Raw genomic sequence first — 72,089 nt, 5'->3', positions numbered from 1 at the left:
AGGAGCAGGGCTAGAAAACCGTTCCCTAGGAATAGGACACCACTCGCTACATCATCAGCAGCCAACCAACATTATAACAGTGACACACCTGACAGGTAGGACAAATTGATCTATTGATCAATACACAGTCAATCAGCACCATCAGTCAATCAGCCAATCAGCACAGCTGTTATTTGGTCCTTTCCATAGAAACTTCTGCCCCGCACTGAAAACATTATAATATGAGCAGGGACGTTTTTTTCAAACTTCATATACAGTTAATAGGCGTAATGAACGTTACTCGAAACCCCCGTCAGACTGTTAGCATGCTTGTTTTGACGCAGTGAATAGTGATTTTCCTGAAACTCATGCTATTCAATTGCATTTTCAGTTGCTGCTGGATTAAAATAAGATATTGCGCTGGATTAAAAAAAGAAATGTTGTGGTTATTTTCCAAGATTTCATACCCACATTTATGAGCAATTTACACGCAGCGGTCGCCATGTCTATTCACTTCCTCCGTTCGTAAAGCATTCATGAATTTCCGTCCCCTTTGTTTTTGGGCTACGGGGGTGAATTGGGACAGGGCCGAAGCCCATCCTAAGGAGTGGTGCTGGTCATGCTTCACTTGCACCATCTCAGCTTCAGGTGTTAAGGCTCAGCTGTCAGTCAGCATTAGCAGCTGTTTGGCCGACAGGTACTGCTGTAGGACTGAGCCCCGAAGCTCATACTCACCCCTGATAGCTTACTATACAGTAACCTCTGATACCTGACATACCTGCTAACAACTACCACCTGTCAGCGTTAGCTATTTCACTACACTGGACACTTCTTAATTAGGAACTGGAACAGATATTTAGGTATAAATATGTTTGAATACAAATAAAAAGAGCTGGGTAAGATTAAATTAAATGTGCTGCTCATTATAGTGATCGTATAGTCACTGGGCCAGTTATCAGGGACACATTACCAACACTTGCTCAATGTCGACATGACTACGTCACATCATTTTTACAGATTTGTCAGATGCACATTCATGCTGTCAATCTCCTGTTCTACCACATCACATGTTGTACTGGATTTACATCTTGTGACTTTGGAACTGTATAAATAAAGGGATGAAAACAGCAACACTCTGCAGCATTCACACCATGATTGATTGGTATTAAGAATAAAGTAGTGTGTTAACCAAACATTACCCACACCATTACACCACTAGCAACAAGTTGGCAGCATGGATTCAATGGGAAAATGGAATATCACAAGTGGTCACCATATTCAAACCAACAACCTGTATATGTTTGATAGTTTGCACTGCACCGCACTGCACTGCAGTGCAACCACATTTCTGGTGGATTTTTTAGCTGCATGATTAAACAGTGCAGTCTTCCTAATGCTCTAAGAATGCTTAATGGACTGCACTTTCATTGCCCTTCTGTACCTTAGCAAAAAAGTGCTTTACAATTATACTTTCATTCACCCATTCACACACACTTATTGTGGCATGCAGGTTTCTGGTCTGATCAAAGGGAGCACTCTGTGGTATGAACAGTTTGTCCCCTCAAGTTCATGAGGTTATCACAGCTAAAAAAACTAAAGCAAAGTGGTCTTAGTGCTGTGTTTGTTCGTTAGATCTTTCATTGAAAGTGCTCATGTTATGGATTAACAGTGAACTGCACTGATCGCTTGCAGGACTGATCGATGCTCATGTTTTACAGAACTGTAAAATAAAAGACTTACACTTTTGAGTGAATCTTTCCTATTAAATCATTCACTTGTAGCCCAAAACCTCTAGTAATTTATAGCAAAACATCTCAACATTATCTCTTGCCACTTTTTATTTTAATAAAGTTAAGCAGAGCAAAGTTAGATGGTTTTAGTTGGGACCGCCTGTAAATGAGAACAGAACACCAGTGGGTGGTGGTATGCACCTTGGAGTTGTTTCAAAGTGACACAGAGACATTGGATATGCGTCTGGACCAGAGTTATGGACTAAAATAAAACTTCAGAGGTAAGACATAACTTATGTATGCCACTCTTTAACTGAACTTTATTTTTTGCTCTTTTCTTCGGCTGCTTTCAGTGAGTGTAGGTCATAGAAAGAAAAGAAATATACCATTGGAATCTATGGAGTCCGGGCTTGTGTTGTTAGCATGAAGTGGCATGATCGCCCGGTAAAAGGCTTAGTGGTCATTTATAGTTTCTGTGTTTTGTTGACATGCTGATCTGTTTAAAATGTGTTTGGCTTCAGTAAAAATGGTTGCCATGTCCGTTTAGCCAAGTTTCTATCTGTTCTAACGAGGTAAAGAATGTCCGTTTTAACAAAACTTTAAATCATATATATTAACTTGTCTGTAACGTCATCTGGCGACAGAGTGGGTTTCATGAGATGAAAAACAATTTATGATTTGCGGATGAACTTTCTCATTTCTTTGGACTATGGTATTAGGTATGCAAGTGAACGAGTTCCTTTTTATCTTCATGAACTAAACTTTAAGCAAGCTCTTTTTATGTGTGAACTTGCACAGCAGTGGTTGTCAGAACACATCTTTTGGAAGAATTAAAATGATGATAGTTAGGTTTAGGCCTTTCAGCATGTATATAGTTTGGTGATTTTACATTCCAATAAGCACCTTAACACTGAAAAACATTATTTGATTATCCAGCTCCTGTTTATTTCTACCAACACCCTCTACCTTGTAGCTGTGAAAATTCCTCACATTTTCCTGAGTATTGCTTTTCATGCTTGTACATGCTGCTCATGCTGTGGCCTTTTAACAGATTAGCATTAAAGTATGCATATTCTTTTTAAACATCCAGTTGCATGTCATGGCAAATGGTTTTGGACAAAGAAAAGTAGGGATGAAAAGCCGCCACCAAGGTCACAGAGTGAACAAAATTGCTTCTTTGTATGACACAACACTGGAAGGGTCATGGCCTTGGAATTTGGGTCTGAGTCCATTGCGTGACAACCAAAGAAAGATAAGGAAGAAAATGCCCAATCTACTCTGTGAGGCTGTAGCATTTATCAGCGAGGCTAATCGCTGTCATTAAAACTCAACATTTGACTAGCCTGGAAGGGAAATGGACTAAATTTCAGCCCAGCTATTATGAGCCCATGTGTGCTCTGAGACACATGGGAAGGCGGAGTGGGCCTGCTATCTTGTTTTTCCCACTGAATTTTTAATTTCCTGATCAACTCTGTCTCTGGGGTGAGATTTACGATTTAAATTGGTAACCTGTTCTGCAGTTTAGGAGCCCAGCATTGAGCTGGGTCTCCATATGGCTGTATTAACTCAAATCGTGACGCAGACGGCTAGGGCAGATGTTTCTGTCCATGGCTGAGTAACTCATATTAATCACATGCCAACACTACAGTGTGCCACTGGGTCAGAGGTCTACCACAAGTGAAGAAATTAACCCTTCATTATCTGTTACAATGCTGTTGCTGTGCTTGATGTGACACCACAGATATATAAGATTTTTCTGAGTTCAGTAGAGCGCATCTCATTGCTCACCACAGATCACCCTGTAGCCCCTTCTGTAGTGTTAATCATTTTAAAGCAACGACATGCAACGTTTGCTGAGGAAGAGCTGCCCCTCCAGCCAAGTGTTCATTCATTCTGTTCAGCAGTGACTTTGAGCAGTTAAGCATTTTTCTTATTCAGAAAAGAAGGCCTTTCATTTACTTGAACTGAGCTCCGATGTGTAGTCCCACTCACTGAACTGAAATAGCTTAACGCTGTATATTCCTCATGAGCCCCAGCTTCCCAAGCACTGGAACCACAACATGCCAAACTCCATTTATAATTTAGTATATGTTCTTCACTGATCAGACCTGTACGCTGGTTCTTCTTGTTTTTTAGTCTTTTTGACTAATCTACGATTCAGCTTTATTTTAAAGCTTACATTGCCTGAATCTGCAAGTTTAAGCGGCAGTTACAAACTTCTTGCAGTTTAACTCAAGTTACATATAGTGAAGAGCAGACATGTAACAGTTCAAAATCATAATTGATTTGAATCAGTCATCTAATGTAAAATTGTTTCATAATGTTGCTCAAAAACAAAAGCATATATTTGCATTAACCCACTGCTTTTAGTTGGATGATGTTGCATCGTGTGTCTACTGCTTGTGTACAGCCCTCGAAACGACGATGTTTCAGACCCACACTTCAAACCGAGGGCAATGAGAATTTCCCAGAATGCCTTGCAATTCACCGGCGAGCTGGGAGAGAGACCCACAAATGTAGTATTTTCTCCATTAATAAGGATTTAAAAATTACAATTATAATTGTAATATCATGGTGTTTAATATTGTTTCAATGTATTATGGTCATTTTTTTCAAAACCTTTGAAGAAAATCACAAGCATGCTAGTGTTATTTTTTGCATGTCAATCCTGTACGTTGCACCCCCCTCCTCTTTGAAGATACACGACGCACTTGATTTAACCAGCGTATAGCAGCGAGGTTACTGAACTGAACTGCTCATTGATTATATACATTGATTCACCTGCATTAGCATAGATGTTATTAGGATAATTATAGGTTGGTCACCTTAGTAACCTCAAGCAATAGCTTTGGTTTATTTAAGATTTCAACAATCTTATTACAATGACATCCCCGGCAAAACTGTCTCATCTGTTTCCATCGACGACGACTGACGTGTCGGGTTTTCATGATGACTACTGATGATGTAACGGCTTCCTGAAGTGCTGTCCCAATTCGTAGGGGAAGATTTCAACCACTACCCTTTGTAACTCCAGTTCAAGGGGTAGTGGGTGAAATGGGATTGGGCCTAATTCTGTGTTAAACTAGATGCTCAGTGTTAAGTGGATGTTATGTTACTAGGGAACTGTTTGTTAAAACTAAATTATATGCAATTAAGCTGCACATTAAAAACAAAGATATACACAGATAGAGATACATGACATATGTCAAGACAACTTTAGACACACAGATATAATTCTTCTCATAAGAAAGTGGAGGCCAAATTATTTACTAAGAAAACTCAAATACTCCAACATATCTGGCCAAATCATTTTCTTAACACTAGTTTGCGGTTATCAGGTTATCAGGTGTTAACATTTTAGCATTCTTTTTGATGTCTGCTGCCACAAGGTTTGTGAAGAAATCCGTTAATAACCAAAGATAAAGTAAATTTCTTGTGTTTAGTTGTAAATGGGGCCCACACCATGTGTTTCCACACCAGATTTTTCTATTCTTTTTCTATTTTTCTAATTGTGTATAATCCAGTTAATCACAGCCTAATTTCTCCATGGGGATCAGTTCATCTTTGTCTCTTTAACATACATCATTTTGTGAAGGCTTTTATCTAAGCCCCCTTTTATTCCATTAGTGTCTACATTTTTAGCATCAGACCTGCTTCAAGCTTTCAGTCTAGACCAGGCCATACTATAGCGTGATGTTGAAATCTCTGCAGATTTATGTCCCGCGCCACGGTTTGATTTTATATCTGACTGACTGTTTCCCTTTTGCCTGGAAACCTCTTTATATATAAAGGGCGTAGCAGGCGTACAGGACATTCAACAGGTGGAAGTGAGATGGAACGGGAAACTGAGAGCCTGCAGAGACACAGCCCCAGGCTCACCAGCATTCCTCAACGCTACAGGCCCGGATCCGAGCTGGTGGGGAATGGAAAAGGGATCAACTTTGAAATGATTCAACATTTTATCTGTCTGTTCCTTTTTCTGTTATTGCTTTGCAACAAGAGATGCAATGATTGGTCTTCAATATCCTGGGAATTTAAGGGAATGTCCTACGTATAAACTAAATCTAACTGCAGCTACAGTGTGACAGTTTTGGTGAATATTCTTCGACACGATGTTCTGCTGTGAAGGGAATGCTATGAAATATTTCATCAGCTCTGTTCTTAGCACAGTTAAGACAACACATGTACCATACAGAAGCCAGTGGAATTGCTTCTGACAACTGACGCAAAATGTGAATTATATAGTTTGAAATTTTGCTCCGTTTTAATACCTACTTTTATTCCCTTGTGACTCAGCGTTGCAGATAATTCTTGTCCAAGTGCCTCCCCTGAGCTTGAACTCCAAAATTCAACTTTAACAAGAACATTTCCCAGACAATCCAAATCCTGTCATTATTAGAGCCTGCATAGACTTACCAGTGTATCATTTCTAATTTAATCATTGCCCAGACAATGACTCTGCCTATTTATCACAAGTAATGACAACCAAAATTTAAAATGACGATACAAAATGAACATAAAAAAATGAAAAAAATGTGATAGATGTTGGATCCTCAACAAACTGCCACACTGGGGAGAGGAATAAATGAACGTCAGAGATTCCCTTTTTAGCAGAAGCATAGAGGAAGAAGGAAAACTAAAGCACTTTAATGTCCCTGTCTCTGTTTTTCACTAATATCTAGATATGAACACATGCACATGTGCACGCACACACACACACGTGTCTTTTGCCTTATTCCACACTCTCTCCGTCCCCCCTGCACTCTGTAAAGACTTTTATGTCTATACTCATCATTTGATTTGCAAGCCAAGTTCCCCTCCCTCCTCCTCCTCCTCCTCTTCACCCCGCAGTGAGCCGCACATGGAAGCGGCTCAAGTAACACTGTTGGCAGACATCTGGAAATGTTTTGGCCCTGCGCTGGAGGTCACTGTCTGGACCAATAGAGACCATACCTCAACATTTGCAATGTGACAAGCCTTCATATATCTCCCCAACCCTGTGCACTGTATGGAAACACCCCCACAACACACCCCATCCCATTTACACACCACACCACAAATCTTACCTCCCCTCCCCTTGCTCCTCCCTTTGCTCCTGCTCATTTCCTACCCCCCTCATCCTCTGCTCCAATCCCAACCACATTCTTCATCTTCTCCTCGGTCTACCTTGCAGAGTAAACCATAAAACCAGGATTTCTTTTCTCTGTCTGAGGAGCTGCCTCCACAGAGACCACATCGTTTCAGGCACAGTCAAGAGCCAGATCAAAGGAGGTCCACATCATTCCCGTCATGCCGTTCTGAATTTGTCTCACATGGATGATGACTGTGATTCTGTCACTCAAACAGAACAAGTAATATTAAATGAGCTGTGATGTGGCGATATTTAGTTTCACTGTAAAACATATTAAATGAGCTGTGATGTAGTGATATTTTGTTTCACTGTAAAGCCTCAGTCTGACTTATCACTCAGAACTTAACTAACTTAAATTGAAATATTTTGATCAGTAATAATAGATAAATTCTATTTTGCATAGCTTAATAATTCATAGCAATTTTAACAAACAGCACATAAATCACTTATAGAGTATATAGAACTTTTATTTTTTCACTGAGGCCAAGTTCAACAAAGCATTAAAACTTTTTCAGCAATTTTCTTGAAAAAAAGTGCAGGGATTTCCTCGAAAAGCTGAAAAGTGTGCATGAGAAAATAGAGCATTTGTTGGGGACTATTTGTATCTGTATTAATGCTAAATGAGTGTATGTGGGAGAAGATTGATCTACATGGGATTTAGTCAAAATACAGTATGTGTTCATGGTATGAACACAAAAATGCTTTTTCCACAAATGTCTAGTATTTTTTTTTTAATCAATTCAATTATCCCCCCCCCCCCTATTCTCCCAACTACTTAAACCTTAAAGAAAAAAAAAGAGTACGTTCTTTCTTATTTCACATGTTCACAGTGGCTAATAAATTGACACTGGACTACAAACATTAAACTATCACTGTGTGAATGAATGTGTGAATTAGTGAATGCGATGCTTTAATGAGTCACTGAGACTTTTATGCATCTTTATCATTTTACCATTAAGTCAAAGGCACAACTTCTCACTACATTGTTTGGTACCTCATCACAATTGTCATGGCTCTGAACTATTATGACTCTGGACTCTCTATTCTTTGGACCTTAGCCTCTTTAATGAGGAGTGTTTCCATTTAGATTATAGATTCCTTGTTTGTTTTTTGCCTGCACCTTTTTTTTCTTGTGTTTGGATTTATGTTTTCTCCCTGAGTTCTATTTCCTGTTTTATTGTGTAGTTTCTGCTCCTTGTGTTTTTCCCACATTTACTTCCTGTCTTGGTCCTGTTTCCTGCTCCTGTGATCGTCTGCACCAGTTCCTCATGTGTTTCACCTGTGTCCAATTACCCCTGCCTCTCCTCTGTATATAAGTCTCTGTGAATCCTTTTGTCTTAGGTGGTTTGTCGTCTTATGTGTCTCATCTCACACCCTGTTGGTGTTGTTGTTGATCCTACATCATGCTTGTACATTTCTAGTGGTCTCCCTTGATTTTCCTGTTTAGCCTTTTTTGAGTTTTGGGATTTCTTTGTATACCAGTGTTTTTCTGTTTATGGACTTTTGGATTTTGTTTGTTCTGCTTTTTATGTTTGGGGATTTTGTCTCCCTCCCTGTAGTTTTCTAGTTTATGGATTTTGCCTGTATGAAAGGAAACTTTTTGTTAAAACCTTTTTGTCTCTGCAACTTGGTTTCACCTGCTTTAACTAAACCTGACAACAATAACTGTAAATCATTCTTTACTCGGCCTTTGGATTGTTTCATGACTGTTAAGTACCTGAACTTCCTGTTACATGAATGCAGCGCTGTTTACTAACCAACTAGGAAATACATTAAATCCCTGTCATTCATGGGAATTTGATACTGCACTGTATACAAATGCTATTATGATTAAGACATTTTCTGATACGGTGAATTGGCCTAGAAAGCCTCTGAATATAAGCTGCAACCTTTTGTATCTCCTTTTGGATTAAGAAACACAGAAAATCTTCCAGGTAAGAACATAATACTCGTGTTTTATCCTTTAGTTGACACACACATTATTAAGGGATTTGGGGTTTTAACCTGGTTGGAAAAAAATGCAGAAACATCAATTAAGATCTGCATTGCTGTCACACAGGGTGTTTTAGAAGACAGGGCTAACCCTCCAGACAGCACCGTTTATTTAATTTATGAAGAGCAAAACATTTAATCTGTAACCGTTTTAATCCCTTTTAATGTGCGATATACATTTGACTTGACATTTTCTTAGGATTTCAATGGCTTGATGTATGCTATTATACATTACATTTTACTTTGCTTCTCATGTGTGTAGGGGAAAAAAAGGTGCATGTATTTAATGTGTAGACTGCTGTGGTTCATGCGTGAATTTGAAAGTCAGATGTGGGTCTTTTCTTTTCTTTGTCCGTCATAGCGCCATCCATCACTTTCCACCATGTCTCGTTCTCCCCTTCTCTCTCCTGTTAACTCCACTGGCAAAGTCATATTTTAAGAGGCCATTTACACTCAGCTGTTGGGCTGAGGAGCCGTGGAGGAGCGAGGTAGGGCGGCAGAGGCAGACATATTTATTAGGCTATAACAACATCAGGGAAGCAGAAGTGTTGATGCACCATCATTTGTCAAAAACATTGATTTAGTGTGAAGGAAAGTGTGTGTGTATATGTTGGGTCATGTATCAGATAATGGCCTGCTAGATGACACAAAGCAATGCATTGTAGATGATTTGTCACGGATGGCACTGTCTGTGTAGTTAAACATACACAGGGAATGAGAAAGTGTGTACAGTCCATGAAGTGAGAAAGGGAGAGAAAGTCAGAGTGAGCGATGCAGAGGATGTGAGAGACCTCCAGTTTCCCTCAGCTGTTGGTGTAACAGGCATATTTTTCAGGATGTAGCAGCATGTGGGCCCTGGCTGTGTTTGTCCAGGATGACACCCTTCACATTCATTCATCAGCACCCCTCCAGACCTCCACTGACCTTGGGTCTGCCTGTGTTTCTGTGAGGGAAGGAGAAACTGAAGGGAAGAAGGGTTTCAAAGGAGTGATGGAATGTGTTCAGTTGTGCGATCTTGGGTGGCGTTTTAATTTGTGTGCTTGTATTGCATCTCAGCAGGACGGCATGCACACATAAAAAAAAAAACATCCGGTTGCAGGATTCGAGCCAAAGAACGGGAGCGTTCAAAGGCGAGGAGAAGTAAACCGTCTCCTCAGTGATGTGTCTGTCGTCTCATTTAGCTCAGCAAAAGTTAGCAATGCAGCAATATTCTTCACCTTGAAAGAGTATGAACCTGGACCTAGTCTGTGTGATTGAGTGTCAAACATATCCAGACATTTGTTATTTTAACATCTTAATGATTTTGCCTTTTTAAGCTGCACAAGCCTGTAGTCCCTCCAGGTGCCCAGGTGACAGATGGTTGGCCCGGGCGGGGGTCCCACCTTCTACACGTTATAGATGGACATCTTGTGTGAGAAACACACACACACAAGGAGAAACAGGCTATTAGGGTCTGTGCAAAGGGAGGACAAAAAAAGGCTTGATGATGATAGAGTTTTACATTCTACATCTTATGTCCTGAACATTTCTGTGCACAAAGGGAGAAGTTTTAGTTTTCCAAGGGCAAACGTGGAAGATAAATTAAACCGACTTCCAATGAATCATAAGAAATCTGTACATTTTGTGGATTTTGGGCTTTTGATTGTACATTTATGTACCGTAGGTCCGAGAAACACATGGTCTTAATGTCTTGGTGTATTTCAAGTGCTTACCAGAGGAAACGATAACCCATTATTCCAGAAGAAAAACTGCTGCTGGTTAGATACTGCACTGAAAAGAATGTATTTGACATTCAATCATGTATGTTTGCAGGAGAATGTGTCGGCACATGGATCTGGAAGCTCAGTGATACAGGAAACATAGTGTCACCATGTCCTGTCTGTGCGCCATCAGCGCCTAATGCATTTTGTTCATTTTGATCCTCCCCCCTTCAGTGCCTACTTTATGTTATAAGTGTCAGCCACTGTACGTAATAGACTCAATTTATTCTGAGTGTAAGTGTGTTTGTATGTGTGGTTTGTCTGTGAAATGGTTGTGCAGTTTGTCAGTTCCCTTTAGAGAGTGCATGTTCTACAGTGTAGAATTTTCTCCAATTTTATTTTTTTATAAGCTCATGCCAATTGTTGCATTAAGCACTTACAGTTGTCTATTTGCTAAAAGTGAAGAAGACAATGTAAAATTTTATTTCCCATTTTTATGAAATGCGCTGAGAAAACATTTAATGCACATTTAAATCTAATCAATGTACAACTGATTTAAAAAAAAAAAAAAATAGAAACTTCTATGATATTTCCTGTTGTATGGGCTGATCAGATGCTTCATTTATTCTCCACCAGTACTCAAGGCCAGCAGAGGCTTCAGGAAGTTACTGGTCCAAACAAAGAAATACTTCAGCGCATAAGGCACTACACAGGGATTTGTCCTTTTACTCTGTTTTGTTGCATATGTTAGACAAACTGGATATAACTTCTTAATTAGCTGAATCCATATGTCTCCTGTCTCTTTTGAAAATGTTGCCTTTATGACAATGTTTAATAAAAAAATTAAATATGATAATAAATTAATTTCCGTTCCTCAAACATTGTGTTGTAAATGTGACTTGCAAATAAAAGGGGACAGGGTCAGACTATTTCTCTAAAAGGTTTCCTTGACCTTGCTGTCCATGAGTGAATTTGTTATTTGCAGATCTCCTGGGAAATAGAGATCCACTCAGAATTTGTTGTGTCACATCAGCAACAACAGCAGACATGGACACATAAGGTCACAAGGGTTTTCACAAAAGAGATTCACATGCTCTCTGTTTCTCTTCAGCCCAAATCTTGTTTCATGATCTGCAAATCTTTCCTCACTGTTTGGATTCCCAAGTTTTATCTGGTTTGCCATTTCTGGGTCTGACCTGTATTGTGTAGCAGGATCTGTGGTCATCAGTTTTAAGCTTGCTCACATTTGACCAAGTTAATCACCGTGGTAACTTGCTGCATGACCTGCTCTGGAGCAGTTTAGGATCAGTCAACAGCCCAGCTACTGAAATGACAGCACATCCCAAACCTGGAATTATCTAAAATATTTTATTGATCCCAGAGAGAAAACTAATAGATAATATTTTGTAGTAAAGAGTGTAATGCTTGAATGGTCATTTTGAACTCATTATTATTGGTATATGGTGGTGAAGAAATGGTTAGGGTTCTTTTTGGTTTTGTATGTTGAGAAGGCAGGAATGGGAAGTTGAGGTTCCTCATGTCCCAACCTCAGAACCCCAACACGTTCAAACCTCCTGCTTCCCCCTGCAGTCTATGGAGTCAGTTGTTTTGGTAATCAAAGGTTTCTCCTAAAGAGACTTTGATGTTTCCATCAGTGTGCTGTCTTATCAGAGCAGGGCTTCTCTTCCTCCTGCCTCTCATCTCGCTGTGTTGCAGTGTTAAACTGAATGACGACAGATAAATTGATTTCTGAGTCCCAGCCTACAAACAAATGAAAAGACGTTCTGTCTTTAAGATATTGATTTTGGACTCTCGTTCAATCCCTGGAGTTTAAGCACCAAAACATTTAAAAGGATAATCTGCCAATTTTTAAATCTCTATTAACAGCCTGTGTTGACTTTGAAGAATGCCAAACGTTTGTTCTACTTTCATGGCAATAAATTGTTTCATTGAAAAAATCTGAAAACCTTTTTAAAAAATTGGATTAAGTTCAACAACAAGAAAAACTTTTCACAGTATGTGCATGTGAGTCAAGAGCAAGGAAATGAAATGCTTTGAAGTTTTCACCCTCTTGGGGGTGTAATTTACTCTGGTGCTGACCTGTATATTAGCTCTTTATGTCGTGTTTATGGCCAAAGACAAATCAGTTAGCTTGCCGGATATTTACAGCAGCACCGTGACAGCCTCTCTCAAATTTCTTGGTGCTTAAGCTCACTGCAGGGGTGCATGATGGTTAACCCTCCTATAGTCCCACCCCCAATCCAACCCCAACACACACGTACCCGTGGTCCGGTTATTTATGGTTCGAGTTTCTGTCCCATTAAAACAGAGTGAAGGCTTTGTACAGCTCCCTGTCCTGTTCACCAATCCCCCCTGGGTGCGTCCTGTGGAGAGGCTGTTCTGCAGAGGGCTGGGAATGTCTGGGTTTAAGAGTTTTCCTCATTTAATATATAGCTTAAAGGAAAAATCAACCCAGTGCATTAGTCACCTGTATCAGCAATACTACTAATAACATAGGAATTTTATAATTTACTGCATGTAGTATTTAGCAAACATTACTCCATTAAAGGGGGGCATGGTGCATTTACAACAAACATGTATTGAATTGAGATCAAACTGCAGTTGGATTGTTTGTATTGAAAGAACATGTAACTCCCTATGTCTTGGGTTACGTGGAAGTGTATGAAAGACCCTACTCTCAGAAAAAGAATGGTTCTTCAGAATGCTCTCTGGGTCTCACATCACACTATCTGTACATTATTTTCTTGATTAATTGATCGATGAAGAAAATGTTGATATCTCAAAATATGATGTTCTGTCTGACCAACAGTCCAGGGGCCTCATTTATAATGTTAGCATCTTTCAGACCATTTCGTGCGTACGCCACTTCTCATGCAAACGTTGGGATCTACAAAAACAAAGGAAGGGAAAGTGACGATGCAGACATTAGGAGTTTAATTGAAGCCAGATCATTGATCCACTTCCTCATTCACATTAAAACCAAAAGCCTTATTTGTGCTTGCATGACATAACTGTTCCATAAGAAATTTATATTAACAAAGATATAAACCAACTTTAAGCAATTCCGGTAAAATGGCATAAAATAACTGTTACAGAACCGAGTGATTAATAGTCTTTAATAATATCTTCTAATACATTACATCTGTATTACGAGTTTTTAAATAATACGTCTGTGTGTGTGTTTGTGTTTGTGTGTGTAAAATTGCTGCGGTGAACGTGTCCGTGCGGTCAAGCGCACAGAGCGCACTGTAGAACAATAAAATGTGTTCAACTTCCATTTCCAAATGTTGTCCCAGATTGGAGGTTAGGATCCCACTGATGTATGAAGTAATTGGTCCGATTGCTGTAAATATAGATACTGCTGTGAGTCTCTTTCGTAATGCTGCGTGATGGATGCACGGCACTGATGGAGGAGTATGTGGATACAAGGATTAGGAGGAAATGAGTGTTTAGCCACCATGATGATTTCCTGGCCCATGATGATGACTGAATCATCAGCTGATTCTCTAGAGCTGTGATCTTGGATCTTTGCGCTGAACATAAAAATGGCCCTTCTATGGCATCACTCCATTTAGCACTTTTATTTTTCTGAGAAAGACATTCTGCGATTAATCCCATTGGTTCTGTTGTCATATGGACAATGGTGTGTAAGCAGGTCAATTGTAGTTCTATTTGTACAAAAATGTCATGATTAGTTCATTGAATTTGTTGCTACAGGAAAATGATGATCTGAAAAGCTCATTGGTATATGCGCAGTAATAAAGTCAAGCCTAACCAACTGACTAAGAGGAGACATGGAGTCACGGTAGACTTTCGCTATCATGTCACAAAGCTAATGCTAAGTTTTAATGTTTGGTTGGAGAAGGTATGAACCCTATTTTCATATATTTACACTAAATATGAAGCAAACTAGCACAATGTCTGGTGTATGTTAGGAGGTGTATTTTGTTGTAGTTGGACCGCGGTGGTATCCTCTCTTTTACAAGTTTGGTTTCAATTTAATATATCTTTTCATATTATATTACTTCTCTTTCCTTGTTTTTACATGAATTTGATATCATGTACTTCCAATTTTCAAAATTCAGGAAACAATTTTATTTGAGTTAAAACTACTAAAAAAAGTCTTTATAAAGTAGTCAATGGATTTGACTACTTGTCATGTTTGACCCATGTTGTGCATTAGAAGGGGTTTGCATAGCTTGTGTATCAAAGGGTTAAACAACTTCTTATTCTTATTTCACCATCCCCGATGGGGATCACCTCATCAAGAAAACAGCCCTCTCTTTTCCTGAGCAGATGGGGCATTTTAGTGGTGAACACAGCCACTCAAGTCTGAGACCATTAAAATCAGCATGATGTCTGGTTTATGCATCAGCAACACGAAATTTGCATGAACAATGCAGGGATACCTCACCCCGAAGGCCTGTAATGTGCAGGAAAACAGTGCAGTCTGAACTGACAAAATCTATTAGCTGTAATAGATGTTACTGTAGAGACCTCTGTTACCACAGTGGTATGATGATGGTGATGATGAAGATGATGATGGTGATGCACACCAAAGCTGGCTCGACTCTGGAAGGTCAGAGAGTGGTGGGGAAAACTTGACTCTTCCAGGCAACGTTATAATGACAATTAATGGACTGAGAGGACTTGTCCAATCAGCTTCCTGGCAGCAGTGAGGTGAGGGGTTGTTTCCTTTCATGGTGTGAAGGGGATAGTGAGAGTTAATGCGGAGTTCCCTTACTGCCTGCACATACATCATACTGACATACTAAACCAGAGCTGTAGGTCTCCCGGAGGGCACGACCCACACTGAGAGGATGCATCACAGCACATAGCAAAAGTCAGCCCTATTAACCACTGAACTCTGAGGCCTCTCATGCATTTTTAAAAAAAATTGCATTTCTTCTTTAATTCTCTTCTAGTTTTTTTTAATCAGAATTTATTTTCTCATACTTTCTCTGTTTCTCTTAATTTTCCTTCTGCTTTCCTTTGTGTGCCTCAGAGACCCGAGGGAATCTTAAAATAGATGGATCCCAATCTGTAGGCATTTCCTCTGCAGCCATTCCCTGTTTGTTTTATTATAAAGAAGGCTGGACAGTTTTGTATATCAGGGAATAGAATAAATATGCAGATTAATAGCATTCCCTGTGTTGCAGATAAACCTACACCCAAACTGCAACATTCATTTAAACAGGCCTAGAAAACACACCGAAATTGCACAACCCATTGCCCCAAGTTCTTGAGACACATGCATATTTTGGAAGTGTTGACGGTCACTGACTGTAGCTTAGTGACAGCTTAGAAATTAATAATTCTGTTAAAAAGAGACCGTAATTTGTGTTAATTTTGCCATTCAGTTTTAGATTTACTAATTAATTTTGGCACACTGCCTTTAGTAGATTTCCTAATGTGGGTTTAAAAGTAACATTACATTATTTAATCTTAACAAGGGTTTGCTCAGTTTCTGTGTTGTACAGCCTAAGGTGTCTCCTCAGGTTTGGGCTTTTCCCCCAGTTGGTTTTGTTGCTGCAGGGCATTCTGTCCTGACAACACTTCACACTCTCTTTTTCTCTTTGCAGTGTTATATTTGAAGTGGGTCCAAATGTCAACCTGTTTGGTTGAAGTCATGTTCTTTTCTCCTCACTGTATTTTATCTGATCTCCTACAGCAGTAGCGTTTAAGCCCATAGGTCCAGTCGACATTGTTTGTCTGTGTCTCCATGTTGCATTACTATCTTGCTGAATCGCCAGAAAGGTTATTAGAGCAGGCAGGCAGATGATTGTGCATCACAGTCATTCAGAGGACATTTATACTATGTCACTATTTGAAGTAAACACTGCAATTTCATCACCTTTTCCATCCCAAAAAGGAGATTTAGGTAAATATTTTATTTTAAATAGATTTACCAATAATACATTTTAGAGAGATCTTTTTTTTCCTTGAGGATATTGCATGTTTATACAGTCACAGTTACTGTTTGTGGTGCCACTTCATCATTACATCTTATTATTGGGGAAAATATATTGTATCATAGTTTTCGTAGATTTAATTAATACCAACTCAGCAGTAGAATTGTGACAATGACACAACTGATTTACTATGTTAACCTTTTGAACACAGGCAAATAATGTCCCTCTCAATGCCTTTGTCCGTATTTTTAAGTCATTATTAGCTTTTAAGAGTTAAGCTTTAAAAAACTCAGTCATACATTCAATCTAGATTCATTTTTTTCTGCGAGATTTTGTTTTACTATTTGCCTGCCATAGGCCACTGCATAATTTGTGTGTACATCCATTCGTATGTGTGTTTGAAGTCATGACATACAATCTGACACCTCTCTGGGACACCGACATTATCCATCAATCATATCTGGGAAATGAAATGTCTCTCTGCCTCTGTGGTTTCATTTGAAGCAGTAAACAAGCACAACACACACACACACACACACACACACACACACACACACACACACACACACACACACTTGACCTAAGTTTCATCATGCTACAATGCTATCTCCTCTCTCACCAAGCTTTCTTTCTGTCAGATGCCTGTATCTCACAATTACTCCAGCTATCTTCTCTGTCCTTTTCCCTCTGGTATTGTGCTGCTGGAGAAGATTCCCTGCATCACTCCCCTCCGTCACTTCCTCTTCTTTTCTCAGTTTATGCTTCTTTATCATCTCCCCTTACAATACCTCTCCTACTTCCGCCTTCACTTGCCACATCTTTCTTCACATCTCCTTCTCTTCCTCTCTTTCCACCATCTCTCATTTTGCCCCAACTACCCTTTCTTTCATACCTCTTTTCACATATCTATTTCCCCCCACTTTCTCATTAATAACCTCCTTTATTCTTTTTTACTTCTCTCTTATTTCCTCATCTGACCCACTCAATTTCTTCCTTCCCTCCCTTCTCTCTTGTCATCTCCTCTCTCCTTCACTCCTCTCTGGTCCTCTTCTCTCCTTTCTCCTCCTGTGCTCTCTATTTCTACAACACTCGCTCTCTCCTCTCTCCTCACTCCTTTTCCTCCTCTCTCCTTCTCTTGTCTCCTGTCCAGTTAAATGAGCTGTCAAAGCCACAGATGATTGACGGTCGAGGTGAATGGGACCTTCCTCTCTGGCTGTAGCTCAGATTGTGTGTGTGTATGAGAGTGTGTGATTAAGATGGTGGCTATTAGCACTGACAGAGCAGTCTAAGTATGAGAATATTGCCTCAGCAACAGCTGATGATTAGATTGCCTAGACTCCATTAAAAGGCGGATGTTGTCCTCCGCAGTTGAGGAAATGATTCTGCCTTGTGTATCTCCAGAAGAAACTCCTTAGAACGAGAATATAAAAGACTGCCAATTAATTGAGGAAGCAGAGATAGAGAGTGGCGGGGGATTACAACCAAATGTCACTGACAATTAATTTTCTTTTGCACAAAGGCAGAAAAAGAAGAGAGGCATAATCTGTTCAAGTCAATCAGATCCTAAATCCCCATGACAAGCACGATCTATGATTAAGTGGCTGCTTCAACGCTGAGGTACCTTAATTAATCTATTTTAACTTGTCATCGGTTTTGCTTCCTGAAAGTCGTTAGGAGGGTACCTTTAATAGAATAAAAAGCCACCGTTTAAGAGATCCATCACCATAAACGTCAGTCACTTCTTAGGGAAACCAAGGAGAGACGTTGTCGCCATCCAATTCATCTGCCGGAGCTGGAGAAAAATACAGTAACTCACCTTTCACTACATCGCTTTGTCACAGTGTTTCATCTTGACTTGCATAAAAGATGTATCTTTTGCCAGTTGGAGGTGTCATTTTCCTACAAAACTATTACTCAAGTCTAAGTTATGTGGTACTTGTCACAAGGTGTTTGCCCCAGATAAGTCAACACACACACGCACACACCAAACACACACACAGGTAATAGATGATCCATTTCCACTGTGTGTCATCACTCTCGCATATAGCATGTATTAAAACACGCAGAGTAATCCTCATCTTTTGTTACAGAACATGAACCTATTGAGAGACATTCAAATTGTAAAATAGTTGCAGCAACAAGAGGTCTCATTTCCACTCCAAAGATTAGCTCTACTTATCAAAAAACCAACTGCATCCATCGGATACAGAATCTTGAGGTCAGTTATATATGTGCCATCCAAAACCATATGTTTGACTTATTGTCCACAGACAAGTATTTTTAGTTTTATATTTTTTATTTAGCAGAACACTGGTGCTTTGATAAATAACCAATTTGGCTAGTTAGCCAGCTAATGATGCAAAAACGGTATGTACTGTACTGTAACACGATTACTGGTGATGTGGAGTTGAGACGGGGCTACAGGAAGACATTTGTCTCACTGAAAAAATCACCTTACAATATTGACCATGTATACTAACTTTAAGATGCTGTATTCTAGAAGGTTGAAACTGCAAGGTTGAATATTCTATTGTTTTGTTGTTGTCGATACAATACTAATCTCCAAATCTCTGATTATATTTGCACAACTTGCACATCTCTCATCCTGACACTTCAGCTTTGCATAATTTGGTGACAAAAGGTTTTTCACAGTCCCTGGGTCCATTCCAGTGTTGTGGATCAAGCTGATAAGACTGACTGAGGAAGTTGAGTCCTAGTGTCAGAGGGCTGGAGAGAAATAACAGGAGGGTCACACCGTTGAGTCAGATAAACTATGTCCCCTGGCAGAGAACTCCAGCCTCCAAAGCTCTGCCTGCCAAAAAGGCAAACACTCCTACTCATCAGGTCCAATCATAACAGAAAGTCAGAGTAAGGGAGACAAACAGATGAGTAGAAAGAGGAACAAAGGAGTGATGTTGGAATGGAATTAGTTGCATGGAAAGAAAAACGGCCATATCACTGACAGCTCTCGTCCCAGAATAACAGGACAACTTTTAACATCAAATGACACGTCATCATAGGATGGTCTGTCCTTTCTCCAAAAACAACAGAATATTTTGTCTGTCATTGTGCATATCAGTGTTCACCCATTTGAGTGTTTTTCTCCTCTTCCTCAGCTTTGGTGTGGTTAAGGTACAAAGGTTAGGGTTCAGGAAAGGTGGTTTTAAACAAGAAAAACAGCACTCATTGCACTACTTCACATCACTGCTGTCAGTAAGCTCGCTGCTAAAGAATCTTGCAATCTTTTGTCATTTAGTCCAGTGGTTTCCGACTGGTGTCCAAGTCTAGGTGTGCCGTGGGATTTTAAGAGAAATATACAATATTAAGATTGCGATACTTTTATACTACTACAGGGCTCCAGTGTGGAACCATTTAAATCTGTGAAGTGCGACTAAAAATGTACCCTGGTTGCACCGGTGTGCCAAAAATGTAGCTGGTGTGTTTCTGATTTGATAGAGTCGTGTCGATTCCTCATCTCATCTCCTTTGCGGAGTTTACGCTCAGACATACAGACCCCGGGCTGGCCCCGCCCCCACTCACTCACACACTTGAAACAGAGATGAGGGAGAGGAGGAGGTGAACGAGGCGATGTATGTTGAGCAGTGGAAACAGAAAGTGTGAATACAGAGTTTCCACTACGGCCCAACGCTGTAAAATGATTAGTGCCGCAGCTTCAGGTTCAGAGCAGAAGCAGCGGTTGGTTTGTACTGTGTTATAGTCTCTGTCTGACTGTCCTGCTGACCTGCACTCACTTTACACTTTAACTATAAACACCAACACTCATCACAGGTTATCAGGACCTGAACACAACGGAGGGTTACTTACAGTTTACAGCTTTCGTTCATAGAATTTCTTTCATATCCAGGCAAAATCATTGTACACTGAAATATCCTTAAATAGTTTGAAAAAATCTAATGGAATCAAACCCAGCCCTAGTAAAGAAATCACCAATGCATATGGGAACTGTCCAGAAAAGGTAAAATATGTGTATTACTGCGGTTTCAAAAGGCGCAGTGAAGAATTCTGGGGGCACCTAAATGACCTATAACCTAAATGATGCAAACAATCAAGTTAGTCTGGAGCCCTGATCCAAAAAGTTATGAAGTACTTTTAATTTATTGTAGCAGTTATATTTATTGATCGGCTGACTTCAATAATCTTAATCATCTAAACCTGCAACTTGTATCTTAGATCCCATTCCTCCAAATTTGCTTAAAGAAATTCTGCCCTCAATAAATAGTACACATAATACAATCAATCTATCGTTAGCATCAGGATATGTACCACAGTCCTTTAAGATAGCTGTTATCAAACCCCCTCAAACCCACTCTGGACCTGGAGGTTTTAGCCAACTACAGACCGATATCCAACCTCCCCTTCCTGTCTAAAATTTTCCAGAAAGTTGTAGCCAATCAGCTGTGTGAATTTCTCCAGGAAAGTAATGTATATGAAGACTTTCAGTCGGGGTTTATAGCTAATCATAGCACGGAGACAGCCTCGGCAAAAGCCACTAATGACCTTCTAATAGCTTCAGATCAGAGATTTGTGTCTGTCCTCATCCTGTTAGATCTTAGTGCAGCATTCAACACTATCGATCATCACATTTTATTACAGAGACTAGAGCAGCTAATTGGTATTAAAGGAACCGCCCTAAACTGGTTTGAATTCTATTTATCTGATTGATTAGAATTTGTGCAAATTAAAGACGAGTCGTCTGTTCCTCGGGGTTCTGTGCTTGTCCCAATTTTATTCACATTATATATGCAATTCAACACTGATAAAATAGAGGTTCTAATACTCTGCCCTAAACACCCTAGAGATAGTCAATCAAATTTATTTGTATAGCCCATATTCACAAATCACAATTTGTCTCATAGGGCTTTAACAATGTGTGACATCCTCTGTTCTTAACCCTCAACAAGAGTAAGGAAAAACTACTAAAAACCCTTTTAACAGGGTAAAAAGAAGGTAGAAACCTCAGAGAGAGCCACATGTGAGGGATCCCTCTCCCAGGACGGACAGAAGTGCAATAGATGCCACGTGTAACTGAGAACATCAGAAAGATAAGGGTATTTGCAGCATTGATTAGAATAAACACTTTGTAGCTTAATGGAAGGTAAATTAATTAATGGATTATTGTCAGTAATGGTCGAGTATCTGAGTAGACATATTGTATATCAAGCAGTCTTTTTGTAATCATATTCCACAGTCAGCAGCCACCACGAACAGGATCCACCATCACAATGGGATGCCACCATAGTCCACAATCATGATCCACTGCCGCCATCAGGATCCAGCATCAGCAGCCACCTCGATCGTGGTCCACCACCACTATCAGATGCCAACACGATACAGGATGCATTATCTAATGATTTAGCTATTCTAGATGACATTGCCCTTGCTTCCAGTGAAACAAGAATTTGGGAGTTATCTTTGATCCCGATTTGTCCTTTGATCCTTATTTAAAACAAATTTCTAAGACTTTCACTTACGTTTTTTACCCTGTTAAAAAATGTTTTTTGGTAGTTTTTCCTTACTCTTGTTGAGGGTTAAGGGCAGAAGATGTCACACCTTGTTAAAGCCCTATGAGACAAATTGTGATTTGTGAATACGGGCTATAAAAATACAATTTTATTGATTGATTTTTATGTACTAATTTCTCAAACATTCTTTTCCTTAAAAAATTATTCAGAACCCCAATTTTCCCCTTTGGCACAGTTGTCAGATGGTGGGACTTATTAGTGTGTGACACATCGAAGACCTTGATTAACAGTCAGTGTGAAGGAGAGCAACTTAAAAAAAGAGAAAAACATGGGTTTTGCATGAATAAGAAAACAGGTGTGCCTTGTGATTTTTGCTTGCCCTTCAGTGTGCCTTAGGGTTAGGCAGAACAAGTTTGAAAACCACTGATCTAGACTATGGTGCCTGGACAGTAGAAGAAAAATATTCAGAGGAACTGCAATAAGAAAATCAACCTAAAATGAAAAGCATCGGGGGAAATGCTTATTCTCTGTGTGCTGTATACCTCTATCAGGCAATGCTAACTTTTTATACTGTAATAATGGCATTTCATACTACTTCTACTACTTTCAATAATAATGATAATAATAACAATAATACCAAATGACAATAGAATATCATTATCCTGCCACAAAAAACACATTCATGATGTCACTTAAAATATGATTTCATATGATGGTGGATTTTTGGGGGGATAATATGAACTGTAGAATGTTTTTATTATTTGCAGCCATGACATTGGTTTATCTAACCATATTTTGTTGAGCTTGACCTTTGACCTATCAGCTCTTGTCAGCCTGCAAAGTAATACTTATATCAAGGTTAAAAATCTGTCTTGAGTTATTTTGTACACACAGAGATTTACACAGAGAGTGATAAACGCAATGCCCTGCTTGCGTTGCTATACATGCACACAGGGAAACACTAAAGGTCAGGGGCTTGCTATAGCATGTTACATAAACTGAGATATGTTGAGCCTTGAATGCATACTAATTTACTGCAGCTTTAAAGCAGTGAGTAACTGTGCCAACTTGTTTGTATTTGCTTGGTATCGTGGTTGACTGGGGGAAATCTGGATCATCCCCTCCCTTAACTCAGGCTATTTCTTGCACTGCACCAGTAGGGTAAACAAGGGTACATTCTGACTGAACGTCAATGGTTGGGAGTTTAGCTGGACTCAGTGCTTTGGTTTCTACTTAATCAGAATCAGGGTTTATCGCAAAGTAGGTTTACACATAGAAGGAATTAGCTGTGTTGAGTTTGTGCAGGTAAAAATATTGGTTGTCCTCTAACCAGAAGCTTAGCAGCTGGTTCCCAGTCTTCCCCATCTGCATGGTGTACTGAAGATACTGAACCCTGAATTGACCCTCAAAGACAATAAGTGCTGTCCATAGATGCACTGTATGAATGTGTGTGTGAATGGCAATAAGCCGTACTGTAAAGTGCTTTGAGTGGTCATCAAGACTAGAACAGCCCTATACGAATAGAAACCATTAACTGTAATGTTTTAGAGAAACAACATAACAACAACATGTAAACAACTTGTTATGCTTTCCTTTGGAAACCTATGTAACCTCTATCAGCACAACAAGAATCATCACAGTTGGTCATGGCTCAGAGTCCTTGTCAGGTTTATGTAGAATAAATAAAGCTATTTTAGGCATTTGAACAAATGACCAAATGGCTACACAATCAATGACGATTGATGCCACTCAAATCATTGACATGCTTTTCTATGTCAGCCCAAAACCTGCATCATGAAGAACAACTGCTGTTTCCCAGAATCAGTACAAGCCAACTGTCACTGACCTTGATATGGATGTTAAATGAAGCAGTGCTCCACAACACAGCCAGTGTTTGATGCACTTGATGCTGCTGTTTTTGTAGGAATGTTGGTCTCAGCCAAGAACCTGCTGAAATAATTGACTTATTTGTGGAACTGATCACTTTCTTCAGGACTAAGAGTACAGTCAATAATAGTTTCTAATGAACCATGCATCAGCAGCAATTTTGTGCCCCTAAGACTTATTTGGAGCCAGGCTTATCAGCTGATTATTGATGCAAGGTTAAATCTCATTATTGGCCTCTGGCTGCGACCAGACAGTGTACTAGACATCTAATTAAATGTACCTTTTTCAAAGTCAAATGTGCAGGAATTTTTAAACTTCATTATAATTAAGTTAAGATTTCAATCAAAACATTCTGAGATATGGTTTAATATTGCATTTGAAGGTCTTTTCTTTCTATATTCTGGAAAAATTGACATAACCTCTATAGTATGGATCTTAGATAGCTTCTGTGCCACTGTAACTCTGCAGTACAGTCAGTGTGAAGGGCAGGGTGTCACTGCCAGAATCCCACAGCTCAGAGCAGCTGTAGTTATGGCATTTTTACAACAGCACAGATGATGTGTTTATCTGTCTGACTGGTTCTCTTTCTCCCCCACACCTGGTTATCCAGTGTATTTCTTACCAAAGTCCAGATTTATTCATTCATGACTTTAGTTTGCCTGATTGCAGCAGTGATAACTGTGTGGTGTTGCAATTACAGGAGTCAGTCTGAAAAGCAAAACTATTTGTGAAAGGTCTGTACGCCTCCTTTCCAAAGATGCGTGTGCTAAAATAATTTGGGGGTGCTGGTGTTTTGAACTGATTGTAAATTGCCTGCATTCTCGATTTCTTTGTCCTCATTCTGAAATATATTGAATTCTAGGTGGGATAAATAACATAATTTACCTGAAATGTACCAATGCATGACCATAACTGTAGCACAGAAAAGGCTGTATTGTTTACTGTTGACTGGCGATGACTGAGCAAACGGCACAACAGGGTTTGGGTGAGGTTTTGAAAAGCTAACCTCAGAAATTTATAGTATTTCACCCTCCATTTCATAAGTCTGTGCGTTTCCACATCAGAATCAGAATTGGCGTTTATTGCCAAGTAGGTTTACATGTACAAGGAATTTGCTGTGATGTGTTTGTGCAAAGATTATTACAAAATTAACACCCGGACAGAGATTGTGCATTACACTCTAAATAAACACTAGAGAATGGATTGTGCAAAGTACAGTTAGTCTGTTATTGGCCACGGGAAGTTGAAGTGTCACAGTCACAGGTGGGGACATCAGTGCAGTCCAGTGATAGGGTCCCGGGCCTTATTGATGAGGCCAGCAGCAGTCGGGAAAAGCTGTTTTTGTGGCGCAAGGTTTTGGTCCCGATGGCCCGCAGCCTCCTGCCAGAGGGAAGTGGCTCAAATACTGGCAGTGATCCATGAGTGTAGAAAACAAGTTACCTTGTTCAGCATATTGAACATATTAGCTGAGGCAACATATGTTATGTTGTGTATTAAGAAATGCTGATCAAGTTAAAAAAAACTGTACATTTTCAGCTTGTAATGCAACTCTGGCAGCTTACCAGACAAAAAATGCTCAGTTAGAAAACAACCCCATCACAGTGTGACCACACATGCTGGGTTGTCTCCGTCCAAGAAACCACATCTCTGGATTTATTGCTATGTTTAAATAACCACCGTTTTAAATTGTAGCACATTTTCTGTGTTAATCTGTAATTTTGTTTATTTCAAACTCCATATAATAAACAACAGCTTTAAAGGATCAGGAAATATCTGGATTCATTAATGGAAATGGGATTTTTTAAAAATAAAATTTATATTCACCGAGGCACAGGTAATATAACCTGTAATAAGAAAACATTCAAATAGGCTAGACTTAACTACAAACTTGAACAAAATCATAAAAATGGCTTTGAACAAATTACCTTGATATTAAATGCGGCTTTGAGCTGTTGTAAATGCTAAATATCATCTTACGTACCATTTTAAAATTCAAAATGCTTTGATGTTGCAGTCTCTCACCAGAGTTTTAAGCTCCTTGATTGGATGCTTCTTACTGAAATGTTCCTTTGGAGTCATAGTTAACGTGGGAATCCAGATTCCATGTCAAACCCAAGCTATTGAACTGATCCAGATCATGTTTTCACCATTTCGGACTGAGACAGTAGCAATGACATTCATTTGAACCACTTCCTGTTTGGCCATAGAGAGAGATTTTATTTTGAAAAGTTGGGAACTTGGTTTTGAAGATTGTGTTGATTGCTTAACAGACCTTATTATTATTATTTATATAAACATTGACTGTAAAATCTTAATTACAGATAAACCAGGTAGGATGTAAACAGTGACCTTTAGACGCTTGTGTCTTATCTTGAATGCAAACAAAACCGTGCGTCACCTTATTAGCAAAAAGCTACTTACATTCCTGTGCAAACACAATCACTTACTTGTTTGCTCACATCCTGTGCACATAATGTAGGAGAGCTCACTTACAACTCAATAACACGTTGGGTTCAACCTCTCGCTCTCTCATCGTATGTGAGATTGTTTTGTATTCGTCAAGGTGAATAAGGTTAACCAGCAGATCAGCCACTGACGCTGCAACCCTGCTGTGTCTCTACACATTCCCATCATGCTGTTCACCTTTTCATCAGCCCTCCTGAAATCAGACTGGAGAAAACAAGGGCCCAGGTCCACAACCACTTCGTAGAGTGAGTGTAAGCATTAAATTAATAAGTAAAACATCTACATAGAGACAAAAAATAACACAAAATGGCTACAGGCCTTTCTCAAAAAGACTTCAAAGAAACAAACAATCACCTCAAACCAGCCACAAAGAGACAAAACACGAAAACAAAGGGATGCAAAACAACCAGAGGGGCCACTCAACTCCTATGGAGGAGAGGTGGGGGACATTTTTTATTCGTCCATGCCCAGGAGCCTGTTCTCCATTGCTGTAGGCATTTGCAGTCATAGAAGCAATTTATTTATACTAATTCATATTAGAATATTTGCATGTTGTTTATTTCCTTAATTACACTAAATCATCAATGCAATTATTATAAATTATGGTTCCCTATTGCCCATGAAAGAAACAAGAGACACCTAGGCTGCAAATAATAATAAATCCAAGCCCAAACACACTTTGATACCTTTATCCATCAGACAGCCCCCTTTCCCTTGCCCATAAATGTGTCTCATGTGGCTGCACATAGCATCACATTGCCGACCATCCCCTGTACATATGGCAGCAATATGCTAAATAAAACCGCATTGTCCTTCCCAGAAATATACCTTAGGGTTGAAGTGTGATGTGCAGATAATGAAACATGGTGGAATAGCAGAGAAAGCTACCCTCTGCTGTTTATGGTCAAGGACGTTGGTATACAATATGTATGTAATGACACGATATAAAGTTACCACCTGCAAATAGGTTTAAACAGCAGCCACAGTAAGTTCAAGGTGGTGCCTCTGGTAAAGGTCATTGGTTCCTGCAGCACAAAATTTAATCTGAATGTGGATGAAAATATGTTACATTTGACCGCTAATGAGGAAATTGGCCTCTGGGTAAATATTAATTTGTTGTTGGTCAGCTGTTAATGAACATTAGACTGCAGGGAAATCTGTTTTCCAAGTGTAGAGTTCTACCTCAGGGTAGCAATTAGTGTCTAATTCAGCCTGAAAAGTCCCAACTGTGTGACCAATCCGAGTTTCTGACATTCACAAACACTGCTATGCCTTCGTCTTTTAAGCATTCGGAAAAAGTGAGTTTGCCATCTTTCACCTTTCTATCAGTCTCTTCATTTTTCAAGCATTTCAATAAAACTCAGAGCTTTATTGAGACAAGTCTTAGACTATGAATGGATGACTGTTTTGATCTCCTCTTCCTTGTATGCCACTTCAGACTAGATGCTTAATCCTCAGGCTGACGCTCCGACCGAATTCCTTTATTTTTTTTTTTACATGATCTCAGAATTTCGCCTTTACTAAGGTCAGCCATTTGTATGATGGTATAAAGCAGCCTTTTGAAGTTTCATATTTCATGACAAATACCTTATTTTCAAGACTCATACCCTTGTACTGCATGTGTCTAGTTTAAAAGGAGTGAACTTCAGCTTAAAAACATTCTTAAACTCATTTTATTATACACTTACTTTCAAATGGAACGTGGCAGCAGAATGCTCCACTGTAATACTGTCACTGATCAAATTATGAGGCTTGTGTCTTTCTCGTTTTGTGTGAAGTAAACAGATACTTGTACCACACAAGATCAATTGAAAACTTAATTCTTATTTTATATTTACCTCCGCTAAAGTTTGTACTCTCTCACATATGGAGAGACATTATACTCAAAACGGTCACAAATTTACAAATGAAAAAAAAGACTTACAATGTGTTCAGTCTATTTTCTCTCAATACTCACCCTCCATTCTTCCTCCAGGATTTCATACACTTTCAACTTTATCTTCAGGGAATTTCCTCGTAATATGTTTTCATCAAATGTCCGTAGTAGGACTGATCTATAAGACTGACAGATTGGTTTGTAGTAATAATTGCATGTTTTGTCCAAGAAATGTCAGAAAACGGTGAGGAAAGTATCATTCATCCCTGAAGCCCAAGTAAACATACTTGTATGTCTTGATTTGTCTGAGCAATGCTCAGAAACCCATACAACATACCATAATAACTTTTGACTGCAGCTGCAAACAACATCTGGTGAGAATAGAGAGACTGAATACAAGACTGATGCATTATCTGCAGAAAACAATGAGCTAGCAGAGGCTAAAATGCTCCATGGAGCTAAGGTAAACTGTGGAGTTACTTGATCCTATTTGTTTCCCACCTGTGACCCCTCTCACATGAGCTAGTCATTTAATATAAAATATTGATTAGTAGAGCTTTAAGGCACCGAGATGTCTACTAGGCCAATACAGTTAAAAGGCTGAGAACAGCACAAAGGTCCATTCAAACATTGACTTTCTGTTGGACATAGAAGATGATATAGATGGATGGATGGATGGAATGATAGATAGATAGATAGATAGATAGATAGATAGATAGAGAGATAGAGAGATAGATATAAATATAGATGTTAAACACCCATTGTTGTGGATAATTGCATGCTTCCAGATATGTTGAATTAGTTGCGCTTTCACACAGAAACAACACCAGCACATAAATCCATGCACGCACACACACACTTGCCACCGTAGACTGCATTATTCACACCCTTGGCAGATGTCCTTGTCCTGGATCGACCTCTGGTTACATTTTTAGTCTCATAGGAAGCAGCAGTGGGGAACATGGAAATCAGCTTACACCACCACTGCAGAATACAAACAACAACTGACACTGCACACAGTGGGAGTAACACAAATATTACAAATAGAAATAACAACAAATGCACAGATTTAAATGTGCAAACGTGGATACATATACGCACACACATACACACACACAAACACACAAACACACACACACACACACACGCACACTTGCTTATACTTACAGCATGTATGCATGCACAAATATATATGAACAATGACCCCAGATGCTCAGGTCACAGGGAGACTTGATAGTCTGACAGGCAAGTGGAAAGGTGAAAGTGATTTGAATGGTCCCCGGTATCAGCCTACAATGGCATGATAGTGTTCACGTGTTCTCCCTCCTGTCCTGTTCATTTTCATACCACCCACCAGCACCAGCAGCACAGGGCAAAGGTACACAAACAGAGAGGAACTGAGAGAGGTCTGAATCAGCGGTGACAGGCAAAACAAATAAGAGGGATAAATGGACCTGCTGTTTTCTGTTTCAGCTAAATAACCCTTTTCATAGGTAGCACAAAAATAATAAAGTGTCACAGTTAGTGAAGCACTTGTATAAAAAAACTACCTTCCTCTGCCTCTCCATATCTCCCTGTAATAATCATTAACAACCTGTAATGAGAGACAAAGAGAAACCGAGTGTTAAGAACCTGGGAAAGAGGGTCAGACAAGGTCGCCCCATCTGTAAGAGGAAATGGGTTTGAGGGAAGACACTGAAATCTATACAACAGAGGTAAATAAAAAAAATACAAGGAACAGCAAACCTGAGCCCTTTTTATTTGTCTTAATAACAGAAGGTATTGAGAAACTGCTGCTTTTTATGTGTTTAACAATGCATTAAATGAGATGGTAAAATCTGCTGAAATAAATGGGTAAGCCTTTCCACTGCATGTCACACACATGTATAAAAAGAGGTGCAGAACAACAGAAGCAATGTGGCGGAAAGAAGAAATTGATTTAAATCCAGATTAATTTGTGGATCCCATTTCTGTAAAAAATATGAAGCTATAGAGGAAATCATTGCGGTCATAGAGTTTCCAGAAACTTGCAGCTCAACATAGAAAGTCATGGCAACGGCCTGCTCTCATTTGCCCTGCAGATTTAACCGATGAATTGGGCAGTGTAAATCCCTGTTTTCTGAAAAAACTGTAAATGTCCCAGTGCAGGATGAGTCATCAAAGGTTAAAATAAGTTTTCCAGAAAAGACCGAGATTTACCTAAAATACAATGATATTGGTTTTATAACAAGATATATGGAAAGTTAACACAGACACACAGTTTCTGATTTGGGAAAATCCCTTTTCATTTCATGGGGCCCTGAAATATCAGGAAAAATAAAGGCTTAAAGGCAAAAGCAAAAGATGCAGGTCTCATAGAACATCAGTTTTATTGCTTAGATTTTTGACTTTGCTTTGTTTGAGGGATAATTGCTTTTTGTGTATATTTAAAAGTTAAATAGCTCTAATGAGGGAAAAAAACCCAAGGATTCAGATGACTCAGGTTGTAAACAAACAACCTCCGTGGGTTAGTCACACACAGTTTATAGAGGAGTTTTCTTGTTAAAATCTGACTAACAGCTCTTGCTGCAATTGTGGTCATTCACACTTTTCTTTTGCAAGAGGGGATTATTAGTAACATTGCCACTGGGCAAACATTTACTTTTTCCTCCTCATAAAAGGGCGGCTGTGGCTCAGGGGTTAGAGCGGTCGTCCTCCAACCAGCAGGTCGGCGGTCTTCCCCATTCCAAATTCTGAAGTGTCTTTGGGCAAGATACTGAACCCCAAATTGCAATTTGAAAAAAAGGGCTGCACATAGATGTGTTTGTGAAAGGGTGAATGTAAAGCTTAATGTAAAGTGCTTTGAGACTAGAAAAGCACTATATATATATATATATATATATACAGACCATTTACCATTTATAAAATGTTGGCTCATCTAGTGAAACCGTGGTGTGTTTTTTCCACTAGTGTAACTGTGTAACTTCTTGTGCTTGTTGTCCTTGCCCTGCCCTTTTCTTCTTATTTCACCATGTTCCCACATGTCTTCGGTGACTTTAGTAAGTCATTATCACAACTGTGAGAAATGATGGTCATAAAACCTGAACTGGAATAAACTGTACTTATTGTTCGAATGTATTTTCCGTATTTTAGTCTTTGGCTATGTGTCTAAATGTAGTTTTATTACTTTTTGTTTATTTATTTATTTCATGCATGTACTCTGAATGAGTCTATGTCGACACACTTTGGCCCCTTCTACCAATCTATAATAGTTTGAATGTAGCAGTCTATCTGAATATTGTTGCTGACCATGTCCATCCCTGTGCCACAGTTTACCATCTTCTAATGGCAGCTTCCAGCAAGATAATGATCCATGTCGCATGGAAAAAGTCTCCAACTGGTTTCATGAACATGACGGTGACTTCATTGAACTTTATTAACCTCCCCAGTCACCGGATTAAATCCAGGGCAGAAATGATGTGACGCAGTCATGTCAACATGAGGCAGAACCTAAACAGAAAGCCTCAAACATCCGAATCAGAGTCATGAAGAGCTGAGACTGTGTGTGAGCAAAGGGAGAAAGTGCCCAGTATTAATGTGGTGTCCCTAACAAAATGCTTGTGCATGTATGTTGTATATGTGTTTTACACATTTAATTATGCATAGCATATACTCTATTGTGGGCTGTCAGTGAATTTTGGATGTAGGAAAATAAATAAAAAAGGTGGTAAACTGCACTTGTAAAATGGTTGAGTATAATGGAGTAATGGAGGTGAATGAGGCCAACCCACAGAGCCTGGCTGTGGCCACCACACAGTGTTGATGTGGGTCCTATATCATTACAGTATATGATTACAGTTAAGGCTAAGGGAGGTGTTTTAGCAAGCATTTCTGCCACTCTGACTTATTGCTGGTTTGAAACTTTATCAATGACTTATGTTTCAAAATCCTACCAATTCTTGGTGCCATCACTTAGATGGAATACTGTTTCTACTGCATATGAGAGCTGCCATGTCAAATGTGCACCTCCCCAGTGTTGTCTGAACCATTGCTGACTAGCCAGTCCTTGTTGGAACAGATCGTCTACAAAGGCCTCAGAGCAGGAAGCGGCTTTGCGTCAAGACCTGTGGAAGGTAGGCGCTGGCAGAGTCTCTTTGAAAAACATACCCAACCCTGTTTGACCCTCCAACTTCCTTGCATTGAGCTGATTGCCTCATTTCTGACACATTGGTGGGTCGACCTTCCTTCAGACATACACAAGAGTCCCATGTAGCCGATAACACTCCCTTTGGGGTCATACAACCTTTTTTTAAGTCTACTGAGCTGTAGTTAAATGACTTCCCCTTGTTTGTTATCTTTAAGCTTAGACAGAATGGCGTAAGCAGGGATGTGTATGAACGGCACGCTAAAATTCTCTCTCTCCACTGCAGTTCTGGGCCAAACTCTCCGGTCCAGGCTGCATGGCAGAGGTAGCTCCTGCCCAGCTGGAATAATAAGAGTCGAGATGACACTTCCTCCATGAATAACAGGGAGAGGGGTAGGGAGGGGGTCAGCGAGGCTTGATAGGAGGCCTGTCTGTGACAAAGAGCACCACTCAGGGACAAAGGGTGGAAGGAGGGACAAGGACAGGCAGGCTGTTGGCACCACTTGAAACACACTCCTCACTCGACGTGTCAGTTGCTGTCAAAAGAACACCCCCTTCTTGAGCTGCCATGAGCGAGGAGGCCTCAATCTATGTGTGTGTTCGTATGTCAAGTTATGTCAGTTTACTTATAGAGCATTTATATAACAAAATGTGCTGCACAGACTAATTTAAAATGCAATGAGTAGGTAATTAACCAAAGGACAAAATTTAAGCTTTGTTACAATAGTCATAAAAATAATCATGTGTCAATAGTCAGGGAAGATCAGGCAGAGGAACATTTTTTATTTAGCTAGACAATATAACTAGACAATTTGAGAATCGTTAAAAATGTGGGTAGGCTCTTGTTTGCTTGTAATTCTATGGCACACAGTATATGATGTAAAAGAAATAGGATATGACAGGTTGACTGAGATAAGCTGTGGCCATTTGCTGTGAGGAGATATTTGAGAATGTCTAAGGCACAGCTCCATAGTTTTGAATGGAATTTAATTTTGGCACAGAAAATATATTATTTTAATAACTTTCCACTCCTTCACTCGAGTCGACCTCAAGAAACTCAGCCCCTTCTATTCAATATTTGTGTAAACCACACATTCATCTCAGCCAATTCCAACTTTGTTGATAACAAATAAAATGACACCAATTGATACACATGACTTGAGCTTCTCATACATCACCAATTGAGGATGCAAAAGAATCCTAATTGTGTTTTTCATTTGGACAAATTTGTTTTTGGCCCAGGCTTTTGAGAAGTGAAAGTAATTAACTCTCAGATGCAGGCTTAATATCACTTTGGAAAATGTGTTGTTGGGGAGCAGCACTGTGATGAAGCTGCACTGCTGAATCAGTTGGCAGGAGTGGTGGCTCCACAGAGTGAAGCGCATAGACGTTTTTAGGGCCACGCGAACAACAGAAAGGCACATCTCCTTGGTGCAGTAAATTACTTGTTTGCAAGTTCATTAGTAGAAGACTTTGGATTTAAATTTTTTTTATAAAATATGTATGCTGATGTGATTCCTTGAATTAAATTCTCCTCACTATGAAGACGTCTAAGTTCCAGTGACCCTGCTCAGTTTAGTACAACAAACACAGAATGTGTATGTGCATAGAGAACGTGCAGTGCTCATTGAGGTTATACACATCTTATCAGAAAATGTCTAAAACTTCAGCAGCAGTACAAAGATTTTACCACTGTATATTTTATGGTAAAATATGAAATGATAATATAAAAAGTCAGATCATGTAAAAAAAAAACTATAGGGCAGCATTGAAAAATATAATCATGGTGTAGGAACATTAGAAAAATATTTTAACCCTGATACCAATACGGCTTATAGTTGAAATGTTGTCCTACTGAGTAACAGAACCGCTGCTGCTTTTAGGTCAGGGCCAAAAAAATTGGTTAGCTATTATTTTTCATGAACTGGTTAAATGTCACACCAACATATTGGATAGCCATCCTCTTTTTGGGACGATGAGGATATGATTTGTCTGAATGGATCTCCATGGGGAACTGAAATGTTACTTCATCTCAAGTCACCCTTGTTCATGTAAATAACAAGACAGTTAATGTTCTAGGTTAACCCTTTGTTGATGTAACACGTTACAGATAACAAAATACAAAGTAATTCATTTCAATTCAATTTTATTTGTATAGCGCCAAATCATAACATACATTATCTCAAGGTGCTTTACATAGAACATAATGAGACTGACCAACTATTGTCTGAATACTGACTCTGGGTGAATAAACCAGTCATAGCACGTACAAATGTGAAAGGTTAGAAACAAAACAATCAACCTTTACCTTTAGAGAGCAGAATGGTGGAGACTTTCAGAAACATCCACCCTCTTTACTCCTACTATTAACAACACAGTCGTAAAGGTAAATGGAATGGACTGCAATAATATATGATTTTTTTTGTCTGAACGGCCATTCAAAGAACTTAACAGTACGGGTGATACCCATCAGGAGTCATTTGGGGTTCAGTGTCTTGCCCAAGGAGACTTTGGCAGGGTGGAATTGAACTACCAACCCAAGCTATCTCCTAATCCACAGCCAACCGGGGGGGTTGGTTAGGTTTCTGGGTACCAGCATCACCAGTGACCTGAAAAAGGTGACATTCTCATCGAAGAACGCCAAGCGAGCTCACCAGAAGATCTCCACCACATTTCAGCAAATCGGGCAAACACCAAGGACAGAAACAAGTAATCTGTAAGTTTTCTGCATGCTGCCTTTGCCAGGCGACGTACACTGAAAATTTGGCAAATATAGCGAATCTGTATTCTTTATATCCATTTCCCCACTTCATCCTATTAGCTTTCATTGTGCCTCCTTTTCCCACAATGTCTTCAGAGTATTAATTTCTAATAGTAGGCAGTGTGAACATCTGCAGCAGAAAAACATCCATTTAAATCCAGTTAAGCATGTGGTTTTGGTCCAGCAGGCCCTAAAGACATCAGGCACCGAGACTGACCCCAGACACCTGGTTTACCTGCTGGTGCCTCTTCACCTGTGACCCTCTCACCCTGCTGGAGGTTTGTCTGACATCAGCCGTCCAGCTCCTGTTTGTCTGGCTCCTGATTCCACGGTCGGATAGATGAGGGATAGCTCCACTAACTCACCTTCCTGTGTAGCATTCATGCGATGTTTTCAGTGCAGATGTTTGTCATAAATATTCATAAAGCGGCCTAATGGCAATCATTACTCCAGTTCAGTCTCTTTGCCTTGGCGGGCCCCCAGGGAAGCCCACTGCCAAAACGGCTCTCGAACTCTGCACTCTAGTGGCCATCGTGATTGATTGGGACTGTCATCGCAGGAATCCTCCAGTCATGCTTTCTCACACAACGGGCATGACAAGCAGAAAGACAGAGGTATTACACTGGCGCACGGAGTCATGACTAGTCGCTCAATTCACTAATGTGGTCAATCAATGTACGCGTGTGTATACATACATGTATACTTAAAAGAGAGGGGAATGGTTTTGTCTGCATCCTGATTAAAACTTTGTTTGTATTAGACAGGTGACTTTCTATGATTCCGTGTGAACAGTTGAAACCCAACAGGATGTAGCTGCAGGCCACGATGGGAGGAAAAGGTGCCCATTTGGGTGCCTGAGGAAGAATGTGATAAAAGACGGGGATTTTATTTAAGTGTTTAAGAGAAAGCAGGATGTTGACAGAGTGTTGTCTGAAAGTGGATGAGGGTGAGCGGAGCCCAACAGCTTCTCCTACCCAGTCTAAACTGTAAGTGCTTTAATGGTCGCCAATAAAAGCATGCAGCCTGACTGGCAGGGGGCTGGCTGCGGACCTACCTTTTCCACCTCTCTCTCTACTCCTCATCCTCTCATTGCTGCCTGCACTCTCGCTCCATGACAGCAGCCTCCGCTAAAGGCGAGGCCTCCATCAATCTAGAGGATTAAAGAAACCCAGCAATCGTTTGCGTCCAAATTAAACCAGGACAGAAACCACTTAATAATACACAGGGGGGAGAAGAGGGAAGGAGGCAAAAATAGTGGAAAAAACATTGAAATTGGCAGGCACACATAGAGAGTAAATATAAATAAGCACAAGTTCATAGATAAACAGACATCTAAATCATTTTTAATGAAAAGTGCTGACTGACATTTACAGATTAACATCAGCTGAGCTCTTTTAATATTCATTTCTATTTACTTTTCCATCACTTAAGTGAAATATGTAATTTTCCTTTAACTCCCCCTCAAGACTTGTGGGATTTTTTTAAAGAACAAATGTAGAGCTGCATTTTCTTTCCTGACAGTGGCACTGAGGCACGTCTCAGAGGGTGTGCTTCTATTCAGGGAACTTTACTCCTCCTCATCTTTAACCTTTTCAAAGGCTCAGGCTTCGGAGAGTTTCCCGTGGGACATAGCAGTTAACAAAGAGCGCTTGTGTGCTATTTTGTTTGAGGTGCGCGACTTGTGTGTGTTTCTGTTTTCATCCTTGAATATTTACTGAAGTACAAACTAGATGCTTTAAACACAAGGGTTAACATCCTGTGGCTGCAGCCTCTGGAGAGGCCTCCGCTTATCCATGAACTTTCACTCCTCAAAAAAACCTCCCCAGTCTCCGGGATGAGGGTTGTGGGAGGTGAGCGGTGGAGGAACAGCAGCAGTCCACAAGTTGGTATTTCTGCTCCTCTATGTCTCCTCTGCTCCTTTTGGAAACTATGCTGGCACACACACCACTGTTTTAGCAGCTTCACAATACTCCCACTCAGTGGGAGAGAGGTCCTCGGGGGTGTTGGATTGCACCTTGTGGGTTTCCTTCGTTTTCCTCTCTCTCTGAGGTTGTGCGGCAGGCAGAGAAGGGCAGAACGCTGTGGATAGTGAACAGATTAATCAGCTCCTGAGGGCCAGACTGGGCCCAGTGTTGCACATGAAAGCTTTGGGAAAATGGACACTGGATCTCTGGTTACTGGATAAGGTCTGATGACTTAATCTGTCTATGAAGAGAGTTTGGTGAGGAGGGGAAGCCAAGGCTATGGTTCAGTGTGAGCGTAATAGATCTCAGCTTTGTATTCCGGAACTGTGACACTGTAAATTATAGTTTTTTGAAAATGATTCTTTAAATGTTTTACTGCATAATATTAATTAATCCTTTCTAGGAAGGTTGTTGTTGTGTCTGAGTTTTTTTTATTATTACTACTAATAATAGTAATAATAATTATAATATTAATAATTGTATTTGTATTATTACAATTATTACTGTCAAACCTTTGCTCTCTCAATTTTATTTGCAAATGTTGATGTCTGTATACTTACACATATATATATATATATATATATATATATATATAGATGGATATTTGTTGTGATATAAGCGTGATTATAAAACTTGCTGAATTTATTTGTTGCTGTGTCTAAGTATTTAATCCCTTTTAGGAACTGCTTTTTCTTTTTCTTTGCTTCTTTTCACCTCTCAGAAAAAGCCCTTTACAGTTATGGCACAACTAAAAGGACGGTAACTCCACAACCAGGGGTGAAAATATACAGTGGCTGTGTGTGTGTGTGTGTGTGTGTGTGTGTGTGTGTGTGTGTGTGTGTGTGTGTGTGTGTGTGTGTGTGTGTGTGTGTGTGTGTGTGTGTGTGTGTGTGTGTGTGTGTGTGTGTGTGTACGATGTGTTTAAGCCTCCTCTATGTGCCTGTGACCTCTCTCTCCCTCTTCAGTCGGGGTTCTGTATGTAACAGGCTCCAGGTCAGTCTCTGATTGGCTTAGTGAATAACTGTCTGAATAAGTGTGTACGTTGTTCTTCTCTTTTTCTGCATGCGGGTCAACACTTTGTTAAAATTGCTGAGGCAGCATCCAGCATGTACGTCTTTCTGTTGGAGTTTAGGTAAGTGATTTGCCTATGGTTTAGTCTTTTTGTTTGAATATGTACAATAAGTTAAAGCTACAACATTCCTTAGGAAATGTGAGTAATAAATACTTTGATGCTGTAATTAATTGCAGTCAAAATGTAATTGTTGCTGTTGGTTCTTTGAAACGAGAGAGAGAGGAGTCTCATTTTCAGGTTACACCTCTGTTTCCCTGAACTTGGCTGTAACACCATGGAGAGCAGAAAGCTGCTATTACTATAATAGCATCCAGGTCCATGTGCCAATGGGAACAAGGCTTTTTTCATAATTAAATTTTTTAACTCAACAAAATGTAGCTAATGAGCCTGGACCTTGGAAGTAATGTTGGCATATGTTTCTAGTGTAGCTGGTATAAGATGGTAGCTTTTGCTGTTGTGTTTTTATTAACAAAAAGACAAAGCAGAAAGAAAGCACCCTCCAAAATCTTCAAAGGCAGAAAAATAGAGTTTATCAATCACAGTTGTGTAGATTTATCTGTGGCCATTTCCATCATCAAACAAATGCTTTTGGTTATTTATTTGTTTTACAAGAGTTTTAATCATGGTTATGTACTGTCGGTCTGCATTATGTTGTCTTATTCCTGTCTTTTCCCTGCAAAGGCACTGAGGATATTTGTGCTAAAGTACTTGTCATTTCCTTGTTTCTCTGCTGTTGATGGAAAGCGCTGGTCATTCTCCACTGTCCAACACAATGAGAGTTTGACACACTTCGCAGAATCTCCAAAATCTGTCATTTCAAGTGCTTTTGTCAGTCTCCATAATGAGGCACACTTGCCAGCTCTGTGTGTTTTTTTTATTTGATGGCAGTCGGCTCAATATTACAGCACGCTAAGTTAAGCCCCTCAAAGGCAGCGTTCACACTTTAGGTCCATTAGCCCCGAGAGGTGGATCAGACTTCTCTTTAAAGGAACTTTGCATCTGTTTTCCGTTTTAAACGTCATAAATGTGAAGTGTATATATGCCAAGGTCATGACAGACAGATGGTGCCGTAATGGTTTTCAGAGCTCGGGCCAGGTAGTGATGCAGGAAGTGCACAGGCCTGCACAGGCTCTACTCACAGTGCCCTGACTGTAGCTAACACAGGCCTTTTCTTCATGGAAGCCCCAAACGCTCATTTTAACCTTCAAAAGACAAATTGTTATTTTTTTTTTCTCTTCAGGTTTGGGAGGGGTTGGGTAAATTGCAGCATATTCCGCCAAAATTATTTACATGGCTGTCACTTTGACTTGCTGTGAGGCTGCTCACAGCCCTTTTTATTTCCATTTTTGCTGACAGCTCTGGGCTCATCCCTGAACTATCGTAATTTGCTGTTATGGTACTCTGTGCCGTGTCTCTCTGTAGTTGAGGCTCACTCTGGCATGCACACACACACACACACAGTACAGACACTTAATTTCACTAAAATGGTGTTTTTTTTTTATCACTGTTTCACAATCCCTCCCTCTACCCATCTTTTATTTCCCACTCCATCTCTTATTCCCTGCCTCTGTGAATGGCTATGTGGGAGTCGACCTGAAGGGAGGGCGGCAGGCTCATATACTGTAGGTCCCAGAGTTCAAACCCATGAAAAAAAACACCCGTTATCACAAGAGAAGACTGTACAGACAAGCCACAATCAAACCCCTCCACCAAAAAAGGTAAAACTGTGAAATCACACTGTGGAATCTGACTTACAATAGGGAGCTGGGAAAATCACAAACTGTCCTAGAAATTGGTATTCCTCATAGGCCCCTTATGCACTTGTAACAGTTAGTCAACATGTAGTAATAATATCTTTTTATAGTCCTTTTCATTGGTGTCTCCTTGAACTGTCTACCCAGAGAACTCCTCTAAGGGATGTGCTCACTTCCCATGATCCACTTGGATTTGCAGGGTCACCGTGCCTTTGCTTCTCCATTCACTGAAAGGAAACACAACCCGGCAAAAGTGAAAAAACAGAGGAGAAGGGGGAAGGAATGGGGAAGTGACAGGCGAATGAAGGAGACAGGCACATGCATCGAGGCACGCAGCAGGACCGCCGGGCTCTGAATCACACATCGCCTCTTTGCCAGCTCCATCGCCTATGGAAATCAAAACACTGCACAGGGTTCTAGAGATGAAGTGAAAAACCCCAGGGCAGAGCCTGCTGTGTTTGTCTCCTGCTCTCTCTACCCTCCGGGTGAGTGAGGTGCTGCAAAGTCTTTCATCCCCCAACACACACGCTGTCGTCAATGTCCCGGGAGTTGACTGACACTGACTGACAGCTGCTGTGCTTTTGGTTCTGGTGCACTTTTATTTTTCCCCTTTTGCAGTGTGTGGGTTTATTTCCTTTTTTTCACATTATGCTTCAGTAATGTTTCGCGCTCGAACAACCAGTTATATTGTTGCAGCTTGAGGCATATGTAGGCACGCAGATCTGGTGTATCATTATTATTATTTGGTTATTCTTCAAACAACTCTTCTGGAATTTCAGAGAAAGAAAAAGCTAGCATTCTTATTGCATTCCCACACAGATAAATCCTCCCTTTCTTTAAAAAAAAAATCTAAACTAGCCACCGACTCAATTCTGATTTGACTTTACCAAACTACCTACATGTTTCGACGAAGCTAGTGTTGTTCTAAATTTTGGTTTGGTAACTTACCAAACTACATAATATGGTTACTTTGATATTATTGTACAAAACAGCCACAGATTTGACCATAAAACTACCACATTTAAAATTTAATTATTTATATGTTGTTGTACAAAATGATGGCCATGTGACATTAAAACTGCAAAGGATTAACATAATATATTTAAACAGTGTGAGGGACCTGCGTGTCTAAAGAGTCATGGATGGATTTGCGAGCAGGGGACAGATTTCATTTAAAAACAATAAGAGGAGGGTTGTAACTTGAACCATAAAAGCAGAATAGCTCTGTTTTAAGAAATGACAACCCGTATCTCAAGCTTTCTTTGACATTTCCTATTGGATTTTGTTTCATCTGTGCAGCGGAATGTCAGTGTGGATGTCCTGTGGCAGTGTCAGAGAACCTCTTTTCCTCTGTGTGAACTAAATGCTAACGTTTTGAACAAACACTGTATCAACTTCACCATTTAAATACTGATTCCAACACTAATAGTCATGCAAAAATAAAATAAATTCATTCCATGTTATTACCATACCTTTTTTTAACTCTTTTCTTAGAGGTTAATGGAATAGCCACTATCCAAGACACTATGCTGCCTCGTTCCTATTTTCTGTTCGGCTACTTATGGCATGTATTTCAGTGTTCTATAAAAATTGTATTTATTTTTCTGCTGCTCTGACCCTGGTAAGAGAAGCACACTCAAGTCAATCCAGGAAAATGAAGAAAAGCATCCAAATCCACCAGAATTCACTCCTCGGCCGTCTCTGTTAGCCTGGCCTCCCACAGTGCACTGGTGTACGGCCACATTTTGAGCACAGCCTTGGGGTTCTAGCTTAAATCCATAACCTAGTTGAAGAATAAAAGTTAATGACCTTAGCATCTCATTTTCTGGAGGACCCATCCCCTTTGAAAAGCACCGCCCTGCTCAATGGGACAGAACGGACGAGGAGAGCCTCTCTGCCACGGAATGTATAATGACATCTTCTGTTATAGCCCAGAATGGTTATAGGCCATAAAACTGCTAGAGCTCATCTTGGAGATCCATGGTGAAAAAAGAGACATGCATGTGTGGTCAAGACTTGGACTCGTATCTCTCTCTCCCTGTTTGTCTGTTTTCCTCTCTGTCATATGCATGAGGCCGTGCGAGCCAAGAGACTGCAATGAAATGCATTTGCAAAGCTAAAGGAGAATAATTCTGCCTAAATATAACTGCTCAGACATATACTCTCCTTTGCTGCGAAACATTGTTCCATTTCAAAAAGCATCTAGGACTCAGATCAGGACCAGCCCTGTTTATGACACTTGTATTTACAGTACAGCATTAATGGTAACTTTTCCCTGCTCTTATAGCTAATTTGCTCCGGCCACAATGTATTATCTCAAAGTATCGCAGGCTGTAAATCAGAGTTCCAGAGGCACTCAAAGCAGGCTGAAATTAAATCAGCGTTTCCTACCATCAGCATGAAAACTGAAACATAACACCAGGAAGCTGGGAAACACACACACACACACACACACACACTAATGTCAGCTCTAAGCAGTTTGCTCCATCTACCCTAACCCTGACTATTCGGCTGGGTGCGAGCCAGCACTTTTAGTCATAGACCCAAATCTTCACCTCACTCCCTCTTTTTCACTCCTGAGATATAGCCTTGGCCAAGCTCCCAAACTTAAATGGCTGCTTTGCTGCGGGTTAACTGGGGAATGGAGGGTGAAGTCATATATATTGCGTGTGGGGAGGGTTAGCTTAGTTGTAGATCAATTTGTGGGAATAAAGAAGGAGCCAGATGGCTACAGGATCTCAGTTCAAGGCAGAGGGGGTAGAATACAACAATGTACAGCTCAGGTATTTATTACTAACTAAAGTTTAGATCGGAATTGTGTGTGGCTGCATTTTATCTTGAAGTGATAAAAAAAAACACAAACCAGACTGTCACTGGAAATTGTGTGAGCAACATTTATTCGCCTGCTGCAGCTGACAATCGATGCACCCAGTTTAACCCGCCTTAGATCTTTGCTCGCTGAAACAAAGCAAATGAAAAGTGTCGAATGTGTTGGATACAAACTTGATGTATGATACAAGAACAACTGTCCAGACCCATTACACTAATCACACATCAGCTCATGCTGAGAAGCTGAAATCACAGGACCTTTGGTTTACTTCAATTAAACTGTAGCAGCTTGTAAACCAAAGCAATCAAACGGTGGGTCGATAGCAGCCCAGCCCTCGTCTTTCTGGGCTTATGCTTGTGGACCATCAGGCCTGTAAATCACGATGTGTGTGTATCTGCTCCGGGGCAGACAACAGGAAAAGAGGGTGATGCCACAGGCTTGTGTCAGCCTCGTGGAACAAGCCAGGGTTGCAGGCGCTGACCCATAAACCTTTTAAGAAAGGGAGAGACTCTCTCCGCTGATAAAGAGCTACAGCTCGAGGAATGAAGGACGGGCCAACCGTCGGCCACACACACACACACACACACACACACACACACACACACACACACACACACACACACACACACACACACACACACACACACACACACACGTAGAGTCATTTCCACATTAACATTAACCCCAGCACCATTACTGCTGTGAAGTGCCATTAAGAGGCAGACATTAGGCGGAGGGGACTAAACCGACTCCTCCTCTCAGTCTGCAGTTCGTGTCATGATTGTTTGGCTGACAGCAGAAGAACCACAGAAAACATGAGAAGAGCAAAGAACTGTGCAGGGAGTAAATTAATGAAGTTGATATTTAGATCATTTATTTTTTGTCAGTGAATTTTAAATGAGGCTCTTTACCCCCGAGAAATACATGTCATTTTTTTTGGGGGGGGGAGACCTTATGTAATTTGAATAGTAAAGACACACAGGAAAGAAAGAAAGAGAATAACAGACTGGGAGTTATTGCCAATGCCCATGTGGTATGTAAACTAACAACGCAGCTATTTGTTCGCCTGAATAAACACGTTTTTGTTTTGATGTTTGGAGTGTCAGAGTCCGGAGGTCATTGACCTCTGGACTCTGACACTGACCCTTAGCCATTACCATGGAAATGGCAATAACTGCTACAGTGTTATTTTGTACCCGAGAGGAATTATTGACTTTTGCAAACTTACAAGAGGCTACGTATGATTAATGGTTTCAATCATGGCAGAGGACCACAGGCAAGTGTTTAGGGCCACGACTCCAGCCAGTAACACTTTGGTTCCGCATCCAATTTCTCCACCGATTCTCATGATATAGATTTTTATAGTTTGGTTTTCTCCAACATTTGGTGAAAATAACATTTAATGTAAAATCTGTAGTAAATTGAACTTACCACTCTCCTTTAGAAGCCCTCTCCAGTGGACAATATTCAACACTGACCCTGAGTGAAGTATGGATACAGATTTCAGCATCAGTTTATGGCCGTGAAATTTTAAGATTCAATTTAATACTTTGTACCCGAACTGTTATATAGTCAGTACATGGTCAGAAAGCATTTGTTGTCATGCAGCATTTGTTTTCTGACCACAACAGACAAGTTGTGTGGGCCAGGCCAAACTCACCTATACAATTAATTAAAGATGTATTTGTTTATCCCAAACAATGGCCCTCCTGGGAAATTATTCTTGTTGGCAAGTAGTGGTATAAACAATCAGAGATCAAGACTGCTACTCTGTAATTAATATTACATCAGATGTTTAATTCTTCTGTGGGAACCAGAGGCCTCATTTTAGATGATTAGAAGTTTCTCAATCAGTCTCTCTAGGGTTTCATGGGATGTTTTGGGGTTTGTTGTTGCCTGCATGTTGGGATGTTTGTATGTGTTTTGCAATGAAAATTGAAAAAATCAAAACATTGCTATTTTGTGTATGAAGTTTAAAAAAAAATATAAATATATATATATATATAAATACACTTATGTGCAGAGTATCAAAGAACTGCCTTGCACTTTATTTACTTACTTACTACTCAGACAAGAGGGTTGGGCCATATGATGCCAACAATTATCCCTTGTAGGTTGTAGATGTGGATGAAACCAAAATCACCTATACCAAAAATTATCTTTGAATAACATGATTTCTTTTCATGTCTCTATGACTTATGAAACTATCAAAACATTTATTTTCTGTTAGATTCTGATTCTTTCTAATGTGCATATCTGATAAAACCGGAATTATATCAGTTTTTTTGTCACCAAGATCGACCGTCAGCCGTGTTTCTTATCACTCCAACATGCTGTATATTCAACCCCTGAATGTACTATACACTCTCTTTAGCCAGTTTAACAGGTACACCTAGCTCAAACCACTGCAGTCTAATAAAGCATTCCTGCAAAAACAAAAAAAATCCTCCCTTCATGAGGGTTATAAGGCCAACAATGGTAAAGGCTCCATAGTGGAATGGATTCAATTGTGAAATCATTTTGGAGGATTGGGTCTGTGGTTGAACGGCACTGCATTTTGCAGAGAAGTGTAAATTGCAAGTTATGGATTTTTGTTTCGCACTGGAGTGACCTTTATGTGTATCTTCAACAACAGGGTATTGAGCCCTGAGGCCACGAGGCCCTGTGGAAAATGATCATTTTGTTTTGTTTACCACTGACTCTTAAGGATGTCCAGTAATGTCAAGTGATACATCATGGATAGATGGGTTGTATTTAGGATTTGAAAATAAAAAAAATCATAGTTGCCCAATTAGTCTTTATTCTTATGATCGGTTACTGAATTGAGCAGATATGTAGCACGGAGCCGTCCGAGCACTGCACCAATGATGATATGTTTGTTTCGGCTGGCAAATTGCGGCTTGATCATTGTTTGACAAGCACATTTGTCATTGCAGAGTTCAGGGGACAACACACACACACACACACACACACTCTCTCTCACCTGGCACACACACACACTTCTGTTTCCAATGGCCAGGAAGACAAGAGCAGTAGACAAGACTAAAATGTGAGCCTAATCACCAAGACATGTTTTTGGAAAATAAGTTTGAATATTGTTTGTGCAGTCATTCAAGCATTCTGTTAAAACACTGAATGTTTTCAAGCTCATATGAAAATATCCATACAAGTAATCGCATTCTGCGAATGCCACTTCCACTGTGTATTTGTACAAATGTGTGTTCCATGACTTATTAAGTCTCGTGCTGCAAAAGCAAACAAAGCAAAGGAAGATTCTGAGGAACGAGACATGACACAAATAATTACATCCACTGAAGTGTAATATTTCCCAATAAAGCCGGCAGTGTGTCTGGTTTCAGGCGGCGCTTCCCAAAAGGGCGATGAAGGCCCTGTTCAACTACTTTTTTATTTGGTCTCAAAACACATTTGTCAATCAGCCGTGCCTATGAGGACGAGCTGCCAGGAGACAACAGTCTAGCCTTCTTTCCTCTAACCAATGCAAATAAACAGTTTCAGGTTACAGCGATGACAGTGTTCTCTGTGAACGCACCTCTGACCACCCTCTACAGGGAGATGGAGGAATGCAACGCCACATTCCTTCACATTCTCTTCCCTCTCATTAAATGAATGCACCAGTGTATAATTCCTTTATTTGCGTTTTATTGTTTAAGCTGCTGTACATACTTTTTCGTGTCAATAACACAGCATAGTAAAACACACTTGTGTGTTTTTACATGCGTCTCGGGTGTTTGCTCTCCTTTCGTTCTGAGCTAGCTGTCAACATCAAAGCAGTAATTATGCAATAAACTATTAAAGGCTCTGTGTCTCCCGCCCGATGTTGTCAGGTGTGGCGTACTTTTGCCTGAAGGTCTGTTTTGTTTGCGTTCTCTGATTGAGCTGCTGCGATCCTCAAAGCAGTCGGTAAAAATGTAAGGCTGCGTCTGTGGTTAGACTGAATGTGTGGCATCCAACAGCAGTTGTTGGGCGTTGTTGGAAGGCCCGAGCCAGCGAGTTGCTCTTCGTATTGGCATGTAAACATATTTGCTTTGGTTATCAAGTCTGGAAATGTCAAGACAAATGAATGTGCACATGGAGACAAATACAAAACAGTGCAGTTCATCAGTATTATCCCCATGAAATATGTTCTGTCATGTTTGTTGAATGTCTAATGAATTAATAATAGTGAGATGATAACTTCATAGATTTTTTTTAATCATTCTTACTTTGTTACCACAAATTTAACGGCGAAACAGTTTTCATTAAAAGCATACTCCAGGGTTTTCCCCCTGTTAATAGTGTATTTTTGTTGGTAGGATGTTGCACCTTGTTACATGAGCCAAATTGTGATTTGTGAATATGGGCTTTACAAATAAAATGCAATTGATTGATTAAGAAATAGCAATCCAAATGAAAACAGGAAAGGCTGAAATCCTGCATTTCTCATGATGCAATAATACATAATAAGCCATCATCATATTAATCCCATTAAGTGTGTAATGTCTATTTTCCAGTCTAAGCGCTACATTTGAGATTTGTATTCTCTGAACTGAAGCTGAGATTATCCTGATGCCATCCCCATCGTCAGATTTAACGGGGTTCCCTTTGAGCCACAAAAGATATGAGACAACAAGTAGACTGTACAAGTGGTAACAGTGGTAGAGGTCCCGTTACTGTATAGATGCAAGTGGTTTGCAGTGAAGGGCCAAATATAAACAACCTGCAGACACGTGACAACACTGTACTTGTGTTGCTCAGCCAGGCCTGCATAACTTATAAATCATCACGTCACATGCTCCTGTCTGGGGAAACACACATGAAACACAAACTCTGGCCCGTTTGTTTTAGTTTTAGCTTGAATGACCATTGTGCTGAATGTCTACATGAACAAAACACCCTCATCTTGCAATGTTGACATACATATCTGTACTTCTATTGAACACTTGACATAGTCCCGCACAATTATTAAAGTCAACACTCTCCCTGAACTTAAATATAATTGTTCAATATATGGATAGAAAAGTCAGTTTTTTATATTATTGGCCCACTGTCCGTCCCTATGGAATGTTTGAGTAGCAGGTCATTTATGTGAAGTTGTTTGGATGATGGTGGGTTAGGGTTAGGGTTAACTGGATTCCTTTTGGACGGATATTGCACTCGTGACATGACAAACAAATACAGTCTGTATCTAAAGCTTGATTTATATTCTCCATCTCTGCCATGACTCTCTGTTGTTGTCCAAAAATGATTCAGAACACAAATGAGCCTTCACTGTGAACCCATTATTTTAATTCAGACCCACATGCAGCATGCTACACACATGTCTATTTTGAACTAATGTTTGCCAAAAGGCACTGTGATAATATACCATGTTGTTAGTTTGGTCATTTTATTGGATTTGTCAAAAATAAGAAAACTATAAAATAACATATTTTAACAATATACAACTATAAAATGCTATAAACTTAAAATAGTCTTACCTGCCAACCCTGTGAAGAAAGAGGGACTGGCTAAAGCATCTGCACGTTTCTATGTCCTCACTCCCAAGTCTGGAGCCCAAACTGTTCCTCACAAAGACAGCACGTATTCCACTTAGCCAGATGTGATTATATCAGGTTTCACTGGACACCAGAGTGAACAGAACAATAACAGCATGATTCAGAATCAATGGTTCACTTATGGTCTGACACTTTACAGCACCGTATGGAGTCTGCTGTCTTTCTTTAAACTTGGACACAAACCAACTGTCTCCTTTTCACCTCCATACAGAGGAATTTCTCTCTTTTTTTTCCATCTGAAAGTGCAGTTTTTCACTTCCAGCGTTCCACAGCTTTTACAACACATTTCCTGCTATTTTGATGTCAACCGTGAGACTGTGTTTACTCAGCGCGGAGGCTGGGAGTAAGAAACGGATGTGTGCGTCGGGGAGGTAGGGGGGGGGGATCTGACCTGCCAATCACAAGACACTGGTGACCCCGTGACTCAGCTGTGGTCACTGCAGGAAGTGGGACAAGAACCGTGTCGGAATGGACATCATATAAAGTACATTATAGTAAAACAGCTTCCCTGCGATCAGTGGCAATGTTAATAAATGAAATAAGGACTGAGTGCGGAGGGGGGGGAGCCGGGCTGTTATTACAGAGATGGCGACACAGGAAACAAGAGGGAGGCTGGCACAATGGAGCTGGGGTCACCGCGGCAATTGTCATTTCTGGCCACCACACCACGCCCCAATCTTCACAATAGACTGCATCCGCTCTGCAGGCACCCACTCTATAAACCAGGAAGCTGACAAGAATATGCAGACCCTGAGGATGACAAATATCACGCTGAGAGCAGACGGAATTACTTGCAAAGACTGAGAATCTAACTGCACAAGTGCCTCGCAGTGGTAGTTGTAGTTGTGGCAGCTGCAACTGTACCATCCAAATTCTCCATTTATATTCAGCAGCAGACAGATGGCTGTGAGAAAATGTGTGAGTGGAGGAGCAGAAGTAATACCAGTCATGCTGGAAGACTCAACCTGCAGGAGCACATTTCATTTTCCATGCATAAGATATAGCAGGGCTCTGTCTGTGTAATGCAGGCCATACCACTTCCCTCCCTCTCTCTATTACTTGTCATCCACAGAATCAAAACTGATCCTCGGATTTTAGATTCAGCGCCATCCTCCTTTATGCATGCACAGCCTTACTGTAGCATGCATGTCTGAGGTGATAAACTGGGTTAACTGTTGGTTGAAAAACAGTAGATGTTTCTAATAGAAGACATCATAGGGCAAGGCTGGAGAACCTGTTTTTCTGTCAAGGTCAGTATCAATTTTAATAACATCTAATATTTATTAGTTCTTGTTTATTAACAGCTAGAAGATAAATCAAAGACATAAAAAGAACAAAGAGAGGTCTCTAGAAACCAGATTTATCAAATATCTGACTCATTAAGGTAATACAAAATGAAAACAAAACCTAACTTTTCTATTTTGCATAATCTAAAAACATCTAAATCAGCACCCCAAAAAAGATTGCCTTCAAATATCTCTCTCTATATATTAGTCCCCAGGTCATTTTCCAGAGCACCTCAAAAGGTCTATAGTCAAAAGTTACAAAATTAACAATCAGAAATCCCAAGTGTCACTGAGGACGCACACAGCAGGTGAGTGACCGAATGTCCGGCTCACCAGGCTCTCAACGAAATCTGGAGTCAGATCAGATGTTGTGGATTGAAGAGCTGGACCAGGAGCCTGGGAGAGACACAGGAAGTGGGAAGGTGTGCCCCTCCAACAAGCAGCTGGAGCCAATCACGCACAAGTGGTTAGATGTGATGCACCGTTGCATCACGTTGTAACCTAAAACTGCATCGTGTTTCTCTGTCGGAACGTGTCAGTGAATGCTGCTCGTGGGCACCAAACTCCACCGGCAATGTCAGCTTTATCCAAGACCATTTGTTCATAGCTGCATGTTTTCAGGTGAACTGATGCTGGGGTCGGTGTGTTTCATCACTCCCAACTAGCAAAATAGACACACTGGCATGTTTTTCACTTCCAACAACAGCAGTTTGTGCATATTTCACAACATTCCACATCTAATATTCTTTTCTTTACAGTCGCTATGATGCTTATCAACGATGACATGTACCTGTAATGTGTGCACTGCATTCACCCTGACCCTGACCTCAGCACCCCAAAGTACATTTAAATCTAGTAATTTGTAATTTTTGCAGAAAGTACATGACAGTAAATAATCAATTAATATCGTGAGATCTTTCTTCCTATATGGAGTTGCTTTATTACAAAATTTAATTCATGGATCAAGCTGTCTAGCAGGCATACGTCCCAGAGGCCGCAGGTTCCCCATCATTCACATAATAGCACTGAATACTAACAAGTTATCACAGATGTGTGTATTTGAACACACAATCAGAGCTAACACATGGCAGGCTCTAAACATGTTTTTGTTAAGTCTTCTCTCACATGTCTTCATTTGCATGAGCAGGTCGTGTTTTTAGGCGCAGCTTTATTGCAGCACATTACACTTCTGAATTCATTTCACTTTCATTTTACACCATCTTATCATCTGTCAAGGAAAGCATATTTACTTTGGTTTTATCTTTCCTGCAAGTTAAGGCGAGAAAATTAGAAAAGTATTTTAATGAATGCTTCTCAGCCAATGATACAAACACAGTCATTAAACGAAAGCTAAGTTAGCAGTAGCTGTTAGCACAAAGGGTCAAAATCTAAAATTACACACTCCCGCTATTATTATTTACAGAATACTTTTTAACAAACACCCATAACCTTCACATACAAATGAAGCATAGTTAGGTGATGATGAAATACTTTCACACGACTCATTCATGCAGATTTTTCAATGGAGGTTTAATTCAGCAGTAAATTTACATCATTTATTTGCAGTTATTATAAAAGACATTCTACTTTTGACCCATTTTAAACACACTCAAAAAGATAATTATTTCAGCAGCTCTACTGTATTTATGGATTTTAGATGTTTTTTGCATCAGCCTTCACATATGTACTTAGTGCCATCGTTGTTTTCATGTATTTATTTCAGATGAACTCGAGTGTTTACTTGGTCATAACGAGTTGCATGTTCATACTAACCCTCTTGCTCTGCTGATTTGCAATGTATTGTGTTGTATTTTATGTTAGAACAGTACATGGCCACAATATTTCCATGTGGTAATTACATACAGCAAATAGATTTGTAAATGTGGTTGATAGGTAGTTTAGATCCTGTATCACATCAGTCAACACTGTCTTTTGTGGTGAATATTCAAAAACGAATTTCCATTAAAAGTACCAGCAACGCTTGACTAGTGATTGCGAGAGAACGGATGCAGTCAGGATCCATCTTTACGTGTTGGATGTTTTATTTACAGTTTACACAAGACAAACAAAATTATAATTTGTCCACCTGACAGCAAATAATTAGCTGATTTAATGCATACAATTGTCCAATCACAGGGCAACCCATATTAGATGTTACATAAATGTCAACCGTATGGTTAAAATTCAAAATATTTTACTGTGCAATAGCATTTACCTGTGATGCAGCACTGGTAAACAAATGTATTACAGATTTTCTTGGACTTTATTGTTCACATATGAGAGTGAGGTGCTCCAGTGTTTAGTCTGTAGTGGCTGAAAGATTTGCAAACTACCAGGTGTACTTTCTTTGTTTGGAGCCCAAAGCTCTCAGACGCCTCTATTCACACCACAACGTGAACGTATTTGTATATGGACATGTTCCAAATGTGCACCCTACTGTGGTGTTTTAAGTGTAATTTTATCCCTGCATACAGTACATTAATCACAGCCATTAAACGTATTGAGTTTTTTCAAATTTTCATGTATTAGGTGTTTCACCTAATACTTTATGAATACAATAACTAATACTATCTGACACTAAAAGACATGTAACTTAATCAACCTGCAGCTGAGAGCCTCTCCAAAGCCTCAGGATTAATCTCCACAGGATAATGAGTGAATAAATGTCAAAGCACAGAAAAAGCTAATTTAAAACATTTATGCTCTCACAGGCCTTTCCTGATTTCTATGTGATTGTGTCTTTTGATAGTGCGAGCTTTTAATGAATTAGTTCCTTAAGCTATCTATCTATCTATCTATCTATCTATCTATCTATCTATCTATCTATCTTTATGTATTTGTTCTTCAAATTAAATTGCAATTGCCAGAAACTGTAAGCTTGTATTTAAAGCGAGTAAGAGCTGGTATCAGCTGAGACGAGTGAACATTTGTTTTTTATGAGTTTGTTGATCTGCACGTTCTCAACAGTAGAAGCATACAGTTGAGTTTGCTTCTGCTGCCTGAGCAACGCGGTTCAGCCGCAGTAGCCACGCTGCCTATCTAGAGATTTGAGGTCTCGCCCTTTTTCTCTGCATACTGTAAAATAGATCTTTCACCACACTTTCAAAGTTTACCTTTCGAATATGACATGGACATACATATTTGCACCACCTGTACCTGTTTCAAAATAACCCCCCCATCTTTCTGTTGACTGAATCAATTCATTTGTTTTAGCTATTTGACTGGATTTGAGTACATAAATCAACTTTTATTCAAATAAATACAGTAGTTATACCAGAAACCTCACAAAGTAGCTCTGCCGCAGAGTCGCAGCAAACACGCTGCCTCTGTGAACAGCAGACAATTACATCATGTAGCAGAACCACGTGCAGCCGTGAGCCGCCGCTCATGCAGGCAGTGGAGCCCGGATGTTCGAGGTGTCCTGAGGGGAAGTCACAAACTGTGCTGCTCAACAAAAGAAAGTGTAGGTCAGTGCAGTGGCTTATGGGCAGCTCGAACATGGTGCTTCCAGCACGTCTGAACCTGAGTAGTGTTCCCTCAAAATGAAACAACAAATAGGAAACGAAGACTTCTCCGTGGTCCCCACGGTACTATCTCATCACACTAACACAAGCTTTTCACTTCTTCATTATAACACCTTCCAGCATGTGTTGTTAGAACCCACTCTGACTAGACTTACAACACGAAGACGGCTGTGGCTCAGGAGGTAAAACAGGTTGTTCACTCCCCAGAAGGTCAGCGGTTAGATCCCGGTCTATCGTATTCCGCGTGCCGAAGTGTCCTTGGGCAAGAACCTCAAATTGCCCCTACCAGCTGTGAGTAATGCACTGTAAGAGTGTGTGTATGAATGTGTGTGTCTGAATGTGTGTGATGCAGCGGCCATCAAAATAGAAAAGTACTATATAGAGACAGGCCATTTTACCACTTGATAAATTAATGAATTTGATGGTTTTTCAACTCACTCACAAGTCCCCAACTCCTGGAAGGTTGGATCACATTGCAAAGCCCTAGATGCTCAGTGCACTGTGAGCTATGATTACTAATGTTATGTTCAACTGAAATGAAACAAGTATATTTAACTAGGATCTGGTTTCATTTCTTTTGATTATCAAAAAAGGATAATTATTATTTGAATTCTTTATTATAATAATTGCAAATTCAGCATCAAAGTTTCTATAGTGCTTATACTATAGACATGCATTTAATAATGATAAATAGCCTACATAGCACACCAAGGCATTGTGGTGATGGCGGGACGTGTGTTAATTCAGCCATGGAGATAACAACTGAAGTATAAAGAACATCCATCAATAACTTGTCTCCATGTCTAAACAGTTGTTGACAGGATCTAAGTTTTAGATTCACTGACCTCATTTCCTCTTGTTCTGTAATCCTGATTGATTTATTATTAGGTGAAAGCTATTTACATACATTGAAATGTCACAGAATAGAATTGAATAGAAGTCTCCACACTCATTCGCTAAGAAAAATGTAGTTACAATAAGATCAGGAGTAAGGCCATGAGGCAACATTAAAGCCATATTGCATTGTGTTTATGTAGATGCTTTGGATTTAGATGCCTGTCAGTGTTCTTTGTGATTTTCCGATGATATACACAATGCAGCTGAATATTATTATTATTATTATTATAGTCATTTGGAGTGATATGAGATGCTGTGTCGAGCTGCATTTTTTGATCACAGGGATATTTGTTACTTTTGTTTCTTTTAGATATGCAAAAATAGGACATTCCTCCTCTTTACCAAACTGCAGACAGAGAATGGCTGATTTCTATTTGTGGAAGAGCTGGCTGATTAGTAGGTCAGCTAAACAACCCCTGGGCACGCCAGCAGCATCCAAGACCAGCCCCTGTCACGAGACCTGACTTTGATGACAAAATACCTCAACTGGCGGATGTGTCAGAGCAAATTAAAAGTGAGAGGAAACAGTTTGTACCAAATATGTTAAGTGAACCGCCTCTGCATATCATTTGCATGATTTGACCACAGACACTGACCATAAGGATAGGAAAGGGATCCAGCCCAGTCGTGCAAAATAAATGTACGTGTGCCAGATACAACAAACTGTAGTGAGTGTTCTGGGACTTTATGGTTTCTAAATACCTTAACTTCTAAAGTCGAAGGTGATGGGTTAACAAAAGACTGCAGTTTGGCTCAATGGCAGCCATACCTGTGTGTAGAATAATTTTCTCTGAAAAATCTGTGGTGTTCCATATTCTCATTTTCACATGAAATGTGACCATATGTGAGCCTAAATGGACAAGAGTTCAAGCCTTGCTCCATTTGCTTTTATATTACACCGCTCGGCTCCAGGTTCTGTGCACAGCTGCTTTTGGCCAGCCAGGAAATTGCTCCTGAAATTGGCCCTGTGGTCGGAGTGGCTTATAAGTCATATTGTAGGTATGAAAGTAAATGAGAGAAGCAAAGAAACGGCTTCTCTATACCTACCAGACATGCTTCTCACCAATCTACTAGAATATCTTGTCTGCCTGCAGCCAGTGGCTACCAGAGAAGGTCAGCAAGTCATGCTGCTTGTAGTCCAGAGTGAAAGAATCTGAAATGGAAATGGGTGCCCATTTTCTTTGGCCACAAGCACATGTAAAAATAAATCCCATATTCTCTGTCTTTTCTTCCTTCTCTGTAACGCACCCTGTTGCTTCCAGAGCCTCTGCTGTTGCTGTAAATCAGCTTGTTTTTTGGTATGTGCTGCATGTTCTCTGGGAATGAATGGAGGAGCTTGAATTTCACTTACTGTATCTGGGCAAAACCACAATTGAAAAAAAATTGCGCACTGGGTTTCATTATGAACTGAAATAGATCATTCTTCTATTCAGTGTCTGCTGGGTTTTCAGGCAGTGAATGAGCAAAGCCTTTTCACAGAGTTTTAGAGTCAGTAACTTCAGGGTGTGAACCTGGTCATGTATCAATGCCAGACAGTCCAGGAAATACAGTACCTTCAGTGGTCTTTACATATGGTGGGTGCTGTTAGCCATGATGGTTACTCCATCATTCCAATTTCAGACATACAACCTAGTAAGGCATGTGGGTGATTTTTATTTTTATCAGTCCATAAACCATTAAACAGTTCAGTTCCCCTGCTCATGAAACTGAATTAATATGGAAAGCTTTGCATCAAAACAATTTCTTGTAGCAAAATATTATATGATATATAATTTTCAGAGTGTATTAAAATGATGTTTGTGGAACAATAAGAAAAAAAACTGAGCAAGGCTTAATTTGGATACAAATCAACAGAATATAATGGGTTTTACTTCAAGGTTTGATTTCCACCATCACCATCTGCACCTGGAGTTCCTTTCAGCTGATGCCATCAAGATACTCACTCAACAAATCAGTAAGTAACGTGCCCCCACGTCCCGCCCACACACACAACACACATCCATCTATCCGTTTTCATCCTTTCCCTTCACTGGGTGATTTTGAGTTTCCTGTTGCTCTCCCTGCTGTTTCCTGGAGTTTCAATCCCCTCCGTGTTTCCTCCCACATGATGACATTTCAAAATATGCCCATGCATTATATGCATTAGGAGTATCACTGCTGTGATTGCGTTTTCAAATGACGTACTGAGAGAATTAAGCGCACACACACACACAAATAACAACAGGCGATGGTCTTTAACATCATTGGCGTAGAATGTAGAAGTGTTGCTCTTATCCATCTTATCCATGAGCACAGCATAAGCTTTACACTATAGCAGAGGAGCAGAATTGCTGAATTTTTATTGCTGATAATAATCTTAATAGCCAGGCTACCGACATATGGCGTCCCTGCCTGTGGATGAACCCATCATTATGCATATGTTGTACTTTGTGGTTGTGGTACTTATCTTTCTAGCTACAGAAGAGGAGCACGTGTGCATGAAGCCACCAGACCTGTAAGGTAAATCAGTCATTCAGCTGTGAGTCACTTCTCCCTGCTTGACCGGATCTAAGGCTTCCCCCACCTGCTACGTCCCACTTCAACCCAAAACCCAGAGAGGATCCTGTGACTGTCTGTGATGGGCTGGAACACTGTGTGTGAGTCTGCTCTCTAACTTCCACCAGACTGTGTCTCATCACTTCTCCACTCTTCAACCTCAGTACAGCTCTCAATTGCAGACAGGGAGCCTAGAGCCAACATCTGGGAAGAGACAGAGATGAAAGCTGCTACTTGAAATAGACAGAAATAGACGTAAAAGAGAAGCGAGGAGACTCCAAGTAGTCCAGTGTCTCTCCAGTCAATGGACTGGAACAACAGCAAATACAAATACTACAGCAAGGAAAAGTATCATTGACAGATTAAGGGGTTGAAAGAAAAGAAAAGCTTCTGCTGGTGTTGTTGCATCTACCGCAGGTGCTTCTTTCGTCTATGTTTTATCAGATATCTTAAGAAAGGGAATTTAGTATTAACTCGCCAAAAATCTTATTTAGTGAAATGATTTGATGGGCTGCCTAATGATGGATTCTGCTCTTACCTTGGCTGAGCTCAAGAGGAGCCCTGACCCGCTCAGTATCACTGTGGGATTCAGGCAGTCGTTTTGAGGAAAACATTTTTGAGAACACTTTAAGAAAATGAGCCTTTTAGAGAAAAACGAAATATTTTTTGTCACTGACTTTGTGTGGGATGCAGAGGAGGGGACATGTTGTCTCTGCAGAAGCTGCTTCGCGACACCCTCCATTGTAAGGGGCGCCAGTGTAAAGTGTATATTTAGCTGTAAAACGTTTTTAAAAAGTGGTGTGTATTTAGTGGTGGTGTGTAAATTTAAAGTCAAATAACTGTTGAGTGTTTAAGGGATGGTTCACCAAAAAATGAGAATTCACTCATTATCTACTCACTAGGCCAGTGGAGGGGTGGGTGAAGTGTTTGAGTCCACAAAACACGTTTGGTGTTTCACTGGGAACTCCCTCAAATGTAAAAACAGAAAAGAAACACAACATGCCTCCATACTGCTCCTATGGTGTCTTCCACCCACCCCTCCATTGGCAGAGTGCTGAGTATACAAAATGAGTGAATTTTAGTTTCCCTTAAAATCCAACATTTAGACTTAATTTAATATTTAGATTATGACAAAGTATAATACAATCTGTAGATATATTGGTATAATATATACTACACAATATAGATATTGCTGTGTATCTGAGAAAAAAATACATACCACTTTTTGTATGCGTTGTGGGGCTACATTTGGTGAAAAGCAGTTATTTTCAGCATAACCCACTTTACGATTGATGCCCCAGACCATCACACATAACGCAACAATCATTAGTTAGAGCAGACCAATACTAAAACAACTCATTGGTTCGGCCCTTTAGCTGCATAATGCTCATACTATGTGCTGGAGCTAATCACTGACTTACTAATGGTAAGTTACATAACAATACAAAGTAATGTTTGCTGAGCAAAAGTGACCTCTGCAACCACAAATCGTTATGAACTCTTGATTTAAGATAGTCCAAGCGGTTTGGCAAATCATGTACCGAAGCAGTCGCTCCACCAGAGCTTTGATTGCACAGGACCATCTTTAACTTAGACGCAGCCGAACTGTGCATAATCCTCATTATCCCTAGTTTACAGAAGAGCCTCCAGAATGTGCTGTCACAGTAACAGACACAAATTGTCTGAAATTTGTGACAGTTTTACAGTTTCTCTGGTGAATATTAGAGATAAACTTTAGTTATTAATGACTTGTTTGTCTTTTGAACTGATCGACTGTCTGGCTTCATTCTTGTGTTGTCTGGGCAGGATTTGCTGAGGGTTATGCTGCCGACTATTTATGCCTTCCACTGATCAAATGTACCTGCCCACCAAATTTTTGGAATGTGAGAACAGGCGGAGCCTTTGATTTGGGAATGAAAGAGGCACCATTCTCTTTATCACAAGTCAGTGTACCGATATTGTGATTTCGAAGCTGGGATGGTCAATTAAATACAGTAGTTGCATAATTGCTTCAACTGTCTGATTGGTGTTGGGTAGTTAGTGTACAGTGGGATGTAGTGCAGTAGTGAACTGAAAACAGGTGCATGCTGCTGAGGAAAGGAGGCTGGTAAGAGCTGTGAGAGAGTGTTGGCCACCAAACCAAAATGATGAGCTGAAACATGCTAAAATGCTTCACTGTAATACAGCATTAAGTGACAATTCTCTAAGTTTGTCTCTAACATTCACCAACAATTCTTTAGAAGACATTACAGCACAGCACAGTTTTTGCCTTTCATCCATACATACACACATCCATGCAGTTCAGTATCTTGCCTAAAGACACTTGGGATGGAACCGCCGTCCTTCTGGTTAGAGGATGACCACTCTCCCCTCTGAGCCACAACAGCCCTGCGTCCTGTTCATTTCTGATTCTGAGATGAGAGATGACCCAGGAGATGCGAAACCGACCGGAACCTGACAGGCGTTATATTTTCTTGTGTCCGAGCTCGAGCCGGACACAGTTAATGTATCTGCACTGAGTACGTGTTACTGTGTCCCTGTAACAGGGGGTTATTGTATGCTTTCCCACGTTATAGACACCAGCATAGTCAATGAGACTGATCTGAACCTGGATATTATTGAGAAAGAAAATTTCTGAACCCAGCCTGAAATGTCCGGTCCCAACGGGTCCTGTCAAGCTGGGGTTGGGTATCTACAGATGCTCAGGGTTCACCTGCAGTGCTGTGTTTCCAATGATGTGCTGGTCCAGATCAGATAACTCCTTTCCTGTTTTTTTTTTTGACAGTTTTTCAAAGGAACTTTCTTAAAGCCCCTACAATGAGTTTTAACTGGTAATGAAACTGTCTTATTTTTATATTGCTGCTTCTTTATGACCTACAAAAGCAAATGAGACAATCCGGGAGAAAATTGGCTTTTTCTATAAACTATTATCAATGTCTGTGGTCGAGACGGATTACCCACAAGGTCAGAGCAATGATCTGCGGCAGTCAGGCTGGAAAAGCCTACGTTTAGGCGGAGGAAGAGGAAACAGAAGCGGAGGAAGTGAGCCGGGCTACATGCTAGGCTATAGGCTAGGCTATAGGCTAACCTGTACAGACCAGCGCTCCCGAGTCCTCACCAACTCCATGTTCCTAAGATGGATGAGATAAGAATGAGAATCACGATACATTACCTCATCACTATGTGTCCTGCAAACAGCTGTGTTATGGTGTGGTTTATTCCAGCCAACTTTAAGCCCCTGTACATTTAGTGACTTGGTATTGTCTCAGGGGGGATGTTCCATTTGCCCACCAGAGGAGGAAGCTGTACATGTATTTTATACTCACCGGTCATGTTAAATCAGTTCTAATATTGTTAGATATTGTTTTACTGACAAATGGGTTGATATTTGATGTATCTTTATTTTAGTATAAATACGTTGAGTATTTTTAACTCTGTGAATGAGAAGGCAAAAGATGAAACAAAAGAAAGAGTAATTCTGCATCCTCATATGCTTGAGTCCATGATTTAAACAAAAATCCCTGCACGCCTATTAATGGTTAGGAGCAATGTCAAAATATATATTTTTAACAATAAAATGTGTTGGCTGTGGGTACAATGGTTGAAATAACTCAGGTGGAAATGATTTGACTTTTTCCATTGTCGAGGAGGCAGACGCCACAGCCAGCCAACCTGAGATAGTCTGCTTGCTGAGAAACGCCTGAGCTGCAACTGTGCCCTTGAGAAGTGCTCTTAAAAATAGCGGTCGTCAAATATGCAGCTGTATAATTGGAATATTAGATAAACTCAAAGAAATGTGAGTTATGACAGCTGCCTTGAATGAGAGGTAATAAAACCCCCTCACGTTTGGAGAGTGCAGTATAACAGGAGGTGGAGGGAGGGAAGGAGAGAAATGGGGTAGGAGGAGAGGAGTGATATATCTTCTGCCCTTCCCAGCCCTGATTTTCCACAGTGATTGGAGGCCCTCCACAAATGATGAGTGAGGCAGCTGTGAGAGTGCGGAGGCTCTGCAGGTTCACGGCAAAGTCAACGGCGTCCAATCCCTCTAAACCCTTGCACCACTCACCGCAGAGCAGCATGCCAAAATAAAGTCAAGCCGGCATGTGTGTGTGTGTATTAATGTGTATTAGGTTTGCATTTCCCAGAGCACACTAAATGTGTGTAGTAGAATCTATGTGTTCACGTTTTTTAATGTAGAAACTAATGGCTGTACCTGTGGCATTCACTTTTTCAACAGGATGAATCTTAATCTCATCGTATCTCAAATACTGTCAGCGTGTGTTTCCTGTGCAGGAGGTTTTCAACCTGAGAGGGAAGATAATCACCACTGCATGGGTTTACATTCAATTATTACATTTTAGATATCCCTCCCCCCTGTCGCGTCACCAAGCCACAATTACTAGAAATTTTTTTCTGATTTCTAAGTACATCTTTTTGTGTACATGAATTACTTCTGGATCAAATTGTGTAACAGGCGATTTCCAGGCTGGAGGCCAGACATTCTCAATTGACAAGATACAATGCTATTAATTGATAGCACTTCACAGTGCATACATGATCCACCATTATAGTGTTCATACATGAGTCATACATGATTCATTCTTTCACCACTGGCCATTATTTAACAATTTTTATTAGCTACTTCAGAAGATCCACAAAATAATGCACATACACAGTGGATTATATGCTGAGGAATAGAAATGATTTATTTGTGGTGCACTGGATATGAGCAGAACATTTTAAAGCCTCCGCGCCGGCGACAGCCAGTGGCCAGAGGCATAATGTGTTGGGTTTGTCCATCTGTACGTCCATCCGTACGTCCCATTCCTGTGAACGCGATATCTCAAGAATGCCTTGACGGAATTTAAGGTCACCATGACTTCATGTTCCTGTGTTTAAGCTGTCAAAGATAAAGGTTACAGTGACAGCTATATGACAAAAGTATGTAGAAATATGTACACAAAAACTGCACCGTTTGGCAGAGTCATACAACCGCAGTGCGGTAACTCTAGTTGTGTTTTTGACCCTGTCACCTGCTCGCTTTACAACATGGCTGAGGTATTTTCAGGTGACAACACTTCCTTTAAATATGCCAATCAAAAAAAAATACATACAATATGAATTTGACATATTTGGAATTTCAGTCAAATGTTCTAAACCAGTTAAAACAATGGTAAAGAATAAAATGCAAGCGCAATCTGATCCACAGAGTCTGTGTAGGACCTACTGAGCTTAGAATCCTTTCTCAAAAACGTCTTCATTTAAACTGGCTTTGGATTGTTGCACCAGTTGCAAATAGGGACACGACCCCTCACACCCTCCCGGTCAGGGCAGAGAACTCTCTGTAGCAGACAAGACACTGTGTTTGATTGGAGACAAGCTCCCTCTCTCTAATCAGCTCCTCATTCTCTCCAGAGCCTCTGTTTCCAAGGCAGCAGTGTGCTATTCACAGTCTCCCTCTGCTGCAGAAATATACAAAGTAATATTGTCAGTGTTGAGCAGAGGCAGTGTGGGTTTGTCTTTAAAATTAGAATTGCGTCTGTAAATTATATCAAATTACATGCATAATAGCATTTCACTGATTTTGTATTGTGGCAATATCTCAAGAACTACTTGCCATGAAATTTAGGATGATACAGTACATGAATTTCATTCCATAAATCCTAATATTTTGGTGCGTTGTACCCATGGGTGTATTATGACAGAAAATTGGATACCACATTCATTCTTAGGAAAATTGCTGACTGAATGCATTTGCTACTTGCCTCTTCATGCTTCAGCGTTTTTGGGCCCACAGAGCCTGCACACTAGAGTTCTTCTCCAGCCAAGCCAGTTGTGAACATATGCGTCTGATACTGCAACTGTCCAAGCCAGCTGACTTCCTGTTGGCTCCTTGCAGAAATTGAATGTAATAAAAGTGATTTAATCATATGGCTTTTCGAGACTTTCCAAAGTCTAAACCTCAGCAGGGAGGTTGAGACAGAGAGTCTCTGTCTCAACATTGCGAGGGATGAAAACAAATATGAAAACAGTTATGATCATAACTCAAGTCAAGTTCTGGTTATTATATCCACAACTTTTTGTGGTGTTTATTGAAATGAATGTTTCTATTTGTGCAGTGGTTTGCAAAATGTGTGTCTAGCATAGTTTATGTGTTCATCTCTGTTTTCATCTTACTTCAGAATCAGTATTAATGCACCCACTGATCTATCGGTTGCAGCCGGACGGTAATGCACGAGCTCTATGATTATTATTATTATTATTTATTTATTATGCATTGTGTATTCTGACAAACATCAGCTGCTTTTCACATGGCAGCTTTTATTGGAACAGTTGTCCACCCACACAGCACCAGTGTCTGGTCAGAATGTGTTTATGTTTGATAATGTGTATGATTGTACCAGAATAAGTCTGAGAGCTGACAGTCAAAACATGTGCTGATACAGTTTATACCTATAATACTATTTTTATTATTTACATAAATTTCATATGATTTTTTTTCAGTTAAACATGAAGCCGTGGGTAGTTACGCTATTAGAATTTGTCCAGTACTCATATTGCTTATTTTTTTGGTGAAAAACTAATTATTTAACATTGTGTTAGCAATCAAATGCATTTTATGTTTCATGTTTGGATGTAAATATATGTTCCTATTATTGGTGATCAGATTTCAGACGAGTGATTGTGAAGAATGCAAAGAATGTTAATACATTAATAACCTGCATCATTGTATCATTTCAGCATAGAAACATGATGAGAAGTATGTTGGCTACTGAAGGTCATCCTATTAAAAATGCAGTAGTTATATCTGTAGTGAATGGGTAAGTCAAAACTTTCAAAATGTACAATTTGAATTATGAAAAAGTGTCTACAGGCCTAAGAAAATGTTCCCCCTCAGTTGCCCGAGAATATCTATATATATATATATATATATATATATATATATATATATATATATATATACAGAGAGAGAGAGAGACTGTGACACTTTGCCAGCACAGTTTAATAACCGTGTGTACCTACCTCTACTAGGGGGGGAAAAAACTGCAAGGCCACTCATCTCTCCACCCTCAATCGTTTATGCTCCACTGCCAAGTCAGAGGTCTAATTATGCATTTGAGCGTGAGAGTTTAATTTGCACTTTTCATTTGGAGTGATTGGCACTCGCATAAGTTATGCTGAATGCTGTTTAACCAAAGGGGAGGCAGACAGTAGGCACTAGGCTTCATCACTGTGCCACTCGACTCACCCTAGATATTCATGTTGCAATGAAATGTATATTCATGTCCCTGCAAAACTGAATGTGTCAAAGTAAAGTGCCTTGGCCGTGTGTGTGTGAACATGTGTATGTGTGTGTGTGGAGTTGTGTAGGAGGAGGTCTTACAGCAAATTGTCCTTTTTACCTCTGTGCTGGTTTGAGTCCAATGTTACAATCACATGTACTCCATTTTCCGGGGTGTGTGCATAGCGCTTAATGTTTTATTTGAGAGGTTGGAGCCAGAGACAGAATTCCCAGCATTCCTGGTGTGAGGGCGAGGCCTCCCTCTTGGGTGCAAGCGGGTGCAGTTGTGAGATCTTAAGAAACACAGACCCAAAAAGAATCTTATTAAAATGCATGAATACACAGTATCAGTCAAACACATCAGCATGCTCACTCATGCACGCATAAAATACGCACCCACGCATACCCACATGAATACACCTGCTTACACACACACACTGTAGCCCCACCCTACCTGCACTTTTGGCTCCACTGCGATTTACAAACCCCCATCCCCACATCCACACATGTTGTGTTCCTTTTTATTTTCTCCTCATGATCTTCTTTTTACCATGTTATTGTTCCAAAGCAATCACAAATTGTTTTTTTCAGTGTCTGTAATCCAACCACTGAAAACAGAAATACTCTGCCCTCTCACACACAATCACACCAAACATACACACACAACTCCCTAATTAACAGGGATGATGTGAGCAGGTGTAAGGTTCAAAATTAAGAGAACAGAAAATTGCTGCACAAAGAGATTTTGGGGAGAACTGTCCGCCCCTTCATAATCCCACCTGCCCGCCTGTTCCAGTGGTAGTAAACCACGTCTCATCTGCCTTCTTTCCGCTGCCCTGTGGGAGTGGGGAAACTCATTCTGAAAGCTAATAATGAAGCCATCTGAAAGCTGGGATTGTCACGTGGTGCAGATGAGTCAGAGATGTGTCAATCAAAGTTGCGTAGCAGGAGTCTGGAGCAAACGTGAAGAAGCACTGAGATGTGAATTGCAAGTAAAGATGAGGAGAGACTTTGTGTGTTTGGCCCTTTTTGCTCTTGTTTTTCCTATCGAAGGTTTTTGCTGATCATGCGTGCTCCTTTTTTAGCCCCGGCCTACTTCATATTCAGGTGGTTTCACCTGCCCAGAGCACCTGGTGCTGCTGATGCTGCTGGCCAATGAGCAGCACAAGCACTTTTTAAATGTCTTTTTTTATGTCTTTCGTGGTATTTGAGTTGTATTGGTTGTTGGCAGGTTGGAAAAAGGTTACTTTAAGAGGTTTATGGCCAAAAACAATATCTATAAAAAAGCTGCATAGGTAATGCGTCTTTAATTCTATAATATAAAACAATGGGGATTGAGCCTATAGCCCAGTGATGAAAGTATTGCAATGTTTATTTGCAGTTTTAGAAGTTGAGTGTCTGTTGCCACATTCCAGGAATATATGTTTATTAAGTCTTAAGCAAACTGAACATTTCTGACATATGAGGCCCCCTGCACTCCTTTAGACTAGTTAGACTGAGGCTACTATTAAAACCAATAGCAGTAAATAACTGAGTGGACCAGGGCATGGAATGATAATCAGAAGAATGGCTATTCATATTCAAATTAATGATTTATAAAAAACTAAATGGTAGTAAATTCTAGGTCATTTCCAATGTTAAACAAGGACAAACTATATAAACAAAATATCCACGATATGATGTGGACGATTAAACCTAGTTAAAACATGTTAAACCTGAGGCTTGCTACTCTTTAATTGAATCTTCAAAGGCAGCAGCTGTAAAGTTTGGATGAATAAAATGGCCTCACCGCGGTGGCGTGCCGTCAGGGCAAGCAACGCAAGCAGTGCTCAACCTGTCCAAATTAGACGGTGCCAAAGTGTAACCAATATCTCCCCTTACATCTTATCTCAGAACAGTGTCTTAAACATCGGGAACAGGCTCATAAATTATCTGGTGTTTCCTGTTTGAATTCATCTTGTAATTTACTGGCCATTGTGTTGCCAATGAGAACATTTAGAATAATATCAATGAAGCCAATACTAATAACACATGCTGCACATAAGGTGTATTGTTTGACTTTTAGCAGATATATGTGACAGCGGTTTTTCTGAATGAGACTAAAACATTGTTTTAAAAAAGGTTCCAGTTATTGAAGACTGAGTCTTGTAACAGTCAAGTACTAAAATCCTTAGTTCTTAGCACAGTGTGCTATGTAGGCTTTTGTATTTGCATTTTACCTAGAAGCCCCAGGTCTAAGTTAGGGTTAGGCTAACCCTAACCCTAACTTTTTAATTGGTCATCTTATGATAGCCCATCATGCATCAGGGACACAATAGGGCCAAATAAACCCTTCTATTGCTATTGTTGCTATTATTTTACTAATTGTTGGACACTGTTGGATACTATCCTGCTTATTTAAGTTTCTCTCTTTATCAGATGTTTTTTTTAATGAGTAACATTGGACTGAATGCTTGTTACTATTAAGGTGGTGTGTGTGTAAACTTGGATACACATAGTTAAGAGATCACTTTTTTATCTCCATAATTGCTTTGTATCTTCACAATTGTTTTATCGTCATAATTGCTGCGCTGGCAGTCTTCCACTTGCTCGGTCTCCGCTCCCTGATCCACCCACCTCCCTGGTGGTTTTGCATTCTGCAGCCAAGTTTCAGGTTTTTATTTGACATGTGCGTGTTAACACAGGGTCAACAGTACAATGAGTGGTGTTGGACAGGAAGGAACAGATCAGCTCAGCAGTGTAATAATCAAATTAAAACACAAAGCAAGTTTGAAGGTGCTTAACATAAAAAAGTCTAATACAATACAAAACTAAAAACTATTCAAAGGTCCAGTGTAGCATTTAAGGATGCAAATGTAATGATAATTTAACTGTATGGAATGTGTATGCATAAGTAATTGCACATTTTTCAGAGGTTGAGAAAAAAAAAGAAAGTGCAAACAGGCAGGTAAACAGATATGCTGAAGGTTATTTAACATGATTTGACTTTGAGTTTAGAAACCTGATGGCCTGGTGATAGAATCTGTTCTTAAGTCTGTTGGTGCGTGCAGCCCTGCTCCTGTACATGATGAACTTCACTGCCACGCTCCCTTGCCTGGCACTACACCGGTGAGATAGTGGCCAGCTGCGGGGCAAGCAGTCCCTGCCACTCCTACATCAGAATTGTATGCTGCAAGATGGTCACCTCAATGGTACCATATGATCCAGGGGTTTGCACCAGATCCAATTCATGTCCACAGCTAACCTGGTTGGAGATGGCCACCTTCAAACTTCTTCAAACCCTCCCTGAACCCCTCTGGCTTTGTTACATTGTGTCTGCTCTACCCCGTGAACAGTGCTGAGGCAGTTTGTCACTGGTCAGAACAAATGAATCTGACTCAACTCAGGTCAGATTATGGGATTTTCCAATGTTTGCTTTTGATGCGTTGAATTTACCCAGATATCATTCAATGTCCAGATACAAGGGTTGTTCTTTTTTTTGTTTGTTTAGGGGAAGGCTTCAATACTTCTAACCCATCTCTTCTGTTGGCTTTTTCAAAAGCTCAATCAATAATTATTTTCTTTGTCTAAAGTTCTGAGACATTTCTTTAGATTTAGTTTAATAGTCCAGCTTCTTTTCAATAAGTAGGTGTCATATTTTATTTTCCATTTTCATTAGTAATCATTTTAGTGATCAAAAGTGATTATTTTTACAACTGTTGTCCATAGTTGCTGAGTGTAATAAGTCTTGTTATAAAGTCACTAAATGTCCAATGTAATCTTTAGAACCTTTAAACCCAATCAAGATGTCATACACCTTAAAAAAAAACAGATGTGTAGCAAAGGGGTGATTGAATTTATATACGTCTTCCCACAAACCAATGAACAAATTGTCATATTTATGAGTAAATGGTAAATATAAGAAAACCTGAGAAGGCATTTTCAACTGAATGCTGCCTCACATTTTTTAAATCCCTGTGCAACTGAACTAACTCCACAACAGCTCTCGATTCCAATCCCTGAGTGCTCCTTTCATCTCCTGTTTCTGTGGTTCATCATCTTTGCATGTTGATGACATGGTTAACCATTGCAAGGATATATGTGCGTCTGCTCAAGAAGCTGCTGCCCCTCTGAGGACCAAATCTGTTTCCAAATCGTCTTCTCACTAGATACATTATGACATGTATAAAGAGAATGTGGACAAGCAGAGTGAATGTGCAAAATCACATGACTTTTGTTCCATTGCATTCAAATGCAAGACTTAATGGTCGTACTGAATCAAACAAATGATGTACATACCGTTTATGTCAATGATCTCGTCCACCACAAAAAATTATCCTAGTTTTTTTTTTTTATCTATTGACATTCTGACCTTTGGTGGAAGATTGTGAAAAGTTTTTTTATCTAATTGTGCAGATAAAATCAACAGAATAAGAACATGTTGTGCCCTCCAGCCTGCCCTGCTCCAATACTGAGCCATGCCACATCTGTCTTGTCCCGCTAGTCAAGTGTTCTCCCATTTGATTTGATACTTTTACCCACACTCGTTCTTCCGTGTGTCCTCTTGACAGTGTGCTTCCCAAATTACTTAAAGAGGCCGTTAAAATTATTGGTTTTATGAACCTGTCCCTTTCATCACACTATGTACCTAAATCCTAAAATGGTCTCAGTTCAACACCGTCTGCAGAATCCTTACCTTCAGTCATATCCCTAACTTACCATTTACATATATGTCTTAGTCTGCAAGTTACCTCTGCAAATGGTTGAATATAATGTTATTTGGGCTTTTGTTTGAAACACTAAATCACAAAGATTTTCCTTGTTTGTTCAACTTGTGGGTGCCCAAGTGGTCAATTCTCTCTCACTCGACTTCCCGTCCACGTGACTCCAAATTTGTGTTTATTATATAGAGGAGCCTTATAAGACCTGGGTTGCGCTCTCTCCACTGGCTTCCTGTTCGTCACCGGATCGATTTTAAAATTGTATTGTTAACTTTTAAATGTCTTAATGGACTGGCACATGTTCACACTCCATTAGAGAGCTGAGGTCAGCCACTCAGCTGCTCCTGGACTTACTTACAACGAGGCTCATAACCAGAGGCGATCGAGCCTTTGCAGTAGCCCCCAAAGTTATAGAACAGCTCACCACCAGCTGCAAATTAGATCCGCCGCCTCTTTAGCACACTTCAAATAATCGTTAAATCCCCATCTCTTCTCCTTGGCCTTCTTTTCGAGTTGAGAATGTTTTTATCCCAGCAGATTATATTTTATTTTATTCTATTTTTATCTTGTTCTATTTTTACTATTGGTATTTGATTTATTGCGTGTTGCTGTTTTCTTTTTGTACCTTATACCTACCACTTTGGTGAACCAAGTTGTTTTTAATGTGCTATATAAATAAAATTGACATTGACATTGCTATACTGATGACAAACAGCTCTATTTATCTGTTAAGCCACTCAACTTTGACTACTTTCTTCAACTGAATCACATTAAAAATAAGATTCTGTGATTCACTCCACATCAGTTCTCTGCAAACATCCTCCAACACCTCAGCTCATTACCTACTAATAGATTATTATTTTTATTTCTTTTCAAAATCATTTTTGATGACCAGTTGAAATTTGATAAACACTTCTAGTCATTCAATCCCGCTACTTGCACATCAGGAAAATTTGCAAACATGCCCTCTCTTTACAGCAGTTGGAAGACGTTATAATAATTGCTTTTGCTTAGACCAGTGTGGTGCTCTTTATTCTTGCCAAGCTGCTGTTACCCGCTTAGAGTCAGCCCAAATCTCTGCTGCAAGATTACTCACAAAGACCTAATATCACTCTCAGACAGTTATGATGTCCCTACATTGGACTCTGATCAAATTGAGGATTTAATTCTGTTTCATTTATACAGTCTTTAATAATCCTGCTCCAGAGTATATCAGGGAAGTGCTGATGCCGTCTGCCAGGCCCCTCAGGTCCTCATGATGAGGCCTGCTAGTTGTAGCCTACCTCACTCAACACTGTAAACATAAGAAGCCTTTGCATTTGCTGTCCTTGATCCCAGGTAGTGGACTGGTCAACAAACTGACACCCATTTCTGTTTCTAATTTATTTTGTGCTTAATCCTTTACCCCTTTTGCACTTTGTAATCTAGGTTTTGAAAAGTCTCATGGTAGAATTTTACTTATTTTAGAAATGACTGTACATAAAGCAGCAGAAAGCCTGAGATTGTGCAAGGCTTTGTCTGTTTACCTCCAAAACTGCTTGCTTTGGATAAAAAGCTTCCCGTTTTGTTTAACTGTGTCCATAATGGGTGTCTTAAAGTAAAGTAGATCTCATAATCCTCAGGGTGATGTGCCATACCACACGGAAATAGATATCTGCCTGTCCTAAAAATGTCTCTTGCCCTCCCATGAGTGCAGTGTATTTATTCCCTCAATTCAGCTGCATATGTTTGTCCACAATCTGCACCTTGGGTAGATTGCTTTGTGAATAATTAAATAAAGCAGATTGCCCTATCACAGTGGAAGAATGCGAGCAGCAGTGCTTTGCCATAAAGAAATTGGAGCAGAGAGATTAGGAAAACTAAAACCATGCGATAGGGTGGAGATGTCTCAGGGTAGACGGCGAGCAGATAACAGCCCCCCTGTTTTATTCATTTTGGCAGTGAAAGATAGATGAGCGACTGAATAATTTCTAATCTTCTTTGAGGCTATGCAGCAGAGGACAGGAGAGGAAATGATGTATTTACAAGAGTGGAGTGGAGATGTGGCAATCGTGAGATGCATCAGAGAGATATGGCAAGGATCGAAGTATTGAGGAAGACAAACGGAATATGATTTTAGAGTTTCCTTTCCACGCTGCTGCAGCTGCGTCCACTCTGCCTGAGTCCGAAGTTAACCTGCAGAGACGCACAGAAGGACCATAATCAGGCCTTTGCCAACACCCAGAAGGTTATTGCTCTGTTAATGCCTTTCCTTTGTCATCTTTGCCCTTTTTATCTTGTATTATTTTTATCTGACCTTTGTCCTCTTTTTCTTGCCTCTTCATCTCCATCTTCCCTGGATCTTTTTGCAGGATATCCTGTTTCTCATTAAAATACATACACTTAAGGCCAGTATCTCAAAAGCTGTTTGCCCCTGTTCTCTTTTTTATCTCTCCTTTCCTGAACCTGTTAATGCAAACTTTCCAAATCGTGGCAGGAGGCTATAGAGCAGAAACACAGCAAGCAAGGCTCCTTGATGTGACCCCTCTGGGGATCCCCTGCAGTGGGGCAGTGTTTAATCAAGCCCCTGACTTGGATTCCCAGCAGGCCTGTGCACCCTGACCCTCACCATCTGCAGAGGCTTGAGTTCATAGAACCCAGTGCTCTATTATAAGCTACCTGTCCTTGAGCTTCCTCCCGTTTATACAGCAGTATGGGTTTAGCTGACATTGCTAATCCACAGAATATATACCTCATACACGCACACAAATAATGGGTATGCTCTCCGCGCTGAGGGGAAAGCAACAACTCTCCATCTTGTGCGCTGAAATGGTCAAGGGGACTAAAAGTGCAAAAGACAGAAATAACAAAGACAACAGCAGGGATCAAGGGCATGCATCCAATTTAGCTCTCAGTCCTCAAACAAATTAAGAAAAATATCATATACACGATCTCTGACAAAAATGATCCTCCGCTCCAATTACATAAAAACTAAGTATTTGGCTCCCACAGCAGCAAAACAAACCAAAGCCATGACCACAAGTATTCTTCTAATGGTTCCCGTCCTTTACCACTGTTTAAGTCTCCGAGCCTTTCAGCTGTTACCATGCTCCTCATCACAAGGCTCTGACCACAGAGAACGTCTTATCAGCACCGCGTGGGCCACAGATCTTAAGCCTGCACTGATGGATTTGGCTGAGTGTTCGATGGCTGAGTTTTAAGCAGATTCATATCGGGAGTGATTGAATGAGCTGGGCTTTGGTTGGCTAGTGTTAGCACTGTGGGTGCTATTATTGCTTACACAAGGGGAAAAGGTCACACTATAGTTGCATTGATGGATAGAGGGACCAAAATCTCCCCAAAGGAAGAGGAAGAGAGGGAATATAGAGAAAGAAGAGCAGAGGCTGGAGAAGAGGAGAATTAAATAGCAAGTGTATTAATGTTGAGAACGGGTTATAGTGCAGATATTACATAATTATTATATTATATTATTATAACATATATGTGGTCTGTATTTATAAAGCGCTTTTCTAGTGTTGATGACCACTCAAGGCACCTCACAGTATAGTTTTGCCATCACACTCACAATCATTCAGTGCATCTATGTGCAGCTCTCCCTCTTCTCTATCATACATCAATCATAAACCATT

The sequence above is a fragment of the Hippoglossus stenolepis genome, chromosome 13 (genome assembly GCF_022539355.2).
Source record: "Hippoglossus stenolepis isolate QCI-W04-F060 chromosome 13, HSTE1.2, whole genome shotgun sequence".
In the NCBI taxonomy this organism is placed as follows: Eukaryota; Metazoa; Chordata; class Actinopteri; order Pleuronectiformes; family Pleuronectidae; genus Hippoglossus; species Hippoglossus stenolepis.
This window is presented reverse-complemented; position numbering follows the sequence as displayed.